The 61213-nt window shown below is 34.1% G+C and overlaps 4 protein-coding genes and 3 pseudogenes across 5 annotated transcripts; 4 read left to right on the forward strand and 3 right to left on the reverse strand.

Moving 5' to 3' along the window:
• The first annotated feature begins 4633 nt into the window (after positions 1–4633).
• Positions 4634–8163, forward strand: LOC120219020 (probable LRR receptor-like serine/threonine-protein kinase At2g23950). 2 transcript variants are annotated; one of them, XM_039215886.1, is made up of 10 exons: positions 4634–4983; positions 5075–5207; positions 5316–5387; positions 5507–5650; positions 5884–5955; positions 6043–6284; positions 6390–6521; positions 6610–6954; positions 7072–7451; positions 7559–8162. In XM_039215886.1, the coding sequence occupies exons 1-10, from the start codon at positions 4896–4898 to the stop codon at positions 7943–7945; spliced, it is 1995 nt and encodes a 664-aa protein (XP_039071817.1). In that variant the 5' UTR covers positions 4634–4895; the 3' UTR covers positions 7946–8162. The 2 variants fall into 2 exon arrangements, with proteins under 2 accessions (XP_039071817.1, XP_039071818.1); XM_039215887.1 differs by lacking the exons at positions 4634–4983; positions 5075–5207; positions 5316–5387 and having other exon boundaries at positions 5530–5782; positions 5823–5955; positions 7559–8163.
• A 4330-nt stretch (positions 8164–12493) lies between these two features.
• On the forward strand, positions 12494–19891 carry LOC120219021 (annotated as a pseudogene).
• Positions 19892–23868: 3977 nt separating this feature from the next.
• On the forward strand, positions 23869–25111 carry LOC120219022 (tetraspanin-8-like). The gene is made up of 2 exons (XM_039215888.1): positions 23869–24393; positions 24703–25111. The coding sequence occupies exons 1-2, from the start codon at positions 23884–23886 to the stop codon at positions 25006–25008; spliced, it is 816 nt and encodes a 271-aa protein (XP_039071819.1). The 5' UTR covers positions 23869–23883; the 3' UTR covers positions 25009–25111.
• Positions 25112–25918: 807 nt separating this feature from the next.
• On the reverse strand, positions 25919–28117 carry LOC120218958 (annotated as a pseudogene).
• A 15642-nt stretch (positions 28118–43759) lies between these two features.
• LOC120218966 lies at positions 43760–46408 on the forward strand. The gene is made up of 5 exons (XM_039215830.1): positions 43760–43922; positions 44750–44834; positions 45747–45860; positions 46101–46202; positions 46283–46408. Exons 1-5 carry the CDS (start codon positions 43816–43818, stop codon positions 46325–46327), a joined length of 453 nt encoding a protein of 150 aa, XP_039071761.1. The 5' UTR covers positions 43760–43815; the 3' UTR covers positions 46328–46408.
• A 378-nt stretch (positions 46409–46786) lies between these two features.
• Positions 46787–51255, reverse strand: LOC120219024 (preprotein translocase subunit SCY1, chloroplastic). Its single transcript, XM_039215889.1, is given in 9 exon segments — positions 46787–47231; positions 47398–47561; positions 47826–47949; positions 49295–49384; positions 49467–49766; positions 50124–50377; positions 50380–50508; positions 50589–50746; positions 51059–51255. Coding segments are annotated over 9 exon segments (1614 nt in total). The 5' UTR covers positions 51223–51255; the 3' UTR covers positions 46787–47000.
• A 4038-nt stretch (positions 51256–55293) lies between these two features.
• LOC120219025 lies at positions 55294–59359 on the reverse strand (annotated as a pseudogene).
• Positions 59360–61213: the final 1854 nt, after the last annotated feature.

Below are 61213 nucleotides of genomic sequence, written 5' to 3' on the forward strand. Positions count from 1 at the left end.
TAACATGTGTTTTAAAGATATTTAATTATTTGACAATGAAAGTTCATATATTCTTGTAATATTTGATACTCGAATTTGAGACATCGAATGATAACAATTAAAATAGGAAGGTACACTCTGAAAATACAATTAAAATACGTGTATATTGTATGTGATTGGTACTTGTATCTTATTAGACAACATGAAACCCCGTGTGACACAGCAATTAAAAATCATGAGACCCATCGTCAAAGTGTAAAAGAATCAGAAATATTAAATGTAACCCACAATCGACGGAGATCCAATTATTTAACGAAAGTCGTACATTATCCAACATTGAATATTATGATTTTGTCGTATGCCTCTCATCAACCCCTCCTTAGATCTCCTCGTTTTTCTTTTAGGGCCTCGGCCTGGGTTTAGGCAACTCTGAATTTTGTATCTTAATAAAATTATAACTCGAATTTTTATTTATTTAAATCACATTGATTTTAATTATTTAAAATTATTATGTAAATAGACTAACTAATTTTATTAAAAAGATAAAATATTTTAAATTATAATGATATTTAGAAACTAAATATATAATTAGAATATTTTTTGACCAAGAATACAAGACAATTAGTCCCTCAAGATTATAGAATGATCGTATAAAGAAAAGTTAAAATCCATCCAAAAACTCCCAACTTGAATTCGATGATCCAAAGCATGGAAGACCAACAAAATAATAAATAAACATAATCTTGATCAGTTATGACGATGTCAAATTTAATCTTTAATATAAATGGAAGAAAAAACGATACGATTAAATGACCGATTAATTATTTGAATTTGAATTTGAATCGAAACAATGTTAAAACAAATCACAAAGTGACATACAAAACATAATATCAGGAAAAGTTGAGCATATCCCTTGAGTAGTCTTCGCCCCTCCATTTATTTTAGTAAGATTTTGGATTTATACGAATAAAATAAATCACTATTCTCTTATTTTATTAGACATGGTTGATGGAAACGCCAAATTGAGGGGTCAATTGGGCTAGTGAGGTTTTCAGAATCCCAACTATTTTATTCTAGCTAATCAATGCTTTTAATAGGTCAACTATGCTTCAAGTCCCTATATTTTCTATAGATTCAAAATTTATTCATCTTAATTTTTATTTTCAAGTGTTTTCCTCTATTTACATAGTTAAAAATTCATGTCTAGTTAGTTAAACCGTTAAATTCTTATGCTATGTTGTTAATATGGCATATTAAAATAAAAATATATGCTAACTTAAAGTTATGAAATAAAAAATGATGAAATAAATTTAAACTTGAGACTAAAATTATAACAAATTTTTTAATTAGTCACTAATATATAATCTATTGATTGACTAATCTATATCGGGTTTTGTAAAGGCCCGTTATAAGGGTGACCCTCCCAATCTAGGTGTTGATAAGGATTTGATATTCTTTTAATTTTAAAAAGGAGTAAATTCCAAATATACTAATGATATAGGGACCTAATGTATATTTTGACGTCTTTAATAATAAGATTATGCAAATTATTTTATATTTTTTTTTTATTTGTCCAAACTCCATGCCATTATCCTTCATGCCATCCTCCTGGGCAAAGACTCAGCCCCCACTACCACTTTTACACACATGAATTAATTATCGGTATAAAAAGTTGTTGGGTTTTCTGTTTGAGATTTTCGGTTGGAATTATTATTTTCTAATAAAAATAATAAAAAAGTTGTCCTTCACAAGCAAAAGCTTGAAGAAATAAAAGCAAAAAGGTTGGATAATGAATATATTAGAAAGAGCCAATAAACATGAAGTTTCAAGGTCATTTGCTACTTTGCTTGGTCGATCTCTTCTAAGAGAGTATACCTCGAAATATCCCTAAACAAATTAATTTAAAATTATATGAATACAATTACAGTATATTCATAACTACAATAAACTCAATCTGAAACATATAGCTTAAATCTTGAATATATATAGCTTAAATCAAAACACTACTATCAATCAATCGTCACCCCCCCCCATTGATCGTCGTTTGTGACTGGAACAATTCAAGAACATTAGCATTTGACTCTAAATATTTAATCTTTTGATGCTTTGATCTCATCTACCAGTCTTCAATAAGGCTAGTTTCAATGTATTTTATTTGTTTTTTTTCTCTCAAAAGAATATTTCTCACTGTTTATAATTTAAAAGTAAATATCAAAAAGCCATCAAATCAAAGAACCTCCAAATTATAAAAAATTATATATATATATATATATATTTGTTTAGAGTAGTCATGAAAGACATCGAATCATGAGAGTTTATTGTGACAAATGAATTTGAGTGAAATAAATCTCTAAATTTTGATGAAAAAGATGACGAGGTGGAAAAAATAATATGTCGGGACAAATGAATACAAAAATATATTTTAGCTTCCTCATCGATACCAAAATGTCACGTTATTCAATTGTTAATGATTTAATAGTTTAGTGACAAAAAACCAATTCAAAAAATTTATTGAAATTTGAAATAATTTATAGTTATGTGTTGAAACAAGAAAATCTTACAATTTAGTGACTAATAATGTAGTTTACCCTAATAAAATTGACATATAATGAAAACACTATAGCAGCGCATGCCAATGGCCAATAACACTCGACTTCAATGATATACCCACTCCACTCAATGAAAGTGTCAACATCATGTTGTTAGAGCCATTGGTGTGGGCCTAAGCCCAAACTCCCACATCTCGACCTCCCCATGCATGATGATGAACTCCACCTTCAAACGTAGAAATTCGAAACTATTTCCATTCAGGCTAATCAATATCACTCCTTTGCCATACATTCATTTTGCTCCCTTGCTTGGATTTGTTTTCATTTTGTGGGGTGTCCCTTAGCTATGGATTGGACAAATACATTGATTAATTTTAATACAATTCTTATAAATTGTCCCTTTTAGTTCTAAACAGTATTTCTCAGTCATAAAAATAGATTTCATATTTTCTTTTAGTCATATGAATTTAACATTCATGCACTTTAGTCATATGGTTTGGATTTGTTTAGTCATAATTTGTATATGACAAGAAAAGAAATTCAAAATATTAGAAGACAATTAAAAGAGGCAAATAGCTCATAGAATATATACTAAAGAGTTGATGTACTGTTCTCTACTCAACTGTAAGAGACGTAAATTTTAGTGAACCAGATTGTAAAAGAAATTATGCGACAACCCAGTTTCATCAAAATTTTCAATTGAAAACACTTACTAGGGAGACTAAACGGTGCAATAGACTGAGAGACTAAATTATAAGAGACATAAATGATAAGGGATTAAATTATAAAAAGAATAATTAGATCCCACGAAGCTGCCCAAATTCTTCCAATTGCAGAAGCGTTGACAAAAACCAATGAGTATTATTTGTCTGGTCCCATAAGGCAGTGAGTTTTATGATAATTAAATAATAGGGTAAACTACATGTTTAGTACTTAGACTATTGCTTTTGTTCTATTTTAATAGTTAAAAAATTATTTTTTTCAAAACCATACCCAATGTTTAGTTTAAATTTTATTTTGATATTCTATCGTTAAAAACTTAACCGAACGGTTGTTCGTGACTTTTAATGGGTAAATTACATCATTTATCACTCAACTATTTTCCCACTCATATTTTCGTCACTAAAGTTTAAAAATTTTCAGTTTGACTACTCAACTTTCAAATTGTTCATGTTTTAATCACTCTAATTTAATTTATTAATAAGTTGTGTGACATGACATCTTTCATTATTATTTTATTAATATATAATTAAAATAAAAAAATTATATTTGAAAGTTAGAGTGACTAAAATAGGAGTAAGTTGAAAGTTAAGTAATTAAATTAAAAAAATTAAACTTCAGTGACCAAAATATGAGTGAGAAGATAATTGAGTGATGAATGATGTAATTTACCCATAAAAATACCACTTAAATTTTTAACAACGAGGCAAACATTCAATATAATTTTAAAAAAATGAAAGTTTAAAATACTAAAATAAAAAAATTAATAATTTAAGTACTATATACTTTAGATAATGTGATAGTATATACTAATGAAGAATATGCGCCCACACACACAACATTCTCATCTCATGTCATGAGATGGACAAGTCCACTTGAGACCAATTATTAAACAAGTAGAGCTCAATTCCCTAAAGAATCATACTCCCAATCCCCCCTTTCGTTTTATTCTTCCACATGCACCCATCATTCACCACTTTTCTTTCTCCCTTTATTCTTTTTGCTTCTATACCTAAACAAACGTATAATAATCTACTTAATTTCTGTTTATAAATGTTAGGAATATCAAAAATATAAATTCAATTAAAACGTTTGTATATTTTAAAGAATCAATTGATTAAGATTTGACTTCCCAGGAGAGTGCTAATGATTACTAATATAGAGTTGAGATAAACATGGATGAAACATAGTTTCAGGGTTGGGAGAATATAATTTCTTTTGAAGATGAAAAGCATGCACATAATGATGATATGTGGTCAGATTATTACTAGTAGGCTGTTGCTAAAGCAAAACATAGACGGCGTCAAAAAACCAAGCTAAAAGGAAAAGCAATGGGTACAATATTTAAATGACGTCTCTCTTGAAGTCTTGGTTTCTGCTACATACAAAAATAGAGTTTTTTAGTTTTTGGATTTTTCCCTTCATATTATAGAGAGAGAGAGAGTGAGACTTTGGTCTTTGGTGGTACATGATTAAAGTGTTGTTTCTTTCAAAAGATGTGTTTGTGGAAAAAGAGTGAGGGGCTCCGTTTAAGACTGAGTTTTCATTTTTCTCTTTCTGGGTTTGGCTTGAAGCTTAAAATCCTTTAGTCCAAAACCAGAGAAAATGTTCTTCTTTTACTACCATTACTATCATTAAGTCATAAAAATGAGTCATTTTTCTATTTTCTTCTTATTCTTCTTCGTTCTATCTTCTGCTACAGTCTGTTTGTCTTATGAGCCTCGTAACCCTGAAGGTAAAGAAAAAACACTACAAACTTCTGAAATTCATTGGCTGGTGTTGAAGTTTTTTGTTTTTTGAACGATTTGTTTCATGGTGGAATACAGTGGTAGCATTGATAAGTATAATGAGAGAATTGAATGATCCGCATGGGGCGTTGAACAACTGGGATGAATACTCTGTTGATCCTTGTAGCTGGGCTATGGTCACTTGCTCTTCTGAAAACCTTGTTACGACCCTGTCAGTTCCTCTCTTTGTGTGTGTGTGTGTGTTTACTGTTTTTAAATGTATACTTGTTTTGAAAACATTGTAAATTTACTCTATAATAATGTTGTTTGTTTCGTTCAGGGGAGCTCCAAGCCAGTCTTTATCAGGAACTTTGTCTGGGGCAATAGGAAATCTCACCAATCTTCGCCAAGTGTAAGAAGAAGACCGAATTATTGTATTCCTTGTGTTATGGTTTCATTTAAAAAAGCCTTATTTGCATATTTGATCTTGATGTTTTGTTTTATGTTTGAAATTGCTGGTTGAACTTCAAGGTTGTTGCAAAACAATAACTTATCTGGTGAAATCCCACCCGAGCTGGAGACTCTTCTAAAACTGGAGATTTTGGATCTTTCTAACAATCTATTTTCCGGTCCAATTCCAGGGTCATTTGGACAGTCAAATAGTTTGCAATACCTGTAAGTGTTTCACGGATTAGTTCTTTGTTTCATGTTTGGATGCTGAGAAAAGTAAAGATGAAAAAAAGAAAGAAGGTGGTTGCTTTAGGGGAGGGTGTGTTATATTATAGTAACAAATGTACATATAAATTACGTGGTTTCATTTTTTTTTGCAAATTCTGTTTGTGATATCTTTGTCTTGTAACACTGTTTATGAAATCTGAGATACTGTGTTGGTCTTGTAATGAGAGTAGGAGGCTGAACAACAATAGTTTGTCTGGACCATTTCCTTCATCTTTGGCAAAAATCCCTCAACTTGATTTCTTGTGAGTGTGGATTTCTTTCCTTTTTCCCATCTCTTTCTTATCCCTGTACTGTGTCTCTATTTTAAAGCCTGATTCTTGGTGTTTCAGGGACCTGTCTTTTAACAATCTCACAGGACCTGTACCATTGTTCCTTAACAAACTTTCAAGTATAATTTCTTTGCTACAACTATTTCTTATCAGTTACTATAATTATTTACTTCTGAACTTTCCATTTTTACAAACCTGTGGTAGTATTATGGGAAATCCATTGATTTGCGGAAGCAGCTCCAGTGAAGTTTGCTCTGGATCAGCCAATGTTGTTCCTATTTCATTCCTTGGCTCCTCAAATGGTAACTCTTTTCAAATCTCCTTGTAACTCTCCACTACTATTTTTACACTCTTGATTAATGGTACATATATATATATATATATTGCTTTTTTGTCGTATGTATTAGGGGAACAAAAATACAAGAAGTTAGCAATTGCACTAGGAATCAGCCTCGGCTTTGCCTCGCTCATTCTCCTAGCATTTGCACTACTTTGGCACAGAAAGAAACGCAGAAAGCTTACAGTTCTAAATATTAATGGTCAGTTACAACTACATAATGATGTTAAAAAGTTTGTCTTTTATGCATTTATTCAATGTGATTTAATGTTGTCACACTTTTGTTGCAGACAAACAAGAAGAGGGCCTCGCAAAACTAGGTAATCTCAGAATCTTCACTTTCAGGGAACTACAGCTTGCTACAAACAACTTCAGCTCCAATAACTTACTGGGCTACGGAGGTTTCGGAAACGTCTATAAGGGGAAGTTAGGAGACGGTACTCTTGTGGCGGTGAAGCGGCTGAAAGACTTTACAGGAAGTTTTGGCGAGTCGCAGTTCAGGACTGAGTTGGAGATGATCAGCTTGGCGGTTCACCGTAATTTGCTTCGTTTAATTGGGTATTGTGCTACCTATGATGAGAGACTTCTTGTCTACCCTTTCATGTCTAACGGCAGTGTTGCATCCAGGCTTAGAGGTTTGCACAAAGACCTGAACTATTTTTCAAAGAAAAAGTATTGTTAATGAATATGCAGGCGGTTTTTTTAGTGTAATTTAGCATATCTGTTTATGTAAATGAAATGGGGTTTGGCAGGAAAACCAGCACTAGACTGGAATACGAGGAAGAGGATTGCGATTGGAGCAGCGGGGGCGCTTCTGTATCTACACGAGCAATGTGACCCAAAGATAATTCACAGGGACGTGAAGGCTGCTAATATCCTTCTGGATGATTACTGTGAAGCCATTGTTGGTGATTTTGGCCTTGCAAAGCTCCTTGATCATGCTGATTCCCATGTGACCACTGTTGTCCGTGGCACTGTTGGGCATATTGCACCAGAGTACCTCTCAACCGGCCAGTCTTCGGAGAAAACTGACGTGTTTGGATTCGGCATTCTCTTGATAGAGCTTATTACTGGAATGAGAGCTCTGAAGATTGGAAAAACAGTTAGTGAGAATGGAGCAATGCTTGAGTGGGTTAGTTTCCTCACCAGCTATATAACAAACTAAGCTATTGCTTTCCATCACAAATCCTTGTTACATGAGAAAAGTGATGGAAAAACATTTGCAATTTGTTGTGACAGGTGAAGAAAATCCAGCAAGAAAAGAAAGTGGAAGCATTAGTGGACAGAGAGCTAGGGAGCAAGTATGACAGGATTGAAGTAGGAGAGATGCTCCAAGTGGCTTTACTATGCACTCAATACCTTCCGGTCCACCGGCCTAAAATGTCCGAAGTTGTCCGGATGCTGGAAGGAGATGGACTTGCTGAGAAATGGGCAGCATCGCATAATCATAGTAATCCCACCATGAACTTCAGTAGCAAAAGCATGCCAAACCCTACCATGGGATCGAAACATGATGGAAAAAATCATGATCAATCGAGCAACATGTTAGGCACAAGCATGGGTGAGGATGAAGATGATGAATATTCTTTGGACTACTGTGCCATGGAACTCTCTGGTCCAAGATAAACATCACAACAAGTTTTATATGGTTCAATTTTACTGTTTTATGCTTTTATTTGGGTGTTTTGAATCATCTGTCTGTCAAATGGGAAAGTTACAAAGAGCAGCACAATAGGAGTTGAATAGTGCTTAAGAACATCAGATGCTCTGCACTCTGGTCCCAAGTGTGAGACAGTAATTCAAAACATTATGTTTTGACTCTACTCTGTTAAAAATAATAATATATTTGCAAGGTCCTTGAAGTGTGAAAAATATATCTCTCACTTCTTGATATATAATAACAAAATAGATGACGATAACTCATCATAATTATTTTAAATATTATTTAAATTTATAATTAATGATATATTGTTATTTGATTCATTTATGATATATAAAATTATATACTATTAGTTGTATTAAATTTTTAGCTACTTTTTTATTAAAATTTCTTTAATAACAATTATAGTTAAATAATAAGGATAAATTATGCGAATAGTCCTTTTTGTTTAGAGTATGTCCGAATTTGGTCACCAATTCGTCTGGTTTAAGTCCCTTTGACGTTAACCCTTAACAAATATGTGACATAACTAAGAGACTAAAATCGAATGAGAGTTAACGGCTGAGGGACTAAAATCAAACAGATCGATAACGTTATGGACTAAAATCGAACTGATCGATAATGTTAAGAACCACATATCCTTAATTTTAAAATTAGTGGCCAAAATCGGTCAGACCGAAAACAATGGGGACATAGTTTACCCAAATAATTTATATATATCTTATTAAATATAAATTCAATTCTTAAATTAATAATTTTTTTATTTAAGAATATGTATTTAATATTATTTTTCCGCCGCTTTAAAACGCCTTTTAGGCCTAATTCATGGACAGAAACTTCACTCTCCTTGCGGTGATTAATGTCTCCCACATTCTGTCTGAAAGAATATCGTACATCAATTTTCTTTTCAAGTGACAGGCAAATGGAGTTTTTTTTCTTTCATTCTCTCCTTTTGCATAGTAAAATAATCATCCAAGTATACAGATTTGTAATATAAGGTAAATCACATTAAAAATTACAGTTGGGATTTGTAATATATTCATATTATTATAAGAGAAAATAACCTCAGTGACCAAAAATCTCAGATAATATACGATTTTGACCATTTTTTTTTGGATTTGTGAAAATGACCAACAAAATCGCATTGCGATCTCTAATTCGCATTGCGATAGTTGAAAATCGCGTTGCGATTTTCCATTTCGCGTTGCGATAGTCTACAGTTGCGTTGCGATTTTCCATTTCGCGTCGCGATAGTTGAAAATCGCGTTGCGATTTTTCATTTCGTGTTGCGATAGTTGAAAATCGCGTTGCGATTTTTCATTTCGCGTTGCGATAGTCTACAGTCGCGTTGCGATTTTCCAAATTCGTTGTGATAGTTAAAAAAAAAGATTTTGTTTCTTAAGAATTTTCTCTAAAAAAATAGTATCCGCGCGGACGTGTCGAAGACACGTACGACCACGACCACGACCACGACCACGACCCGAGACGAGACGAGACGAGACGGACGGCGGCGGCGGCGCGCGAGAGTCCCCTTTGTTCTCTATCACTCAACAAGGAAGTGGGAAAGCCAATCCTTAAATACCATTCCCAATAGTGTTTCCAATACTATGTGGGATTTGAGCATTACCAACACTTGTTCCCAATACTATGTGGGATTGAGCCTTAAATAGTGATATTATTTTTGAATGTTTTGCTTAAAATTGCAATAATCGCGATTGATTGTAGATTGACTTTTAATTATGACATATTTAATCGTATAATACTAATGTAATTGGTTGTTGATTCAGTTGTTTTAAGGTGCATGATTGTTAATTGTTTCCTGAATAATCACATTGTATTGGAAACAAGTGTTGGTAATGCTCAATCCCACATTGTATTGGAAACACTATTGGGAATGATATTTAAGGCTTGGCTTTCTCACTTCCTTGTTGAGTGATAGAGAACAAGGGTGACTCTCGCGCACCGCCGCCGTCGTCCGTCTCGTCTCGGGTCGTGGTCGTGGTCGTGGTCGTGGTCGTGGTCGTGGTCGTGGTCGTGGTCGTGGTCGTGGTCGTGGTCGTGGTCGTGGTCGTGGTCGTGGTCGTGGTCGTACGTGTCTTCGACACGTCCGCGCGGATACTATCTTTTTAGAGAAAATTCTTAAGAAACAAAATCTTTTTTTTTTACTATCACAACGAATTTGGAAAATCGCAACGACAACTGTAGACTATCGCAACGCGAAATGGAAAATCGCAACGCGATTTTCAACTATCGCAACGCGAAATGGAAAATCACAACGCGATTTTCAACTATCGCAACTCGAAATGCAACACGAATTTGCGATGATGGAGATCGCGTTGCGATTTCAACTATCGCAACGCGAAATGGAAAATCGCAACGCGATCTCCATCTATCGCAATGCGAAATGGAAAATCGCAACGCGATCTCCATCTATCGCAACGCGAAATGGAAAAACGCAACGCGATTTTCAACCATCGCAATGCAAAATGCAACGTGAATTTGCGATAGTGGAGATCGCAATGCGAATTAGAGATCGCATTGCGATTTTGTTGGTCATTTTCGCAAATCCAAAAAAAGTTGGTCAAAATCGTATATTATCTAAGATTTTTTGTCACTGAGGTTATTTTCTCTTATTATAATCATAATTAAATTTAATTATTATAAAGTATAAATAAATTAATCATCAATTATATATTTAAACTTAAATCAAAATAAATATAAACTGAAAATCAACGCATTCTTAAATTTAAGCACTATTTTTCAGCGAATGTAAAAGCAGTTGGAAATATTTTAATCAAATTTTGTATTTTTTGACTCAGAATTAGTAATGGACGAAAATATTTAACTGTTTATGAAAGGGTCAACTATACGAATGGTCCCTTATGTTTTCGATCTGATTGATTATAGTCATTGATTTAAAATGTTCGTTGTTCTAGTCCCTTACGTTATTAATATGTTCGGTTATGGTACCTTGACAATAGATTGTCGTTAACCAATTAACGAAAATCTGAGTGGACAATGAAAAAATAAAAAATTAATCCACGTGTCTTCTTCTCCTTGGCTATAGTCAAACAGCCTTCTCAATCCTAGCTCTAGCTGTCTCAGTAAACCTCGAGCAATAACCTTCAAAGTAGGAACCTCATAAACCCTAATATCATTTGTTACTGTCCCCACTACCACGACAATCCTATCCTCCTACAAGCCATATATAATTATATATACACAAAAAAGATAAATTAAAACCATAAATCAATATCCATGCAAAGATCTTTTAAAATTCAGAAATATTTAATAATATATATTTTCCTTCATGAACTGAACTAGCCTAGAGAAAGAGTGGAGAATTGTTGACTTTGTTCATAAACAAGCGTTTCAATATCACGGCATTGAATGTTTGAATTTGCTTCTTGTTCCTCTTACAAGGAAATGGTACAGCTAAAACATAGCAAAAATCAGCATAGTTATTCAAAAACTACAATAAAAAATGACATTTTTATGCCGATAATGAGAATAAATATAAAACCTTGACGAGGAGTTTAAGGTAAATATCACCTGAAATAAATAGGAAGGAAAATGGAATGGATTGGGAAAGCAAACAGAAGCACAGAATGAAGCTCTTCAATGCTTAAACAATGGAGCTTGATTACATACATTTTCTGAAGGTAAAGTACGCCAAGAAGATGCACCCATAAGACGATTAAAATGAGGAACCGCTAGTCTGATTGTTCGTTCTCATGTGACTCTTGTACATTTCCTCTTTTTGTCATGAGATAGGAACATGATCAGTTTCCAACAATATATATACCTCAAACTCAATTCCTTCAAACTATCATCATCATTCCCGCTTTTCTCCTTCCTCCTCTTCTTATTCCCAGTTGCAGAAGATAATTATTTCTTGATACGTCCACCCGTTTGGGACTTAGTAGCAAAGCAGAGAGGGAAAAGCACAGATACAAAGCTTTTGCTGTGGTTTCGGTAGGGATCCAGATTAGAAATGAAGGAAATAAATTTTTAGGGCTAAGACAAGGGGATGTGCAAGGGGGTGTTGAAGTAAAAGAAATTAAGGAAATGAAAGGGGGTGAACGTATCGTGTTTGTAGGAAGGTCAATACAACAACAACGACAATAATGGATAAATTTAGGGTGGAGTGATGAATAACGTTAGATGTTAAATTTAATTAGGAGGGAGCTTTGACAAAGAGGATGGAGAAGTGGATAGTGTTGGCAATTAATAATCAAGAGTGCGAGTTGCAAATCTAAATTCAAAAGAAGAAGAAGAAGATAGGTGATTTTTTTTAATTTTTAATTGTCGGATAGAACTTAAGGGCCCCTTAACGAAAATTAACGATTAAGAAATTAAAATCGAACGAACTGATAATGTAAAGGACTAAAACCACTTTTTTCTTTAACAAATGATCAAAATGGATTATACAGAAAAAGAAAGGGACCATCAGTATAGTTTACCCTTTATTAAACCAAAGAAGAGCAAACCAGAAAAGGCGGCTTTGGAGTTGGAACCCGGAAATTGGAATGCTCCTTCACCGTATTCAATTTTCCCGTATTTTTCTTTATACGACTGAAATTAAACATAATAAATCTGCTCTTTTCCAATCTTGTCGTAAGCTCAGTTGAATTCCTTTCCTTTACTTTCATGGCTTCTTTTCGCAGGCTTCTTCCTCTTTGTTCTTCTCTCAACGTATTCTCGCCCCCCCCTCTCTCTCTCTCTGTTTTCATATTTATAAAATTAATAGCAATAATGATCTCACTTTCCATGTATCTTTGTTGCAGAGAACGATATTTTCTTCTTCTGGAGTTTATATAGGTTCCCCCTCCCCCTCATTTTTAGTTTGTGTTCACGGTTTGATTCTTTTTTCTTTAAAAAGAATCTGTAAATTTAGACTTTCAAGTCTTATATTTCTGTTTTGTTTTTGTAAATCTTTCAAATGGAAACATTCCGATTCTCTTGGTACTTGGTAGTGAGTTGTTGATTATTTGAGATTTATATTACTGTTCTTACAAAAAAATAGGATTGGGCGCAAATGTCCGTGGCTACAAGCAAACAGTATCCAAGTTTGAGGAACAAATAAAGCGTGCTGAAGCAGACACTTCGGAGGTTAATGATGACATTGACAAGATACGGAGGGAGTTTGATGCTGCCAAACAGAGATTCCTTGAGATTCCAGAAGCACTCAAGGCTATGCCCAAGATGAATCCTGAAGGTTCAATTTGAATCTATTTTAGTATATTTGCGAATACTGTATATGATCCTATAGTATTCAAAATGTTCTTTTTGGTGTTGATGTAGGTATATATGTGAATAGGGGTATCAGACTGGATCTTATTCAAGTATACGGATTTGATTATGATTTTACCTTGGTACATTACTCTGCGAACTTGCAATGTTTGATATATGATCTCGCAAAGGAGCATATGGTCAATGAGGTTAGCATTTATGTGATATTATAATGCAGCTATGTAATTGATGTTTTTGCGGTGTGGCTTATTGTTGGTGTTGCCCAATTGTTATCTGTCGAATTCTTGCAGTTTAAGTATCCAGAGGTTTGTATGAGTTTTAAATATGATCCATCCTTTCCCATTAGAGGATTGTACTATGATAGGCAGCATGGATGTCTCTTGAAGTTGGATTTTTTTGGTTCCATAGAGCCAGAGGGATGCTTCTATGGTCATCGCCAGGTACTATTAATTATTTCCAGTGGCATGGCTGTTCTGCTTATTGTTCAATGCATTGATGATTGATATGAGTTATTTATTACCAAGATAAAGTAGTGGAGTATGATAGGCAATAAAGGGAGAGAGAGAGGAAAATATTAGAGAAAAGCTTCCATGTTTTACATGGGTGGTTTTGGCACCTGGTAAGATGTGAGTTTAAAGTTTCTTAAAACTTGTAACAACACTTATCATTTTTATTAATTACCAAGAGCAATAGCCCAAGGCTTCTGCTTCTTATCAGTTTGTGTAATGTGCATTTGTTGGGAAATTCTTATATCCTGCTTCTCATTTTGCAACTTATAATGCAGCTTAGTGAGAAAGAAATAGAAGAGATATATGGCACAAGACATATTGGTCGTGACCAGGCACGCCATCTTGTGGGCTTGATGGACTTTTTCTGCTTTAGTGAGGTCAGTTTCAGTAATTGCATTGTTTGTATGTATAACAATGTTGTACATGTATGTATAAATGATAAAAGATGTAGGCTTTCAAAATTGTCTGTCGCATCTAATGAGTGTTTGTCAGAACATTTTAGTTAGATGGTGATGTTTGGGAAATCCTGATGAAATAGTATAACAAGTTCTTTTTTCAATATATCTAATAAATGTCAAAATTTCCTGTCAATTTGCAAATCCACTTGTAGACACTGATATGGATAGAGCATATTTTAGGGTTGTCAATTTGCGTTATCAGGATTTATAAGTTTGTTAACCCATTCTTGGACTATTTGCCTTTATGATAAACGCATATTTTGTTCTATTTTTAAGTTCCTGATTTTTTTTCCTTCATGATCTTTTTAGGCATGTCTCATTGCTGATATTGTGCAATACTTCGTTGATGCTAAACTAGAATTCGATGCCTGCTATATATATGAAGATGTCAATCGTGCAATTCTGCATGTTCATCAAAGTGGTTTGATGCATAGAGGAATTCTTTCTGATCCTCATCGGTATCTAGTAAAAAATGTAAGTTCTAACTATTTATGTTTTAGTTGCTTTTAAGTTTGAGTGCCTTTTAGTTTCAAAGAAAGACTTTTGTAAAGTTTACTGTGTCATGTGTGAAATCTGTTCTTTCCTCCCGGGAATGCTAATTTTGGTGTCTGTTTCAGGGCCAGTTATTACACTTTCTAAGGATGTTAAAGGAGAAGGGAAGAAAATTTTCTTGCTAACAAACTCACCGTATTACTTTGTGGATGGAGGGATGCAGTTTTTGTTGGAGGTATACATTGCAGTAGTACTGATGCCTTCTTATTTTGTAGTTCTTATTCATCTTAATGGATGATTCATATTTATTGCATATGAATTATGTATTGCTTTTGGTTCATTTTTGAAGCAATTTGCTATCCATCCCCTTTTTGTTTGAAGTTGTGATTTAGTGCTTATTCTTTCTAAAGGTAGAGAAGATACAGTTAATGGAAATGTTCTTTAAATATATTCAATCATATCATCTGTGGAAGTCTCTCAATGGTGATTAATGAACTTCATGTTGATATTTCATCATCATTATTTCACAGAAATATTCAAACATTATTTATCAAATTGTAAGGAGGAACTTATAAATACGTGATATGGTTAGTCAAAATAACCTGGGTGAATTGCACTAGACATCCCCAGATATTGCCCAGATTCTAAATTGGTCCCTTAACTTCAACACATTCTAATTATTCCCTCAATTATTTAATGTTAGCTCGGATATGACAAAGTACATATTCAAAATACATGGATCAATTTTTAAACAGTGTGCAAATGTTGGACAGACATTTTGGATTTGCATGTTAAGAAAACAAACCGTGTCATTAAGATTCAACGGGGATATTTCTTTATTTCTTTTCTTTTAAAACATCAAACTCAAGTGTCCACGTGTTCTATATATGCTTTGCGTCAAATCTAAACTAGCATTTAACGTCCATGTTAACAATTAGATTGATGAAAGGACCTGATTGAAACAATATTGATAGTTTCAAGACTCAATTATATGGTTTTGAAGTATGCGGACCAATTTAGAATCTAAGACATAGTTGGGGATGTCTGATGCAATTTACTCAAATAACTCTGGTGGATGAATGGAAGTTGTGTAATGTGAATTGCTTTTTAATCTTTAATAATGTTTTGGCATGTTCATCTGCTTTATATTGGTAAGAGTTTGGAAGTGTCAAATATTATCTATACATGCTTGCATGAAATATCTCAATATTTTCAACTTTCAAAAATTGTCACTTCAATCACTTTGCCCTTGTTCTGCACATTTAAGGTATCATCATTCTTTCCATACTTAGTTTCATGCTTAGAATTATTTGTTGAGTTTTTGAGCTATGTTTGACATGTTTTTAGGATTCAATGGATAGCAGAGATTCATGGAGGGAGCTTTTTGATGTTGTAATTGCAAAAGCTAATAAGCCGGGTTTTTATACTTCTGAGCATCCTTTCCGGTTTGTATCTTCAACTTTTTATATTCTCCATGTTTTTATTTAACATGGTTCGTAATGGAGTTGATTTGTTTTTTTTATTTTTTCTTTTCTGCTACAACGATATGAGATAGTATAATTGAACTAATCACTGCTATAATGATATGAGTTGGTAAAGCATGGATAAAAATTAGATTATCATGAAAAAAAATTGGTGTGAATCAAAGAGTTAGTTTGCTATCTGGTGCCAAGTAGGTGAGGGAGTGTCTATCAAAATACACTCTTAAAATAATTTTTAACCTATCTGACTTAGATGCCAATTGAAAACTAGCTTTTAAATTAGAAAATAACCAATATAAACCTGGACACAAACCTGACCTCCTACAATTTCATGGAGAAAATTGATCAAATGGTTTTAGAATAACCTATCTCGTGAATTGCTTAAAATAGAAATGTAGAAGCAGGATTAGGAAAGTTCATTTTCTTTGCTGCATTAGTTTGTTCTTATCTTTTATTTTAGTTTTATCCCTTCCTTGGCCTTTTTTTGTGCACTTGCTAATAACAATTGCATGCTTTTCTGATTCATATATATTTGATCAGTCTCCTGGAACTATAATTGCAGCTGCTATGACGCAGAGAAGGATACTCTAGCTTTTACGAAAGTGGATAAGTTCTTAAAAAATAAAATATATTACCATGGATCTCTGAAATCTTTTCTCCAAATCACTAAATGGAATGGCCCAGAGGTATATCATAGTTTATGCTTTATAGCATTTTATATGATCTTTTACAAGTGTGTTCAATCACGTGTAACTAGATTGTGGTAAGTTCTTGCTGATGGGAGTATTTCACTGCCCTGGTTTTCTTTATTAGGTGATATACTTTGGTGACCACCTATTTAGTGACTTGAGGGGCCCTTCAAAGGCTGGTTGGCGGACTGCTGCTATCATCCATGAATTAGAAGTATGCCTCCGTTCATTCTTAGTTCTTGTCTTTGTGTGCTTGTGGTGTTTTACAAGACAAACTCTTCATGCCTTTGGATTGTTTTTGATTTCAGAATGAAATACGCATACAGAATGAAGATAGATATCGATTTGAACAGGTATAGTATATTTCTGCCTCTTTGATTTTGGGAGCTTTTTATCATCACTCTCTTACGTTTATTTGATATTGAGAAATGGTGTTGGCTTCCTTATTTAGTTATTTGTCAACTTAAAGGCTTTTTTTTGTTGAAAAAGTAAACTCAAAGGTTGATTGTGTTGAATGGACCACAATGTTGAATACTTACATCTATTGACCCTTTTTTAATCATTATTTTTTTTTGAAACTTTAGTTAAGCTTAAATGAAATCATATGATACATGACCATTTGTTGAATACATGGGGATACTCTTTAATCCAGTATAGGTTGTCTTAAATATTCATTCTGAATTGAGCGAGATTGTGGGCTGCTTTGTTGCCACCTATCCTAGTGTGCTGAATTCGGATGCTTTCAAATCTCTGGAGTATGTCTTTACCTTCAAATATCTTAATTCTGTTGACCATTCTATTGCTTGCAGAGTTCTGTTGCTTTTGTCTTCAATGTGAGAACTCAAAAATAGAAATTTGACTTTATCCTTTAAAAATCTTTCTTCGATGCAGGCAAAATTTCATATACTACAGGAACTTCTTGGGAGATTACATGCAACTGTACCCAGTAGTAAGAGAAGTGAAGCGTACAAATTACTTATGTATGAATTAAACGAAGAAAGGCAGAAAGCACGCAGTACGATGAAGAGAATGTTCAATACATCTTTTGGGGCCACCTTCCTCACTGATAAAGGTCAAGAATCTGCTTTTTCTTATCACATTCATCAATATGCAGACGTGTACACTAGTAGACCAGAGAACTTTTTGTTCTACTCACCTGAGACGTGGCTTCATGCACCGTGTGATATTAAGATCATGCCTCATCATGTGAAGGTATGTCATTAACCTTCTCTAATTATCTACTTAAAATGAACCGAAGGTTTTTTCCCCCCATTATGATTTCTTTATTCTTTCCTTTTCATTTACAAAAATGAAACATGGTATATTTTCTTGTTTTATGCTCTTGCTTCCTGCCATTGTTCTTATGCGACTAATTACAAAGATCGCATTCCTTAATAAGAAAAAGGAGCTAACTATACTAAAAATAATTAACTTTCCTTAAAAAGAAAAAGGATCCAATTATTCTAAAAATTACTCCAATAATTATAAACATTACTCCGACAAAGGCAAAAAATTAACTTAATAACACCTAGGGTCCCTTTACAAACATGAGGGGAGGGACTCAAGATTGTAAACGAAGATAGTGTTCGACTAACTACTCGTGAATTGTTCATATATTGTTTATTTATGTTCGTTTGTTAACTAAGTAAGCGAGCATGAAAAATAAAGTATGTTTAATTAAACGAACGAGTTTGAATAGAGGTGTGTTTTGTTTGTTTATTAGCTCGTTTATTAGTTTGATTATTAGATCTAAAAAAAAATATGTTTATTTACGGTTTACTCATTAACATGTTTGTGGACATTAATTGAACACGTTTGTGAACATTAAACAAATGAACACTAACACAATTTTGAAATTTTAAACGCTGAAAAATAAACAAAACAACGTGAATAGAGGTCTCCTCGTTCAAGATCGGTTCATTTACAGTCCTAGGGACACCTATTGTATTGTAGAGTCGTTTTTATGATTTGACCCTTGAAATGAAGTCATAAAATGCAGCAACAGTGTGGTGGGAGGACTCTTGCCACACTTCTAAAGCATCCCCTACACAGAACCCCCCAAGTGGACTCGGTATCTGGAATTTCTTCTTAAAGAAACATAAGTTGGAACTCAGAATTACCGAATAAAGCTTTCTCAAGCTCCTGACTAATACTTTAATAACTGAACATAGCACATGACTGACTTAAGATTCGTCACAACCTACCTTTAGCGCACCTTCCTGACCCTTTTGGAGGCTGTGCTCCTAGCATCCTCAGTAAAGGTTTGTGGTAACAATATGGTGGCAAGTATGTGGAGGGCAATTAGTTGAGGTTTGTTATTCATAGAGTATTATATTATGCCATGAAGATTCATTTGATAACATTCATATGGTAGAGAAAATGCTTGTTAAACAGCTTGTTTTTTAGACCTGCTGATCTCGTTTCAACTGTCTACATGCTATAGACATATCTATCTGCTTTTGTTTAAGTGATTAATAGTGGTAGTGCTCAAATATTGATATGTATATTGAAAAAAAATCGAATAGAGGTGAGCATGTCAAATGCATATTTATCTTCTGTTGGCTTCTTGTGAAATGATTTGAAGTATAGAATTTCAATTATATTTATGCAGACACCGAGCAAAATTGTTCACCATACCAACATTTATGTATCTCTTGAAATGTTAATATAGTCGGCTTACTGTTTGATCTCCGACGCTGAATTGTGATCTTCATCTCCTTCTCTTTCTTTCTTTTATTCTTTCAGATTCCATCGAGTTTGTTCAAAAACCAGTAGGGTGTTTCCGTCAGTGATGGGAGGACCATTTTGTTAGGTCCAAATCTGTCAAGTTTACCGATGTTTCTGTCACTGGGGAATACCTTGGTATAAAGCCCATGTTCCATGATGGTGTGAGAAACGAATTCACACATCGCTCAAAAGAGATGAACTACCTGTCATTTTTGCTCTGAATTTGGTGGGATTTTGAATTGTTACATGCAAAGATCTGGATTAAGGAGCAGCTATTGACTAGTTTGGTGTGAGAAACGAGTTCACCGTTGATTTTGTTACCCAGGTGATTTCTTGTTCTTGAGTTAACTTAACTTAAATTGTTGTAGTTGAACTTTCATCAGCAACACTTTCATTCATATATGCATGTATAAAATGATTTAAATCTTGTTGTGTACTCGTGGAGGAGGTGGATGATAAAGTACCCATCATTTTCATGTTGTCAAATTGAAGTCTAAAAAGAAAACATAAAATCCTAAATCAATATAATTAATTAAATTAGTATTTTATTATATAACACTTAGATTATCTATATTTATTTTTTACTTCTAGATTATAAGATGTTTTATCCTCAAATATATTTAAATTTGTATTCTTACATGTTATTGTATAAATTACAATTAAATAAGGGGTAAACTACACGGGTAACCACTCAACAATAATAAAAAATTATTTTGACTATTGATGTTTTAATTTGATCAAACAAATCATCCAATTATTTAAATGGTTCAATCAAACTACTGATCGTTAACTTTCAACAGGGGAGGTGACATGGAAGTTAAAATTTAACCTAGAGAATGACTCTTCAATTAATTTTTTGATATAATTATATATTTAATCCTTGTTTCTTACACAAGATGTCAATTTAGTTCTAATTTTAGTTAAATTCTATATATTTAATCCTCTAATTAAATTACGACACGTGTTAGGATTAATAATATATTTTATTATTTATTATATTCAATAAATTTATTATACCCACAATTTGCAAAATTTGTAAAAAAGAATTAATGAGGTCCAAAATAATATTAAAGATAAATTACGTATTTAATTATCTAATCAAAGTGTTTTATTTTTCTCATTTAATTATTTTTTTCTCAAAATTATTATTAATATTCTATTTTTATTTCATTTTAATTATCTAGTATTTCTCTACTCGTAACTTTCAAGTATTGAATTGGAAAAAAAATTATGGATTAGGGAAAAGAAAAATTGCATCAGATATACATCATACCTCAGCTGTAATCTTTAACAAAAGAATTTTAATATTACTGTAATACATAGGTTCTGGAATAAATAGAATAGGTATTACGTATACATAGGTACCCAAGAGGCCAAAGTTTATAGAATATAAGTAATGGACGACGAAACCTCGTAAAAATCCTCCATTTTTTAATGAAAAATTAAAGAAAATAAAATGTATGAAAAAAAAAATATGGATAAAGCAATATAATCCAAGCAGTGAAGAAACTTGAGGTTTAAAGCCTAAACCTACACCTGCAGCTGCTTCTCGAAATTCTGATGGCATTTTTAGCAGATAAAGCATCCACCACTAGCCGGCACTGAACCGTGAACTTCATTTCCGGCAGCTTTAAGCTCCCAAGCTTAAGCCTCACAGGTTGTCTGGCCCTCAGCAGTGAAGGTATGTTCCCCGTTTGCAGTCGCTGCTGTTGCAGCGACGCCAGCAAGTCGGTACCGTTCTGGATTTCCCGACATCGGCACAACAATCACGGTCGTATTCCGATGACCTTGGTAGAATTTTGGTATAGACCCTTGCACCAGTTGGGTTTCGCTGTAACATACGGTTATACGGCTACCCACTTTGTAATATATTCCGATTCTTCGTAGTATTTTTTTTGTCTGTTTGGTGACCGAGAAAGTTGTAAAAAGAGAAGAAAGAGTACAGTGAACTATAAATATTAAAATCTTAGATAAACTTTTCTTCTCCATACGAAAATTTAAAATATATATATATATATATATATATATATATATATATTTCATTCATAATAAAATTAGAGGATTAAATTTATTGATTTAATTAAAATTAAGATTAAATTGATATCTTGTGTAAGTAACAAGGATCAAATAAATAATTATACCAAAAAATTAACTCATGATTTATTTTCTCGGTTAAATTTTAACTATCACGTCACCTCTATCATTAAGAGTTATCGGTCAGTGACTTGATTCAACTATTTAAATAGTTGAATGATTTGTTTGATCAAATTAAAACATCAATGATAAAAATAACTTCCAATCATAATTAAGTAGTAATCCATGTAGTTTACCCTTAAATAAAATTAATAAAACCAATCCCACACTCATCAGATTAGACAGTGGATTTTGAAAAGTGCGGTGAAAATGTAGTTTCAAAAGTGATTTTTAAAAAATTGGATTTAAATTTTATTGTATAGTATTGTTATTAAAAAGTATTTTTAATAAGGTGAAATGTTAATTTTAGATATTATATTATAAATTCAAAATATGCTAAATTATTTAAATTTATTAATACTTTAATATATGGAAAATATCAATTTAAATTATAATAAAAGTATAAAAATATAATCATAATAAAAATATATTTTATAATAACTCACTATTAATATTTTAATATTTTAATATATAAATTATAATTTTTTAAGTAATTAAAATAAATTATTAAGTAATAAATTATAATTTTTAAACATATTAGTATTAAATTATTGAAACAAAAAGTTAATACATATTTTATAAAAGAAATTGAATTTCAAAGTTTTTTTTCTAACGCAAACGAGTGGAGTTCATGTATTAACAATGATAAAAATATAAATTTGCTTCTACACATAAAATTAAAAATGGAAATGTTAAAAAACCTAAATTGTGGTTGATTTAAAATCATCGTTCTAAAATCAATTTTATTTTTAATTTTTTTTCGTTTGACATTAGTTATATGATCAAAACTAACATTTTAATTAAAAGTGCGGTTAGACTACATTATCAATTGCAAGTTGATATTATACGCAAGGTGCTGACTTTGGGAAATGTTAATTGTCCTTGAAAGTTGAATTCTCATACAATAACAAATGGAGTAATATAATGGTGACAGATTTTGATCAAATAATACTTATTTAACAAACTCGGACTAAATCGTATTTTTTTAAAAGGTAAACACACAAGGGTGACTATAGGATATTGGTTTATTAAGTTATCCGACTATTAAAAGTTATAAAATAGTCTCTAATTATATACAGTTGCTTTGTTGAGTTCATCGACTATTAAAAGTTAAAAAATGGTCACTTGACTATTCATAATGTTCCAAACTCGTCATTTTTCGTTAAAAATTAACGTAGTTTGAGTTGGACGTAAACCTGTTGATTGATATATGATAAAATATGATCTCATAGTCTCAAACAACTTTCATATCTCAGTCCGCATGTGAATATTTAACTTAGATGATTGTTAATTTTTTAATAGAAAAAGGCGAGTTTGGAACATAATGAGTAGTCAGATGATCATTTTGTAAATTTTAATAAACCACTTTTTACAATCTCGAGATATTTTAAATTAGATTCTCAAATTTAAACTCATTTGGCCACCAAAACACATTTCTATAGATGATAGGATATTATATTTATCTTAACTTTAATACATTAAAGAAGAAAACACATTTAAGTAATTACCCCATTAGCTTCTTTATATGGATTTTGTGTGTGATTTTAACTATCTTTGTTTATTTTTCCCTGATACAGAGAAATAAATGTTATGGTTATATGATATCAATATATAAATTCAACTTTATCTAACACTCTCTCATGAGTAACGTAATATTCTAATTAATACGTAAAATTTATTCTCATAAAAATATTTATTTAATTTAATTTTAAAATATCGTAAAATTTAGAAATTTATTTAATTTAATTTTAAAATATCATAAAATTTAGAAATTTATTTTTATATTAATTGAATAAGATTAGTATGAGTTTATGAACGTGGTGTAAAATCCAAATAAGGTCACATTATATCCCACGCTATTGCAGTGTGCAGCGTGTATAGCGCGTGACAATAAATTTGCAGAGGTAGACTCTCCAATAAATCGCAGAGAAATTTCTCAACTATTTCTTCAGAAGCTCGTTCCGTATATAATCTCCCGTTCCGACTCCTCTCTCCACAATTTTATTTTATTTTTCTTTCGTTTTCCCTCTCTCTCATTTTTTCTTTGTCCAAACAAACAAAGATCAAAATCGGAGAGGAGAGCCTGTCAGTATATTGAAACGATGATGTTTCGCTTGAGCAACAACCTTGTCGGTATCCTCAACTTGATCACGTTCATCCTCTCGATACCTATCCTTGGCGCCGGCATTTGGCTGAGCCGAGAAGGCGTGACTGAGTGCGAACAGTTATTGGACAGGCCCGTTATCGTAATCGGAGTCTTCCTCATGTTGGTCTCACTCGCGGGATTAATCGGCGCATGTTGTCGCGTTACATGGCTGCTCTGGCTCTACTTGGTCGTCATGTTCCTCCTCATCGTTCTTGGTATCGTCTTCACGATCTTTTCTTTTGCGGTGACGAATAAAGGGGCGGGAGAAGTGTTGTCTGGGAGAGGTTATAAGGAATATCGGCTCGGGGATTACTCAGACTGGTTGCAGAAAAGAGTTACTAATCAGAAGAATTGGAATAAGATTAAGAGCTGCTTGGCTGACAGTAAAGTTTGTATTGATCTCCATGATAAATATCTTAATACCTCTCTCCCGGATTTTTACCAGGCACACTTGTCAGCCATTCAGGTATATAAATTTTCTATCTTTTTTTTTTTGAGATCTTAGTTTTCTTATTCTTCTCAATATTTAAATTGAATTAGATATATATTACAATTATATAAAGATTAATGCGAATAGGGGCCTGGGCATGAATACTTTTTGTTAGTTATGAGCTTTTTGGGGTAATCTTTTTAACTAAGTTGATTCTAACTTTAGGAGGAAAAAGTTTTTCCAATGGGCATATTCAAGTATAAAATATTCTGCTTTCTAGGATTACCTTAACTTTGGAAGCATCTATGTCTCTTGATACCTTAACTTTGTTTTGTGTAATTACAGTCTGGTTGTTGTAAGCCATCGGAGGACTGTCAGTTCAGATACGCCGGGCCGACTAACTGGACAAGAGGGGATGTGGCGTCGACCAATCCAGACTGCAATCTGTGGGATAATAACCTTGATACTCTATGCTTCAAGTGTCAGTCATGCAAAGCTGGTTTCATAGACAACCTCAAGAGTTCATGGAAGAAGGTGGCGGTTGTCAACATCGTCTTCCTCATCTTCCTTATTGTTGTCTACTCTGTTGGCTGTTGTGCTTTCAGGAACAACAGAAGGGACAACGCTTATCATCAAGGCTGGAAACCTTGATCTTGTTTTGCTGATTAAAGGGTTTTGTTTTTGTTATGATATTTGTTTGTATTTGGACCTTTTGCAGCTCTTTCTATTGGATCATCTAGCATTCATGTCTCAACTTTTTGTTCCAGATATTTGTTCATATATTGATGTTGAAGGTTTTCCTGTTATATTATATTGAATGTTGACAAACTATGGTCGTAGAGAAGTAAAAATAATAAAAGCTAGATAAATAGTGTGAGTACAAAAAATATTGGGCTTTGAAAGAGAATATGGGCTTAAATAGCGTTGGTCATTGGATAAGAGCATTAGGTTGGGTTTCGCATGTAGGTAGGTACCCGTTAATGCGCCGGTCCCTGGTGTTTCTGGTGCTTAAATAGTGACAGTAACAGAACAATCATCTAGAACTGGAAATGAAAGATTCAAAATGTAAACGAGTGTGCTTCAATTGCTGCCGAGAACTAAATAGTCCTATTGTGCGTGGAATGGACCACACTTTAATAGTTTTGTTGAACTAATTTATATTAGACCTGTTTTTACATTACAGATTTCAAATCTTCTAGAGAGCTTTTTTCAATATTCAAATCTAATAGGACTCAACTCTGAGATAATTGAATCTTAACATGAGCCAAGATTGACCATTAAAAAAAGTGTGGGAAATCAAAGGTGCAGTAATCTGATGTTCACATTGACGTATCTCAAATGCTCAAACATTGAGCCTCGGAAAAAATGTAAAATTGGCATATTTTAGGGGAGATGTCCATGTCAAAATTTCGAAAGAACTAGTTTATGTATCTTGACAATTGTTGCATTTTCCTCTCTTTTTTGCCCCCGAATTCTTTCATTTTACCCAAGGCTCCTACTCCCGCACTTGTGTGACAATCAACAGTGAATTATACCAATGGATGATGACTCGCATTGAGGCTTAAGCAATCCTTAGTTGTTGTTGTACAATCAACACGTAATTATTGCCACCAAAATCTGTAGATGAGAGCAGGTCCCCGATAATCCCTATCTCTTGAAATGCAATCCATTCATGGGGACCAAAGGTCTGGGGATCTTCACGTTTTTATCGTCTCCTGACAATGAAAAGCTGATAGTTATCCACAATGGATCGAAGAAATTCTAAAGTTTCGGGACCGTTGTTTACCAGCTTCTCAATGTATGTTGTGTACATATGACTATTTGTGATATTTCTCAACATTTCTTCGTCATGCATTATATCAGTATCATCAGCTACGATCCCATTTGCAGCTCTGATATGAATTATAGTCGGTCTAATGCTTTTGTCTTGGGAAATGCGCCTCCCTAAAGCAAGAGCCTCCCGATCATCTTTACCCCCCAAGAAAATCATAGCAATGGTGTATGATGAAGAGTTTTCTAATGACGACTGTGTATGATAGTTCAGATGGCGTTGGCCTTCGACAAGGATCCCGACTGAGCAAGGCGACTTTTCGAGAACATTTTAGTTCAGACTCCTTATGGTTTGGTCTTCTGATTCGATGCTGCCGTCGACATGCCATTGGCGTTGAAATGGAAGTATTATAAAGGATGTGAGATGGTCCCGGGAAAGGCTGATATATCCTCGTACATCAAATCTGGTGGCGACACCGCGGTGAAAGCTTTCACCAACACGGTTCCCCAATTGTCCCGCTCAAACTGATTAAAAGTGAGGACAACGTTCTCCGAGTATAAGCCATCGGAATCAGTGTTCCAATTCTTTTCATGAGAGATGAAAAGTGGAGTGGCTCTCCCACTGAGCTTTATAAGGTGAAGCACATGAAGAGCAATGGGACTATTTCTGGTGGGACACGAGGCATTAAGGATGTGGATGATGGAATTGACATTAGCCGGGACGTGAATGCAACTGATCATTCGAAGCTCCTCGTTGAGCCTGCATGCACTGCATAATGCTCCTTTTCTGGTAACACAAATACCTTCTTGATGGATCGTAGAGGGCTTTCACAAGCATTGGCACAATGCTTGCTGTTACATTGATAATGAGTCATGTAAGTGAAGATATCCGGATTCAAAAGCTGCATGTGTTCGAACTGTGAACGTAAATATGCTTGTGAATTTTATGTAAAATATACAATAGAATGGAGGAGTTTAAAAAAAACATACCCCAGAGTCATTCATGGAGCTATAGGTACCCATCTCAACGATACCTTTGCTTATCATTATAAAAGCAAAGGCCAAAAAGTCACTTGTGGACATTACATAAGAAGGAAAGAAGGAATGAGACTCCAAATTTGGCAAGTATTGTGGCAAGAGCGGCAATTGCTTGGTGTTCGGCAAGGTGAGTAGTTTCTTTGAGATGAGAAAAGTTGATCCTCATGCCACATGTTGCAGCAAACAAAGGCATAAGAAACCTCGAAACAACAGGATCCAGTTTCTCCACCAGAGCAGAACCCAACGGGGGTCCCTCTGGGATAGCCAATCCCACAAGTGGACCAAAGAGAAAGAATACCCTAAAATGTTAAGTAAGCTTATGCGAAACCAGGAACGCCAAGATCACCGTATAAAGGTACGCATCCTTTATCTTTCCACCCTCAACCGTGCATCTCACCATCCATTTCAATAGAGGTCGCAAACAGAAGAACACTAGAACAAGAAAGAGTACAGCCTTTCCAAGATGCTGAAGAACTTCTTTAGAGTCACCTTGTAAGGGTCCTGCAATCAACCCCTGCAAAATAGTCATTAGAAAAACCGATAATATGTCACCTATGAGGGCCACTGATAGGCCTAGCCTGCCGAGTTTCGAATTCATGCGCTTCAGCTCACTGAGAAGGAAATGTAAAACCGGAAACGAAGTCCCGGAATATGTTACTGCAAGAAAGAAAGGTCTGTTTGCCACGAATTGTTCTTGGTCGACGTGAGGGGACTTAACTGTTAACAAACAAACAATAAGAGGCACCACTAATGTTAGGATACTAATACAGATTGCCTTCTTTCCGGATCTGTAGGCCATAGTAACATCCATCTTCACCCCAGATAGAAATAAAAAGAACATATAACCGAAAGAGGCCACCGTACCCAGAACTGCAACACTCTCCTCTGACATTGTAATAAGAGAATATTTACCCTTGAAAAACATAGGACCCAGTATTATCCCTGCCTGCATTTAGATAATAATAAGAAGTAAAGAAACGTTAGAAATGAAGTATTAAATTGAAAAAAGTATGAGGGAGTACGCAGGACATACAAGAAGTCGGGATATGAATATGGGCAGCCGGAGGTGTTTGAGCACGCAATGAATGGCTTGAATGAGAAGGAAAATGACAATCATTTGGAGTTGAAGCCTTGCCCCAGAATATTCCAAGAGAATTCCAGGTTTCCCAAATGCTTGTACGCGCGTGAGCAATGAAATCTAGCCTGGAAAGATGATCATGGGAGGAAAACGAGGACAGAATTCATGCTCAAATGTCGTGTCATTCCCATTGGTATATGCCATAACGTGTTCTGGGAGCTGGGCTGTTTGAATGCAGTGGCAAGAAAAGAGGAGATTGAATTGAAGCAAAAGGATGATAAGAATGATTTCTTATATCAAATTTCTTGTTTTCTCTAATGTCTTTTTTCAGGTGGATTTGCATTTTGGTCTAACAAGTTCTTGTTGTTTGGAACTACATTTTTGCATCATTCGGATCATAAACCTTCATTTGCTCCAACAAACGTACACATTTATTAATCAAGACAGAGTCAGAAGCAAGTCTAACAAGAATATAAGTTATAAATGTTTCAGATGGGCGCGAAGACAAATCTGGCTAACCGTTTGTTATTTATGTTTTCACCTGCATGCTATTTTTCACGGAATCTGTCTCTATGGATTATCCCAGTCGTAGGACGAACGTATCGAATTCACCTTTAGATGTATAGATGGATAATAATCTTAGTGTTTGTTAATGAAAAAAATTTCATCAATCATGTAAGATATCGTTGTTCGAGTATTTATTAATTTAATAAGCATTTTATATTATTCATAAAACGACCTTTAATTATATACTAAAAAACTATATAACAATACAAGTGAAATTGAGTACTTAATAATTTGGGAGTAAATTAAATTTTTCATAATGCTCATAAACACATAAATAAAAAGTTGATCATAAAAGATTCATGAAAAGTCATATCATTTGTCTAATAATTATACAATTGAGATGAAATTATGCTCAAAAATCTATTGTGGAGTGGACTAGTATTGTAAAATTAGATTTGGACCGTTCAAGTAATTACCTGATATTTCTTAGGTGGAGGTTGTGGGGCCAAAACATGAGGACGTGTATCCCCACGCTGGAAAAGAAGGGAGTTGGTTGGAAGTTATTGTCATTCGTAACGTGTTCAAATATAGGATGTCTCCGGAAACCTTTTTGTCCCTCCTAGGCCTGTAAATGAACTGAACGTTCAACGAACCGTTCATGAACCGTGCGGCGGGAAGTTCGTTTATGTGCGTTTATTTATTAAATGAACGAACATGAACAAGATTTTGTGTTCGTTTAATTAAATGAACGAACATGAACATAGGTCTCGTTCGTTCATTTATGTTCGTGAACGTTCGGTTATGTTCGTTTATGTTCGTTCGGTTATGTTTGTTTATGTTCATTCATTTATGTTTAACTCAATATTCTTAAATCAATTTTGGTGACCAATTTGTAAGTATCTTAAAAATATTAATTAATCTGATATTCTGATGACCAATTTATGTTCCTATATTCATTTTCCCCTTTTTTCCCAAACCCTAGTGTTCACTGGAGAGTAGAGACGATCGCTGGAAGCTTCAAAACAAGTTATATTATAGTGCAATCTGAAGTTTTACAGGTCTATTTTCATCTCTTTCTTTGTTTTATTTGACTTAATAGTTGATATGTGAAGTTATTGTGGGTATCTTCACATCTAAAACTCAAGAAAACATCATACTTCTTTCTAGAAATAGATGGGAAGATAAATGTAATAATCAGAAGTATATGAGCATCAGTAAAGAGAAAAATATATAGAATTTGTCATAAAACAAAACAAAGGTTTCTATGCAATTTCTGAAAAAGAGTGTAATAGCGAAAGTAATGGGTTTTCCAGGAAGAACCCATTAATAAGTAGAAAATACATTTTGACAATGAAATTTTGTTTTCATAGTTTTTGTGTGACCTTTAGTTGTGGAGTAGACTTTGGGTATGTTAAAATTTTGAATGGTGGTTTAGCAATAATATCAGTTACAATATGTAGCATCGAAGGGATTTCGGATCTATGTTATTGCCTTGTAGTCCAATTTGTACCGTTCGAAATCTTTATGCTGTTAAATTTTCTACTCTGCCAACGGAAATGACCATTATTAACAAACCTCACTAAAGTCTGACATTGATGTCACAAAACTTTAGCCAGCGAATTTATTAGAATAACGTCCATTTCTTAAAACGATAACAAATTAAAAACCAGTAATACTCTTTTAATTTAAGGCGCAAGTCCTAACAACAAATCACATGTATCATTTTCAGTCGGAATTAACTCAGCAACAATTCTGCTTAGCTTAATAAACTTATAACCATTCTCATACAAGGTGTAATTCCCTTTTTCAAGTTCGTGTATTCCAGTTTCATCTTTCTTATAAACTGGTCATCCATGCACTTATTCTTGAACTCTTATACAATTCTAATCACATCATTTAATCTTTTAACGTTCTTATGGTGACAATTGTCCACCATACTCTAACTTACCAAAGTAGCAACAAAACTACTCAATTCAACATCTCCACTTTGAAGAAATGAAAACCTTCTATCATATCATTCAACCAAAGGTCTATAACAATAGAACCTTCCTCAAATCCACCCTTGAACTTGGGTGCTCGTAACTTTATCAACTAATTTTATACATTCATTCTATGAGTTAAAGAAGTATAAATTGAAAACACATCAGAACATTCTTCAACATGAAGAATAATTTTCCAAATTTGTACAGGCATTTCCTGAGGTGTTCGCTCTTCTCCCTGCCTGGCCAGGGCAGGTGAATGCTATTACCTTCAGATTTATTACCTTTCACTTCTTTCGAAGCTCTTATTATCATACTTCTATTATCACATAATAATCTATTTTTATTAGCAAGACAACATACTCCTTACACTATCAGATCAGAATTTTTTTTCACTTTGAGTTGGCATGTACACTTTTTAAAACACTTCTGACTTCGATTTAAGCCTAGAATCGGCTAAACCGTAGCTCTGATACCATTAAATGTAACACCCCCACCCATATCCGACCCGGATACGAATCCGAGGTGTCACATTGACCTTTTAAAACATGTACTTGTATAAAATAGTGAGTAATTTAAAACTTTTATAACATATAAATGACTAATTTACATAAAAGATCTTTTCATTATTACAAAACCAATCAGAGCATGTATATTTCACTTATTATTTACATATAACTATTCGAAACATTTATAAAACTGTTCATAGCTTAAACAATAGATTCTTTTGAAAACATGCCAACTAGAACTTTATATACTAAAATACATATTATTCACATCTTTTTCTGATCTGACCTTTAGTAAGGAGAACTGACCTGTCTTGCTCCACATTGCTCTTTACTCTTCTCGAAACCTACGTGTAAATCACTTACACGCTAAGTCAAAGACTTAGTGAGGCATATAAACATATAAGGTAAAAGGTTATTAATAATCATTCCTAAACAATTTACTACTATCATTTCATACCACTCATACTTTTACATGTAACAAATATATGCATACATATATGTCATTATCATTCATATCTCTTATCTCATGTTCCTATGATCTCTTATGTCCATATCATATAACATATACCATAACCAATTGCACATATACATATCATGTCATGTAAACCATATATATATACTATCATAAAACACGTACACCCAAGCAATTATAATTATCATCTTCATTTCTTTCTTATTTTATCACTAGCATTGATTCCTTTCATCATATGGTCTTATAAGTTACCATTTGTACAATCATCATATCACTTTATTAATATTATCTATTAAATAGCCCATGATACACATGTGAGAACTAAATATATGCGAGTACATAGAGGTTGTGCACTAATGCTCTCACCACAGCTCATATAATTGCACCAAGTGTCACGTAGAATTGCACCAGAGTGCCGCGTAGAATTGCACCGTAGTGCCATATAATAATGTCCATAAGGACCACATATCATTCCTTAAGAATCATATACATATGCCAATGATCAAGTATGTGTCTCACCAGACTTCACACATGTTCCAAAGAATACATATATGTCCCGAAGGACCATAAGACCCTCGACTCTTGGCATGCCAACTATACCCCTAGCTCTCGTGACACATAACATGGGCATTATCTTTTATATCCTTTTACATATTCATGTAACCATATCATATATTCATATAAGCTCATGGTTTCATTCACATATACATGTAATCACGTAGTTCATGTCAATTCCCATATGAGTTCATATTCATATAAACATAGGATTCACCCTCATGTATCACATATACTTTCTCTTTCATATGGCTCATAACATTTCTCATGCGTTCATATGACATGTAAATCATTGTCATCTTATCATGTTATCACATAAACATATCATCTTGCAATACATACAAAACATATCAATACCTATATTCACATATACCTATCATTTCATTATCCTTATTATTATTCTTATCATCACCATTAACCCATTTTACTTACCATATTCATATCAATAACACATATATTCATGCACACATATAAATCATAACAAATACATACTTCTATGAATTCATGTTTTTCACTATTGGAAATAGACTTATCACAAGTCTTATTTTCCCTTGAACCTCATATACTAGAGAAGGTGCACTCACCTTGGCTTTGCTTTGATTCGATTCTAATCCTTCAGTTGATTCAGAACGGGATCACGTTCTATATCTACATAATCATACATATATCTATATCAATATCATAACTAATATACTCTAATGGTTCACTCTTTAGACCAAGAGAAAAGTCAATTTCATCTTTTAATGAAGGTATGCATCGATGCACTACTGATGCATCGGTGCATAAAATGTATTCGATGTTGTATTATTACTGGGATGCATCGATGCATGCCTTATGCATCGATGCACTAATTGCATTCGATGTTTCCTTATTAATGGGATGCATCGATGCACTACTTATGCATCGATGCACAAATTGCATTCGATGTATTTATTTTAAAAGAGTGCATCGATGCACTTCCTGTGCATCGATACACCTTCAAACGATTTCTGGGTTTTAACCTTGATGCATCGATGCACTATGAATGTGCATCGATGCACTCTGCCCAGAACTTCTTTTTGAACCCGAAAATTCATTCTTTTTGGATTAAATCCTTCATATTTCAACCCCTTTCATATTCCTAACTTTCATATACATGCTTAAACTCATTAATATTCATTTATCTCATCTTTATCCTCTAAATTCCATCTTTCATATGGAAATTCAAGAATCATACTCAATTTCTAACATGTTCCAAATTCCATTCAATTGCTTCTAACTTCTTAATTAGACCATTGACAAGTCAAATCCAACTTTAGAACTTCAAAAACCTTTCTATAACAAAAGTTCATTTATAAACCCTTAATAGAAATTCCTTTCTAATTCTCTCTCTTTGGTGTTTTAAACTTATATAAGCTTTCCTTAAGCTTATATAACCCTCAAAGACTCAAATCCAACTTAAAACTTTCAAGAAATCAAAAGCTAAATCAAACTTACCTTTGCTCTTGGCTTCCACGTAAAGAAGAAGGAGAAAAGAGAAGAGAACTCTGGAGAATTCTCTCCCTTTCCACGTGTATATATCCTTACCAATCCCATTTTTAATTCATTTCTTGGTCAATTGACCTTTTTACCCTTTATTTCCTTTAATAATTACTAAATAACCTTCATCATATATATCCAATAATCATTGAACTATTTTATTCTTCTACTTTAGTCATCAAATTCTGAAACATTACAATTTGGTCACTAACCCATAATTTGGGATGTTACAGTCTCTACCGTATCTGAATCTGCTGATGCTGCTCAGAATCAGGTTCATCATATGATGACTCGTAGTCATTGTGGAATTTTCAAGCCTAAGGTATTTTCAAGCGTCATGAATAATGATGATGTTCCTAACACAATTGATGATGCTCTTCAATCTCCTCACTGGGCTGCAGCAGTACATGAAGAGTACAAAGCCTTGATTAACAACGGTACATGGAAATTAGTTAGACTTCCTAAAGACAGAATGACTGTAGGATGTAAATGGTTTTTTCTTGTCAAATACAACCCTGATGGATCAGTGAATAGATATAAAGCACGTCTGGTGGCAAAAGGGTTTTCACAGGTTCCATGCCAGGACTTCAATGACACTTTCAGTCCTGTAATTCGTTTTTCAACGTTCAATACAATATTAGTTATAGCAGTTTCCAATGGATGGCAACTTCGACATATTGACATCAATAATGCCTTCCTCAATGGAGATTTATCTGAGGAGGTGTACATGCAACAGCCTACTGGGTTCGAGCAAGAAGATGATTACAACCAGCCCCTGGTGTGTAAACTCAAGAAGGCACTCTATGAACTTCGACAAGTACCCCGCAACTGGTATGCCAAACTTAAGGAGAATTTACTGCAAATGGGGTTTGTAGTATCTCAAGCGAACTCGTCCTTGTTTATTCAACAAGTTGATGGTAACTACATCTATGCTTTAGTCTACGTGGATGACATAGTAATTACAGGACAAAATCCCAATGCTATAGAGCAGGTTGTTTCGATGTTACAAAGCCGTTTCTCGCTAAAGGACCTAGGGGAGTTAAGCTTCTTCTTTGGAATTGAAGTCAAACGTTGCAATAACTCAGTTGTACTCAGTCAAAAAAAATACATCCTAGAGCTGCTGGAGAAAACTGGAATGTCGAATGCAGCAAGTTGTGCTATACTTATGGTTGTATCTCCCAAACTCATTCATGAAGAATGTGACTTAATTCAGAATGCTAGCGAATATAGAAGTATAGTTGGTTCACTACTATATATTTGCCACACAAGACCTGATATCTCGTTTAGTGTGGGACAAGTTGCTCAACATATGCATACACCGAGAGAGACACACTTTGTTGTTGTGAAAAGAATAATACTTTACCTATCAGCAACATTCAATTTCGGGTTACTGTTCTCACAAACTGGTCATGGACTAGATATAACTGCCTTTACTGATGCAGATTGGGGAGCCAACATTGATGACAGACGATCTATCACCGGGTATGGGGTCTTCCTTGGCAAGTGTCTCGTTACTTGGTGCTCAAAAAAAACAAAGAACCGTCTCTCGGTCCACAATGGAGGTCGAGTACAAGAGTGTAGCAGACACAGCTGCTGATATAACATGGGTTCAAGCACTTTTGTCTGATCTTGGCATTCATCAGAGTCACAAGCCAGTAGTCTGGTGTGACAACACAAGTGCTGTGGCAATGAGCGTGAATCCAGTATACCATGCTCAATCAAAGCATGTTGATCTTGATGTTCACTTTGTGCGTGAGAAAGTAGCAGCAGACCAGCTAAGTGTCAGTTACGTTCCAGCTCTGCATCAAATAGCAGATGGATTCACTAAGCCACTGGCCAGAACTGCATTTGAAGAATTTCGATCCAAAATATGTGTTCATCAAGTCTAATTCAGAAGACAAGAAGGAGCAGGGAGAATATTAGCAGTATGAAGCAAGCCCTGTTTGCCATGATAAACGTGCCATGCTGGCACTAGCCATTTAGAAGAAGTTAGGCAGCTGTTAAGCTTGCTGTTAAGAGAGGTTATTCTATTAAGCTACCTGTGCAGTATATAAACACAGCAGACCCTGTATTGTAATCAATGCATCAATAAACGATTTACTGCTTTCTCTATATATATTTTCTAACAGTTACCAGTACGTCAGTGTTGGGTTCGGTAGATAAGGTCAGCTCAGCAAGTGAGCAGGTGTAGGCAATTTTCCTAATTATGTCAAATTTAGACATAGCTTTATAATGCCATTTTTTGAGTTTTAACGGCAGTACAACGTTAACAAAAAGTTTACGGCTTCAAAAGAATCTCTTGCTTTGCTTCATGTTTGAACTGTAAATATTCTTTTCGTAAGTCTAATTGCTTATGTTCATCTTCCAAGTGCTTCACTTTCGTCCTTCCCCTTTGCACTCACATGCAAATATCATTCCTTCACACTTGGATTTATGTCTTCATAATGCTTACTTATTTTCTTAGCAATAATGGTCTGCACTCCAAAATGTTTGAGTTCCATATGAGATGTGCCTCATGCTCATCCTCCTTTACATGGAAAACTGAAATGGGCTATTTCCAATAAATTTACGAAGGTAAAATGATAAAAGAAAATACCCCTTTCGTTTCCATCAACATAAAATATGGAATTGGAAAGAAGGAAACCTGGAGAGTAAAGAAATAGGAAGCAACTGAGCGATGAATATGAAAAAAAAAAAACAGAGTAAGCTTAGAAATGGGCAAGTGTTCACAAAAATAGCCCAATTGCCTTTCCATTTTATTTGTAAATTTAATCATGAATTTCATTTCTTCATTTTGTTAAAATTGAAAAATTAATATTTTTATATTTATAAAAACTGAAAAGTTAATTTAATTGTTGATAAATGAATAAAATTAAACTCTTGATTTTTCTTTTAATTTTATGTTTATGAAATGTTGAACTTTCAGGGAAGTAATTTAACATGAATGTTTACTCAGTCTAATTAATTGGGTTAAATTAAACAGGAATGAAGTTAAAATGAAAAGATAAAGCAAGGTATTGAGGAAGTATGATAAGAATGAAGCATGCATTCCACTTTCCAGCCTAAAAAACAAACAGTCGTGAATCCTGATAGGATCAAAAAGAGAAAAACCAGCTTTACCTTGTTCTAAAATCTAACTAAAACCTTCCCCCTTGTACTTTCTATTTCTACCATACATGCAATAATTCAAGCAATCAAATTTCAGAAAACAAAACCATGTCCCAAACACTTGACAAAAACCAACATAAACCTACAATCTATTCTTTTTCTCTCTTCCTTAAACTATTTTCTGATCCCTTCAAAATTTTCTTCCAAAACAAACACGTTCTTTTCCCAGTCCTTGTATTCTTCACCCTCCCTCTTTCTTTCCTTGTCTTTTCCCTTTCTCTCTATTCCCGCCCCATCAAACGCCATATTATCCACCTCGAATCCGTCGCACTCATTTCCTCAACCAGCGTGGAAGCGCAGAACGTCTTGAAAGAATCTCGAGATGAATCCTTGTCTCTCCTCCGTCTCAAATTCTTCTTTTCCTTGCCTTCCTCCATTCTCTCTCTGCTCTCCCTCATATCTACTGTCCACGTTACCTCCCTTTCCCCTTCTCACCGTTCTTCCCTTCTCTCCACCGCCAATGCCCTCAAACTCGCTTGGAAGCGCGTTGTTGTCACCTCCATCTGTTCCTACACTCTGCTCTTCCTCTATGTCCAACTCCTGCAGCTTTTCTCCGTCGTCTTTCGAAACCATCCTCGGATAAGCTTACCCGTTTCGGTAATCGGGGCGTGTTTCGAAGTTTACTTGATGGGGGTGTTGGGGTTGGGCCTGGTGGTGTCGGCATTAGAGGAAAAATTCGGCTGGGACGCGTTTCGGTTCGGGTCAGAGTTAATGGCGGGTAAGAGAGTTTGGTGGTGGTTGGTTACTTGCATGTTGGTGGCAATCTCCGGATGGGTTGGGAACCGGTTCGACAAGTTAACGGAAGGCGAAGATTTGGTTAAATCGGTGATCTGGACGGTGGTGATGTGTTGGGAAACGGTGGGATTATGGTGGTGTTACGGGTTGTTGGTGATTTGGAGTTTTATGGTTACTACTGTTTTTTACAGCGACTGTAAACACCGGCTCGACAAGGGTGAAAATCACAGCCCAATTGGTACGCGGATTTAACTGAATTTACATTGTAATATTTACCACGAGAATTTCGATATCTTTACTAGATTGTTTTCTTACATTGCTGTATGATTTACCGGATTTTTATTATTATTAGCATTATCATCGCCACCATAAAAGAATGGTTCGGAATTATGTAGAATGAAGTGGGACGTGGGGAAACGTAGCTTTGCCACGTCTCTTGCACTTTACGTTTGTCGTCCCCCTTTATTTTTCAAATGGGTAAATTCGAAGAACGATCACTTTCATTTAGTTTTTATTCATCTTTTATCATGAAATTTGAAACAAAATATATTTCTGTCACTTGTATTATTGATTTTAATTATTTATGTTATCAGTTTGTTATACGTTGATCACAAAAATATTAACGGTTAATTTAATGATGTAACATGTTAGTAAAAGTAACTAGTTTTTAATTTGATTCCTAAATTTTACATAATGTACTAACTTGACCCTTAGAGTTTAAATTAAATGTCATTTTTATCTTTAAAATTCATATAAATATCAATTTGATTATTGAATTCTACAAAAATCGCTTACCGCAATCGGTCATTATCGTCGACGATCGTTGAATCTAAAATATTGCAAAAGCTTTATGATGTAAAAGCTCCCATGACAATGGAATGCTCCTCCCTTTCTTCACTTTCGATTCTTTGTTCTTTTGACACATTATCCAAATATTGTATAACTAACAAAACTCCATCTTTGAACTTATCGACATTTGAAATATCTCCAATTTTTATATAACATTTTTAATTGAGAAAATAATCTCAGTGACCAAAAATGCCTTATAATATACGATTTTAACCAATTTTTTTTGGATTTGCCAAAATGACCAACTAAATCGCAATGCGATCGATAATTCGCAACGCGATCTCCGGTATCACAAATCAGTTTCCAGATTCGCAATGTGAACATCGACTATCGCAACGCGAACTTCGACTATCGCAATGCGATTTTCCAAATTCGTTGCGATAGTCGAAGTTCGCGTTGTGATAGTCCAAAATCGCAACGACTGGTGGTATTGCATTTGTTTCTTAAGAATTTTCTCTAAAAAGATAGTATTCGCGTGGACGTGTCGAAGACACGTATTACCACGACCACGACCCGAGACGAGACGGACGGCGGCGGCGGCGGCGCGCGAGAGTCCCTCTTGTTCTCTATCACTCAACAACCAGTCGTTGCGATAGTCGAAGTTCGCGTTGCGAATCTGGAAACTGATTTGCGATACCGGATATCACGTTGCGAATTATCAATCGCATTTAGTTGGTCATTTTGGCAAATCCAAAAAAAGTTGCTTAAAATCGTATATTATAAGGCATTTTTGGTCATTGAGGTTATTTTTTCTTTTTAATTTGTGGGTTGTTTTTTGTTCTTTGTTTGCTTTTAATGGTTGAAATTACTTTTTTTTCTCCAGAAAAACAATGGAGTTTTTTTTTTCTTACTTATTTTAAGGACTTTGATATCATGAAGTTCTGTTGATTCACAAATTTAGTGAAGTTTCTCAATTCAAAAAGAAAATCCACCTCTACAAACTCTCCTTTCTTTAATCTATAAAATACAATAATTTTGTTTTAAAAGGTTGCATTTCATTTGAAAAATAAATATATAAATTTTACATACTTCTGGGAATATAATTTTACAATCTATAAAATACAATAATTTTATTTTAAAAAGTTGCATTTCATTTGAAAAATAAATATATAAATTTTACTTAAGATTTATTTTCTTCCGTCAACATAATGGTTATAATATTATTTATTATACATAAAATTGAAATATGTAAGTTAGTTTTTTTTAATAATTACAATTAGATCTCATTAATAAAAGTAATGAAAGAAATCAAAATTACAGCATATTCAAACATAGAGAGAGAAATGGAGATACTAGTCATAAAAAAATTCATACATAAAACAAAAATATTATATTTAAAGATACAAAAAAAATGAAGTCTTCCTTTAAGAATGACATCCATTATCAAATGAACTCAGTAACCTTAATAAAACTCACTATCTCTATCGAACGATATGTTTTACGAAATGATAAGTGAACCAAACAATTTGACAGGATGTTTCGCTACACAATTATGATTATATCGACAAACAACCTTTTACTAAAGGGGATCTGACAATATGTGACCACCAACAAACTGATTAAAAAAATAAATGTCATGATGATCTTTGTACGAGCACCAACGTGAGATGTACAAAAAAAAACGTACCAAACGCCATAAGAAACATGTCACGAGAGCATGGGAAAAGATCGTCAAAAGAGCAAAGAAAAGCGTATCACAACAAAGATTCTTATTCAAAACTGAAAAACTCAAGAAAAAATAATAAAAGATACAATATGGTAAAGAACAAGAAAAATAATAATCATCCATGATCGATAATTAATACTAAGATTGAAGTCGTCGTCGATTAAACAAAAATCAAAGCAGTAAAAAATAAAAAAAAAGTATATATTAGAGTTTCACGTTACTAATTATGCGAGATTATATTTGTATTTTGTAGCATAGGGGTGGATTATTCTTAATGGGCTAAGTGTAACACCCCCAACCCGTATCCAACTCGGATTCGAGTCCGAGGTGTCACATCAACTTTTAAAACTTTTACTTATTTAAAATAATGAAAATTTCTCGAACTTAATATTATCTCATCATAAATTTTTTTCAAACTTATCAGAGCATATGCTATTCAAATAGTTTATATTACATGCCAACTATATCTAAAAGAATCAAATACATATCAAACATTTCTTTTCCGATCTGAAACATTGTAAGGAAGATGCTAACCTGTCTTGCTCCACTTAGATTCTCTTCTCGCTTCTGTAACTTACGTGTGAAACAATCACACGCTAAGTCTATGACTTAGTGAGGCATAGCTAAATTTACTATAACATACCATTTCTAATTGCTATTATGCATACTTCATGTAGACTTCATAGACTATGGAATGCATTATGTATCAAACATAACTACAGACATATGCATATAAATTCTTTATTTTTATTATAATTCTTATCATTATCATTGATTTCTTTGATCATATTACCTTTTACTCACCATGCATACACATCATATAGCACATATATAATTATACCAAACATACATATCACATATAGTGTATTTGTTATTTTCTCTTGATTAGCCCATGTACACTGTGAGAACTATAGATATGTAAGTCTATTGAGGTTGTGCACTAATGTTGTCACCACAGCTCGTATAAATGCACCAAAGTGTCACGTAGAGTTGCACCGAAGTGTCGCGTAGAATTGCACCGAAGTGCCATATAAAATGTCCCTAAGGACCACGTAGAAAATTCCTTAAGAATCATATACATATGTCAAGGACCAAATATGTGTCTCAAAAGACCTCATACATGTTCCAAAGAATACATATATGTCCCGAAGGACTGCGTAGACCCTCGACTCTTGGCATGCCAACTATACCTCTAGCTCTCATGTCACATAACATGGGCATTAATATCTATGTTATCACACATTCACATATACACATAGACACATGGTTCACTTACACGTAGAATATTTTCGTATGATTCACATATCACAGAACTTATCACATATAATTGTATTCTTTTTCGTATAATCACCTAGTCATATAATATTTCATATGATCTCATAGGTCATATCACATAGATACGTATTCAATACCCATAGTCACATATCTTATCTCTTGTTCTAATAGGTTCATATTTATCATTTAACATATAGATTCGTATTGCATATTTTATATCATATTCTTATACCAGTAATTCATAATATAATTTAGGTCAATGTCGCTTAACTTATTTTACTCTTTCACTTATTCATATAATTTCATTACACCAATTTCTATAATTTATACAACATCATGCACTCATTTTCCTATAATTGATACATTAATGCCATATACTTTATATTTCTAATTCTTATAACATCCTCATATGATTTCAAGTACTTTGATACTATAATTCATATCATATAAAACATCTAACAGTTTTAGATCATAGTTCATTTAACATATCGACCTTCCTATATTACTTATCTAACATATTCATATACTCATATCACATAATAATTTCACTTGACTATATCTTATGTTCATTTCAGGCTTAAATCGTATAATATCTAAGTCTCCCTTATATAGTTTACGCTACTTATTCATATAATCTTATTTGAATTTTATATGTAATTGCTACTTATCTTGTCTCATTTCCCTTTTACCAATTTACATGATTTATTAGACTAATCTTTATAATAACGTATGACTTATATCACTTATCTCACCATATTTAAATACTAGTTTACTCTATTTATTTAATTCAGTTTCATATAACACCTATAATCCTTCTCACAGGGATTTTATAGTTCTTCATTTTATAATTCATATATCATAGTTTCTATAGTGTTTATCCTATAGGTTCGTACCACCATTATATAGTCATGCACACATACAAATCATGTAGTACATATAATCATAAATATCACATATACTCATCTTACACCCATGATCATGCTCATGATTTTATGCATACTACCATAGGAAATAGACTCATCGCGAGTCTTGTTTCCATTCATTATACATCACTAATATGTACTCACCTTGGCCTCACTAAGTTCCAATCCATTTTTATGATTTCTTTTCTTTCGATCAAATCACAACTTGATAATCGTTCCGGAACTTGTTCGTGCTCGATATCTACATAAATATACATTTTAAGGTAATTATCAGATATCTACACCTTGTAATTTGATGCTAATAACTTGAATGAATTTAACAGACCAATATTCACTTTTTCCTTTAGGGGTGTACCGATGCACTATAGGTGCATCGGTACACAAAATAGCTTCGAAATTACCATGCATCGATGCCTTCTAATGTACATCGATGCATATTCAAAATTATTCTTAGTGCATCGGTACACATTCATAGTGCATCGATGCACCTTCCCAGAATCGGCTGTTTTTACCCGAAAATTATCAACACTTCACCCAATTTTCCAGTATTAAGCCCTAGTTATGCTACCAAACTTAACTATGATCACTTAACCAACTTCTATCATTCCAACACCTTATTTTCTTCCATATATTTCCCAAATCCTTAAAACCAAGAATCTTACCATATTTTCCATGTTATCTAAACTTAATTCTAATTCTTATAACTTCTTATTCTCATAGATGACAAGTCAAATTCGACTTCCAAATTCATTTAAACCTTCTATTTCAATAATTCACTTAAAAACTCCTTTTTCTTAATCTCTCATAACTTCATCATTCTTTGATTTTAAGATGACTTAAGCTTTTCTTAAGCTTTCTTAATACCTTAAGAATCAAAACTCACTTAAACATTAAGAAATGGTCCACAGAAATCATACTCACCTTAACCAAGGAGCTCACGGGAAGAAGAAAGCAAGAAGAAGAATAAGCTTCCAGACTTCTCCCTTAAATCCCACGTGTTTATCCTTAAATAAAGAAGAGAAAATATCCTTAATGTTGAAAAAACCATAATAACCTTCATTCTTTACGTCCTTGCAATTTAATCTACTACTTAAATATTCATATTTATTTTCTTATGCTTTTTAATCTTTCAAAATCAAACCTCAAAGTTTCAAAATTTTCATTTTAGTTGCTAACCCCAATTTTAAGATATTACACTAAGAATACAAATAATAGTGATAGAAAAATTTCCCAAGTATGACCATATTAAATATTGATGTTTTCGATTATTTTTTTATCAATTTTATTATTTAAAATAATAATAAAATTAGTAACTCTTTATTTTAACCGTATATTAAGACGTTAGATCGCATAATGCAAATATATTAAAACGGATAAAGAAGACGTGGGAATTAAAAAGAAAACACTCGGGGAGATATGATGGCCATGTCCGCATCTCTGCAACCACAGCCTTTCATCAATGGAATTCTCCTATTTTCCTCTTCTAACCTTCAATTTCATCATCGCTCTACCACCATCTTCAGGTGAACATCCCTCTACGTTGTGTCTATTACCCACATCTCATTTTGCTCCTTACTTTCTTCCATTTCTTTTCAGAGTCAAGTCAATCATCCTTTAGTAATTTTACTCTCGTGTTGCCAATGATTTTTTTTCTTTTTTTACGGTCTGGGTTTTGCATAAATTTGATTATAATATAATCCGTAAAAGTAGCTGCTTTAATTGGGGGGGGGGAATAAGAAGGAAACTTGGGCATCCTTGACTATTGTGGTATATATTACAGGGGCAGAAATGAAAGATGTATTTCTCATAACTTGAAATTGTATGTTTATATTTCCTGTGTTAAGCAAATTCTTCAATGCTTTGTGTAACTGATGCTTCACTATTTCGATCAAGCTAATACTCTAATACTTTGTTTAATTGATTCTTCACTATTCTGATTATTATAAAACCGTTGTGTTGATGATTGATGAAAGGGAAACTGTGAAACGGGTTTATGCTAAAACTCGTTGCTAGATGACTGTACTCTTGGACCTCTTGACTTAGCTTTGTGAAATTGATAGTTCCTTTGCTGATGAAGACAGTTTTTTTTCCCACCATTTGCTGAAATAGTGAGTAAAAGCAAAAGGTTTAACATATGCCTTGTGCTTCATATAGGTGCTCTAAGATTTCTGACACGAATGCTTTTAGAAACCTTTTTAATTTAACGTTTTAAACCTTTAATTTTATGAGAAGTTATTTCCTTAAAATCAGTATTGTGTAATTATCCTGGTTATGTGATAAAATTTAATGCTATAACCCCAGATTTGTATCTTAGGGCCATTTTAATTCTACAATTTTGATCTATTTTCAGGTGGAGATTTGGAAGAGACCAAGATTCAAGTCTAGTTACTAGTAGAACCAAGGGTCAAGCATTTCGAATCTTGGCCAATCCTAATGTATGCTTCAATCAAGGCTTCTTCATGTATAATGCCAGTATATTTGGTTTTTGAATATGGTCAAAGATTTGTAGGTATGTGATTATTAATTTGGTGAATAAGTGCTTCATGTTGGTAAAGTTCTCCATGTCTAGATGAATACTGGTTCATCTAGAGGTAAAACCTGAAACTGTGTTCATGATGGTACATAATTTAAAGTGGCCTTATCATTGTGTTATCACTTGATTTTCATATCGTTGTATGGAGACAGAAATGGTATTTATTTCTTCCTGTGCTTTATGAAAAATGTCCACGACCAAATGTTTTTTTTTTTAACTACCTTTGGTTGCATGGATTGATTCTTTGCATCACTCGTGGCTGTAAGCCATAAATCAAGAAATCATTGGTATCAAATAAAAATTCATAAAGAAGATACAGATTGAAGCATGGCCAGATGTTTCTGCCAATAGCTTAGTGAGGAAAGCACTGATTGTGCCTGTAAATGATGTTAGGTATTCAATCTATTGTATGCAATGTCTAACACGTGAGAATCGAACAATTCAAAATATTAAGTTAGTTTATTAAAATGTTATCTGTTTAGTTCAGAATCAAATAATTTAATGTCATGCCTTATTTCTTGATTTCGTTTGCTTTTTATTTTTTTGTCAGAAGATTCTTTATTGTATTAAAATCACTTTAAATGAGTTGGAGTTGCAACCTAACTACCATACTCCCTTTTCTTGAGTTATGATAATTGTTGTCAAGTTATTCAATGAGCTTGCTGTTTGGAGAGACAAAATATTATTTCTTCTTCCACAGTTCTCTCTTTGTATGCCACATATTCAACTGCTAGAACATAGACGAAAACATACTACTTTTTATATCAAATTGTATTTGATAATGTTTTTTGTTTTTCCATTTCGTATCTAATAGGTATATTCAGGTAAAAGAGATCCGGGTAATGAAGTCCCCATGGTTGACCCTTTGGAAGCAAAGCGGTTAGCTGCCAAACAAATGGAACAAATTAAGGCTAAAGAGAAAATAAAGGTAAAAAGGATCTTATTGTAGTGAGAATTTGGCATGCAACTGCCCGTTGAATTTCTAATAGAAAATTTTGTATTTTTGCTTGTTCTCTCTTCTCATTAGTTTGCTAGAGGGGTGTGTCAACAATATAATTTTGATTTTACAAGTTTTTTATGGGAAGAATGGATGCCATAGTCTTAGGGCATGATTTTGCATCAAAATGCTTTCTTAAAGGTGTTATCTGGAACTGTTCTTGATCTTTAGAGAAGACGCCAAATCGAAGCAATTAATGGGGCGTGGGCAATGATTGGTCTCACAGCAGGCTTAGTTATTGAAGGACAAACAGGCAAAAGTATACTTGAGCAGGTAAAATGAAGGAAACAGAATAATTCCCCTTCAGTTGGCTGCATTGCTGATACATTGATTTCGTTTTTGTTTTAACTCAGCTGGCAGGGTATTTATTGGCGATCATCCACATTTTTGTGCGATAGGCTTGTGGCCTCTTTGGACAATTTGGGGGACGTTGAGGTCGATCTTGATTTTTTCCCCCACATTGAACATGTAAGATTATCAAACAGTTCTTTCATCGTATTGACTTTGTAAGATTTTTATTTGAATCTCACCAGCTTTTCACGAATCTGTTTATAACAACCGTAATAATTCTTTATGGCAAATGGCGTCATCTTCTAGCGCAAGTTACTTGTTGCTCTATATAGTTCTGCATTAGGTTCTTCATACATTGTTTTCCGGTGTCTTAATGCATTTTCGGTTAATGGTGATAGTGTGATACTTGGTGTGATTGTATTCATTTGTAAATGATTTTCGAGACCATATCAGTGTCTGACACATGTCCATATGAGACGCTTCCAAAATACGGATAAGTTACGTGTTATGCTTTCAAATTCCACGTGTGCATGCATTGTCTCTGATATATACTAGTTGTATCAATAAGCACATAAGAAGTTTCCAATCACCTTGATAGATACGGAAATATAAATTGTGGTCGCGGAGCAGCACATGTATATACAAGATAAATCCTGAGTTAAACTTTATGCTCGAAACAAGAAAAAGGTAGTTGGGGTATGTTCATAAGAGGCATCAATGTTGAATGTGTCAGAAAAAACTCGTTCTTCTTATCCTCCACTCCTCAACTTGCTACCTCGTTCAAGGGCCATACCTGTCAATTTCGTAAAACTCAATGTTCTTGTACTTCTGAGATATAATCTCTGCTTGAACTTTTCTTGCTGTATCGGTTGCACATCCCACAAGAATAAGAACTGAAGTGCCTGCAAATCCTCGGAATGCAGTCAAGTGTGTTGTTTGCTCAATCACGGCAGGACCAGCAGCTAGGATTGCTAAAAATACTGAACCTAGGACTGATATCCGACTAAGAACCTATATTTCAATCATAGACGCAAACATGAGTCCATGGAAAAATAGGAATGTAGTCAAGTTAGAACTACAGTTTAAGTTCAGCTAAAATCTGTTTTCAATACATACTGTAAAATTAGTTCAAGACACTAAGCCACTAATGACAGTTTATATGAGTAAAGCAAATTACCGTCTTTAGATATGCTGCGGTACTTTTACCAGGTCGGACCAGTGGAATTGAAGCGCCTTGACGCTTCAGTTGTTCGCTAACATCATCAGGGTCCAGTTGAAGAAAAGTGTAGTAGTAATTGAAAAAGGCTATCAACAAGATATTGGTAGGAAGGTAGAGAGAACCTACAAACATTTATAACATCCATTTATATACGTATAAGGAATTCACTAGCTTAAGCATCCATTTTAAGCACCCTTATATTTATGATTTTATCACAATTTGTGTCGATGCAATCTATTTGAAGAAAACATAAAATATTACACGATAAACTGGCAGCTTTATCTCAGAAAACATAACGGACTATAGAGCCAAGAAATCTCTCGTATCAATCCAGTATAAATTTTCATTCTTCAAGAACTTCTAACAGTCAAAATTATTAGTCTTACCTCCAGGATTCAAAGCCAGTGCAGCCTTCTTTAGCACAGATATTCCTGTAAATCTTGCCAAAGTACCAGGAAGTGCTAGGGATGATGTGGAAAATATAATTGGCATCACTCCAGAACTGTTTACCTGGTTGACCAAAGCAATTGAATTGTATACAAAGACTAGACAGTACATGTCAAAGATAGGGTAGTTGCACATACAACACCCAGTGAGAGTTTGAATGATCAAAAATACCATCACAATGTCAGAAACATCACTTCCAATTAAATAAATGTTAATATCCGAGTTCGATCAAACACTATGAGGTTAGCAACTGAAATTTAAACAAGTTATAAACTGTCATCAAAAGATGTTGGAAAGATTTGCTAGCAAGATAAACACAATATTCAAAAATGTATTTATCAGAAAGCACAGGGACAGCGGAAGAGAAAGAGAAAGAGAGAACATTTCACGGGAATTAGGTACACAACTTCCTGAGAAATGATGACAGTGGTAACGAGATGGAGAAACTACTACTTTCTACAGAAACTAACAAGCAACAGGAAGAACTACATAAAGCATAAGCCGTTTCACACTATCTGCGTTCAACTATATGGATCCTATTTTGCCGGTGTGGTCTATTAAGGCATGTTCCAAATAAGCTCCAAAATATGTGTTTATTTGTACAGCTATACGTGTGGTTACCAGTCTTCAACATCTAAGGCTAACAAAGTGCCTTGTGATTTCATCAAGAAGAAAATTGGTGGGAAGAATGCCAGCATAGCACTTCTTGCTACTTTTAGGTTGCTGCTAGTACCAGACTCAACAGAATGTGGTTAAGGATCTAACTACTATATCTTTTTTTTTCCGGGTTATCTATCATCCTGCCATACAAAATCTTGACAAATATGTTAAAATGCAATCTCCCAAGCCCAGATTATATGAAAGACAAAGTACACACCCCTATTGAAGATATGCAATTAAAATTGACTGCAAAACTCATGGCTAAACAACTTGAGAGCACAGAAACAAGAAAAGAATGATAAACATGTGATCTTTGTATATAAGATGCACCTAGGGAAACACATTAAGTTTTTTCAAGCTTTCCTTATGATAAAATGGGTTTCCTAAAACCATTTTCAAAGACATGATCAACATGATAGAGTACAACATTGTAATTAAGATCACAAGCCATAAGCAAAACAGATTTACCTGTACATAAGCTACCTCTCAGTGGACTACAATAGTGAATGATGATAGAGATTACGCCTCAATAAAAGATTATCAACCCTAAGAATTAGTACAGGCATAAATCATTTGGAATTTTAACCCATTTTATGTGTTAACAGCCGGTGTCAAGGATGCTTCTACATTGAGTTCTCATGCAAGCAAAGTGCTCATTCTAATTTCATTCCACCTCAAAGATTTCGTAACTATTAGTGTCAAGCCCATCATAGCATTGTGTACTTCAAAGAACCATTGGAACACATACCTTAAAGGGTAGGTAAGCAGATTTCTGAAGCCCTCCGCTCCTGCTGGTGTATCTTGAGGCATAATTGATTGGAATCTTCCTCTCTGCTTCCTGAAATCCTTTGTTGAGATAGTTAAGTGTCATTTTCTATCAGTTTTGGAACTTCACTTAAGCAAAAAAAAAAGTGAGTTACCTGAACATAGACGATGCCAAGGACCAACAGGAAGAATGAGATAACGATGGCAACAAGTCCAACGTAGTTACCATCCTGATATGCCTGTGCAACTGTCCTTCCAAAAGATGCCGGCAAGTAGGATAGAATATTTGTAAATATTAAAAGGGATGTGCCATTTCCCAGTTTAAGATCAGAAATTCGTTCCCCAATATATGTCGTCAGTACAGCACCAAGCGTCAAAAGGGTGACAGAAGACAGAACCCACTGTGTGCTAAAGTCATTAACATATGGACGAAGGTAAAGTACTTGGCCAATTGCCTGCCATGTAACATAATAACACAAGAGATGCTATTCAGCAAAGGTCATCAGCACAAGCATGTAAGGTGGAGAATAAGAAAAATGTAGAAAGCTGGACCATCTAGATGAGAAACAATGATGTATTCAAATGCATGAAATAAATCTAGCTATCAGAAGTAGTCTGCACAAAATTCATACTTCAAAGGCAAAACAAGCCTAGAAGATTAATAAAGATCTAGTTGTTAACAAGCATTTTTACGAAAACAACAAACAAACATATATGGCAACATTACATAGAGCAGACATAAAGTTGAAATTATACAAAAACTTTATTTCTAGTTAGCTAGCCTATTAGTCACCTAAGATGTAATTCCTTACCTGTACTATAGCAAAACCAACCGAGGCATATCTAGTATACTGAAGAACTTTCTTCCTTCCTGCTTCGCCTTCTCTTTTCTGAAGATCTTGCAATTTAGGGTAAACTTGGGCAAGGAGTTGAAACACAATTTGTGCATTGATAAAAGGAACAATACCGAGGGAGCATATACCAAGTCTACCAATGCCTCCTCCAGAGAATGAATCCAACGTGCTCAGAAGACTGTTCTGATCTAGATTGCCAACGAAAGCCTCTCGTTAACCCCTCCTAGGGGTATATAAACTCCAAGACGGGATAAGGCTAAAAATGCTAAAAGCTTGAGAAATTTTCCTGGTAATGGGCCTTTGAAGAAGTCCCTAAACTCAATGGAACTGTCCTCAATTGCAGCTGCCAAAGTCCAAATGATCCATGTCAACAGCCAAGACGGATAAAATTGATAAACAAAAGATAAAATCTTAGAAACAAACCTGCCACTCCACGAGCTGAAGAAGATTTATCCTTTCTTGTACCTGAGGTGCTCTCAAATGTAGGTTCTAACAAGGCTAGAAAACTTCCCCAAACACCATTTAAACCGGAAGAGATATCTGGATTGATACCCAAGGGATCAAAAACAGATCCTTTTTGGCTGAGAATTAATTCCAATGAAAACAGCAAAGCATCAAGACATTAATTAAAAACATGGAGTTTATAGATATTGTAAACGACCTTAGTACACAAAGCTCTTAAAGTTCTTTGCATAATTCTCATCTTATAATGGCCTTAAGCATCTACTCCTTGAAAGTGCAATTTCTACCCTAAAAAATCAAAAAATTTCCACTCCCTAGAAAACATAATCTACAGTACAGTGTAAAGCATATAAATAAATATATCAACATGAAATGGTAAAAAAAAATGATTTTTCAGACAGAACAAACAAAAGGGTATCTGGAAGAGCTACCTGTTAGAAACAAGACCAAGGTTCCATGATTGGGAGTTGGAGTTGGGTTTTGGGTGGACAGTTAAACTGGCTCTGCAAACATAGTTTCTGAGTGTTGAAGGTTTGGGATAAGAGAGGTTGAAGGAAAGAGGCCAAGAAGAAGCCTCTCTGACCGTTATCAACATTATCCTATAATTTGGATTAACAGATTTTTTGGGTCTAAATCTTATAATACCAAGTGAAACTCAATGGTGGCCAGGGCTCTCTTCGGACTTCATCACCATCTTACTCTGCAGACAAACCAATACTGGAGTCTTTTCATTGTTGGCCCAAAGTGAGCCCATAGACCAACCCATTGTGGGTTTAGGATGGACAATATATCCCACTCTCATAGCATCTAAGAAACTCTTTCGAGGAGACCAAATCCTGTCCAATGCCCAACATGTTGAGGTTAATAAAAAAAGTTTTTCAACATAACTAGTTTATATTATTTTTTATAGAAATGAATAATTTTATTAAAATGATAAAATATTCAAATCACTATAAAGATTTATAACCATAATCATAAATAAAATATATAATTAAGACATTTTCATATAATCGTTATCACAAAAAATTAGTTATTTAAGATCACTCGAAGACCATACAAGGAGAAGCTTAAAAATTTAACCAAAAAGTTCAAACAAAAGATAAATAGATACGAACAGATCTGATCACATCGACAAACTAACAAAAAAGTATATTAAACTATTGAAATGCCACTGACATACAACAAAACATAGTTGAGCAGCGTGAGAAAACTATCCACAAACGCAAAATGTGTATCCAAATCCAATCTAAGAGTCCAAAGCATGAAAGATCAACATGATAATAAATAAGTATCATCTTGATCAGTTAATACAATATCAAATCTAACTTTGAAAAAAAAGATAAACGAAAATAACAATTAAACAATCGACTAAAAACGTACCAAAAAATAGATAAAAATGTGTCATAAAGATAAAACTAATAAAAATTAAAAAAAGAAAAGAAAATTATGATATAAAAATAAAAGGAAAAAAATATTAGTAACTACTATTAGAATCAAAACTAGTGTCTACTAATCAAAAGATGGAAAAAGAGATAAGTTGAAATTTAACAGAGAGGAAAACCTATAATAATGTGAAAGGCCAAATTTTTACCAACTAATAGTCTTCATATGATTATTCTTAAAATAAGACATCATAAATTTAATATTTAAATTTTAGCATTTGTCACATTTCTTCCACTGCAAGATTGTGAAGCATTTTGCAAAATTTATCATGTTGGAATTTAAAACCAATTTATAATTCTAAAAAAGGTCAGAATGAAAATAAATGATGTTTTGGGAGCAAACAACATGCACCGATTGAGGAATGGGTGCCCCAGTTGGAGTCCAATAGGGTGGGGATGTCCCCAAATCCCTTAATATATGTTTTCCCCATGCCCCAATCCTTCTTTATTTATTTAAAATGTTGAACAAAATGTGTGAGAAAAGTTAATAATAATTAAAATGTATTGAAAGGAACAGGTAAGTATGGTGCTCTAAATCAAAATTTCTGCAGTGCATATCCACATAAAGAAGAGCAACAAGAGGGTCATGCATGTTGTGCTTTGTCATCTACTTGTTTCCATATTTTTATATTTTATTCTAATCATATAAATATCGTCCCAATTATTCTATGCTAAAGTGGATCCACTTTTTGCTTTAAAACAATTTTAAAATATAATAAGGAACCCCCCAAAAAAAATCGATCCAAGTGGGTATAGATTATAGGTTACATTAATCCAATCCTTATCTTTTTGTGCTTGTGAAAGGTAGGATAAAACGTGGGATGTCAGCCTCTACTTCTTCATGTTATGAGAATAAGTTAATCTCTTAAGACATTCCTTTTTAAGGGTTTAGGTATACCTAATAGTTTGTGTTTTTATTAAATATAAAAGATTCATTTGTATATATTTTTAATATTTTTTAAATTTAGTATGAAATAAATGACATAAGTGGTTAAAGAGATGGTTGTTATCATTAGAGATCTCGAATTCGAGCACGTCGTCTGTAGGATGTTTTAACATTCATTGTAAAATGATTAAGAATCTTTCGAGTAGATGATATTTTGTAATCATCATATACTAATAAAATATATGCTTATTTAATTTAAAAATATATTAATATTACAGTAACGGTGGGGCTTGTTTTATTGTTATTGCATTTTGTCAAAAAGGCATTAATGGATAAATGCAAAGGCTAGAATTTTGGTGGGAAAGCTAAATGGAGTGTCAATATGCTACCTTTTTTAATAGTTGGGGATTCTACCCAAAGTAGTTGAGGTGTCTATTCTATTCAATCCAAGTGGGAGAAGGTGTGAGGGTCCCGGTTCAGGTGGAGCAGGACCACCCGTCCGACGCAATCCATCACCTTTAGGTTTAGCCGCCGGCCGCACATTTATGTTTATACTGTATATTTTGTTTTTGGAAAAACGTTTATACTACATATATTCAACTTCATTTAGACTTATTTTGCCATTTGAACCAATGGACTTTGGATTTCTAGATATACTTATAATTTTCTACGTGAATTGTTTTTTTATTCCATGAATAAATGTTGGTTAAAGTCGTTTTCCATCGTGCGTGAATCTAGAGATGTGAAACCCTAAAACGGGAATCGAAGACGTGAAAAATGCTAAGTTGTGGTTTTGATGACTTTGGATATGATTCACATGCAACCGTATCCTCTTTTTCTTTTCGTACATATTGGATTGTTGGCCAACTTTGAAAATAAGAGTTTTAATTCTAACAAAAATAAACCCGTTGAGTGGCCTCGTATTCTAAATATTGCATAGAGTGTTGTTCTCTTTTGAGATTTTAGGTTTAAACAGTTACGTTTGTAAAGTGTATTCATATTATCAATAATTAAGAATGAATATGAATATATATTATTTTATAATTATTGACTATTAAAAGAAATATAACAAAAGTATCGAAGTCAAAAAGGATTTGCATGCGTAACCCAAAAGTTTTATTCTTCATAAATAAGTCGTGGGTAAAAGCATAGAGTCAGCAATGCATGGTAGTTACCAGTTACGGGAACATAATATCATGGTTGCGTATAGATTATAGGCAAATTGTGGACCAATCATAAGTTGGACGCAATTAGGTTTCATATTAGGTTGTAGCATTTTACAGTTGCATGTCACTGTTTCTTCTTCCTTTTGACTATTTTTTTCTCTTCCCTCATCATCATATTCATAGCCACGTCGTTTCTTCAATAATTCCACATCTTTCGTTACTTTTAACAAATATGAGATGTAATTGTTATTCAGGTTTTAATTTAATTGATATTATTATTATATTGAAACAAAGATTAAGTATACTTAAATACATGATAATTTTTTATTTAGAAATTATAGCATACAAATATAAGATGTAATTATAGGATTTTCTTTACATAAAATTATGAAACTATAAGAAATATGAGTCATGTCGTTGGCCATTTGAAATATAAAAAAAAATAAAAAAAACGTGTTGAAAATGGCTGCTTTGTTATGTACATCTAATTTTTTTTACGGGATTTGATGTACAAAATATGATTGAGATATTATCATCTCTCCCTTCAATGTTAGGAACATATATAAGTGAAGAAGATGGGAAATCAAATGAGCTGGCATGTGTGATTATCATTCCATGGACCACATGCGATGCATGGTTTGTTTTATTAGCTTTTAAGACAAAGTATTACTAGAAAGCATATAATTAAATAATTAAAGATGATTAGCATCTAAAGCTTTCGTTAGTCTTATCTAATTATTAGATAAAATAAGCTTTGGACTGAATTTGTAAGTTAAGAAGACGGACGTGGAGTAGTTGGATTTCTTTCTTTTTTTCATTGCTAAAAAGACCGACATAGAAAGCGTAAAGGCATGTATATAAGTTGGAGAAGAAAACAAGTAAATATTATTTATAATTATATTAATAAATACAATTCGTTAATCAGTAAATAGGCTATGGATTGTTTAAATTATTAAAAAGGAATGGTTTTTTTATATTTACCAAAGAAAAGAAAAATGTGTGGTTTGAGGATCAGTCTTTGGAAATCCATTTCCAATGCATGCGGCGTAGTTGAGTGAAATTTAGTTTCAGTAATAAAGAGACACGTCACGTGCATCAATGGCTCATATGATATTTCAACATATTTATTTGGCTATAATGGAGAATTAAATTAAGGAAATGAAATGAAACAATAATATAATAAAGACATTGTGTGATTACTTAAATAAAGGGTACCCTTAATCTCTCAACATCTCCCTCTCCCTCTCCTAATCAACTCTTTACCCCTCAAAACAGTTGACCGTATTTACATCTCTATCCAACTCAATCCCCAAAATACCAACTCTATCCCCTTCTTTTCTTTTCTTTTCAGTTTTCATTACCTTCGCTCAATATTTTTTCCCACTCTAAATAAATATATTTTATTTATATCGTATTCCCCTATCAGAATCCATCATCAACTACCTTCACACTACTGGGAAGCCAATCTCCATTGCTTCTATTACAGGATTCGGAATCAGTTCCAGTCGAACAACTAGAGACTCCTCTGATGTGGGCAATCGTGTTTTCAGTTGTCGTAAACTCGGAACCAATGCTTTCTCTGTCCATTCTTCTAATCCAATTCGGCCTATCCATACCCCACTTGTAATCTTGTTCAGAGCTTCATCTACAATCTCAATCGTCACCCTGTTGCCAATGATGCTGCAAAACTTTTTCGTTATCAAGCTGGATATATTGCGTCTGATGGGACCAAAATCAACAGGTTTAAAGATAATGGCCTCATCGACAAAATTTAGCAGCTCATGGGATACTGATGATGATGTTGAGTTGGATAACAGCCTATTTGTCAGGCCTAGTTCTTCATCATGATCAACTGTTGAGATCACTGGAATTGTGTGATCCATCCGCTGCTTTATCATCCTCCGCATCAGCAGCCTCATTAAGATCAAACAATAGAGAACAATATTCCTTCCTTGGCTTAGTTGCTCTGTCCTCCTCATGGAGCCAACTGGCTCGGCGCTTTGCAGTTTTCTCACTAGGGGATAACCTTAATTGCCAACCTCCGCTTGCTAAACAAGCAAGTTTCTTTTCATCCAGGGAAATCCATTAGATGTGAATTAGATTACCTGGTCCTGGCATCCAATTAGCAGCGAGGATAAATATAACATTTCCTAGACTGATCTCACGACCATGAGAATCAGTAAGTCGACCTCTCTCCATGGCTCGTTTTATGCTGCCTCTAACTAGCATATCCGCTTCTTCAAAATCTTCAAGCATTACTACAGAGAAAGGGTTTCTCCTAACTGCCTCCGCTATTTTATCCACCACAGTTTTACCACGGAAACTCGCATTGGATTCCCCATCATCACGTCTAGAACCAAGACATACCACAATGGATGAGCCCCACATACTTGATCTGAGAGGGCCAATGCCATCTTCTTCTTGCCAACCCTGTCAGGGCCAGAAACAATAGCCAAATGTCTCCCTTTGAACCGGTACCCTCTGTTTTCCATTGCCTAATTTACACTGCGTCACTGTTGTGGCCACCGCAGATGCTGCATCCCGCTGCCACCACACCTTCTCTATTAAACCCTTAAGGAGTTTCTTGAAGGACTCAACATCTAACGTGTTCAACAATTTGTTGCTTTGCAAATCTTGCAACTTATTCTGTGGTTCAGAAGGTATACAGCCCAAAAAGTCCCGTAGACACTCTTTATTGGTTCTTTCAGGTGTGGTCTCAAGGATCTTTGGTCGCCCAAGAACAAGGTCTGTCTTTACAGGGCTTCCAGGTGGGCTACTTGTCCGCTCCATGGTTGGCTAGCTACTAGATGTGGGTTTAGTTGCAGTGTCTCCCCAATGTTTTTGCTCAATGGCAATTTGGGTTGGAAAGGTTGGCGGTCCTAGCAGACTTGAATTGTACAATGTCGTCATTGAGAGAGCAGCAGGAGCAAATCTCAGAGCCTACTGGGCTGATGAAAATTTGGATGGAGATGCAAGCATGTATCATTCCATTCTTTTGCAATTCTTGAGTCTTCTGCGTCCAGATCACCTCTTGATCCTTAGTCTGTATATAACATCCCACCGTGTCAATAAAGCTAGATGGAAGGGGAAAAAGAATTGCCTGTGCAAATATTCAACACAGAACATACAAAAGGTAATCTAATAAGACTTGGTTTCTAATTGGCTTGAACTTGTTACCTGCGTCTGATCTACTGTTTTGGCATCACTATCATGGGCCTTGGCATTCTGTAACCACTGCGGCAATGCTGGGCAATTTGAGTTTGACCTAGTATCAGAGGACCGTTGCTCAAACTCCTTGGCTGCTAAAAGTTTTGAAAGATCTTGTTTATAATCCTGCATGCATTGTGGGCAGCAGCCAGGTTTCTGAGCAGGGTCGAATTTCTCAGAGGGTTGCCTAGTTTTGCAGTTGTAGTTTGCAAACCCCTCAATGGGGAAAGGGACTCAACAGAGCGGCCAAGTAGCCCATTGCTCCCAAGCCTGGAAGATGAGAAGCATATTATTACAAGCTAATCAATAATACCCACCGGCTACAAAATTGATTGAAACCAGAAAAAGAGTCCCAAACCAACAGTCCAAATTGCAGCATCTAAGTGCAAAATTTACATAGGAACCAAATAGAGCAAGTAACACAAAGTCAAACAGAAACAGAATGTAAAAACCTCTTATCGACTTAAACGAACCCTTTTGCCTTAAGCTGAGAGGGAATTAAAAAAATAGAGCAGAATCAACCCTTTTCCCAGAATAAAATCCATTAGTCCCACAGTAGCCGTGGATTCTAGAAACAGAAATTTCCTGATACCCACTAATATTCAATATTCAAGTTCAAATGAATTCCAAAATTTGAACCTTTACTTTTCCACGCATCATCTGAGCGAATTCAAAACCCAAGCTAAAAATAAAGAAACATAAGTAAGCTTTGTTAAAATAAATACCTGGAAAGCATTCCTGATGAGGAGCTTTGGCAGCGATAGGAACAGCCTGCAGATCCCAGTCATTCCATTGAAGGTGATAAACTTGACATCTCAAATAGGTTTCACAAGTAGCAGTTCCAATCAACCAAACTCTTGCACTCCCTTCTTTAAATCTCCCCAACAGCTTCCCCATCTCAACCACTGCGGCGCGCCCGGCTACCGATACCGCCTGCTGCTGCTGTTGAACCCCATCGGCAAGACCCACTGCCTGATTGTTCTCCACTAACCACTTCAAGTCACCCAAATCAAGAATCACCCTCCGCAATCCAAGTTTCCAATCATTGCTCCAAACTTTAGTGCCCAACTCCTTGATTTTTGCAACCATTTGGATCACCCCTCCGCAATCCAAGTTTCCAATCATTGCTCCAACTTTAGTGCCCAACTCCTTGATTTTTGCAACCATTTGGTTTTATCCAATGTGAAATCTTTCTCCAAACGAACCACCTCAACGTTTCTCAAAACCCCATCCATTTCCTTACTCTCAATCTTCCTCAAAATCTCCTTAACAATCGCTTCCGGTTCCGAATCACCGACCAGAATACAAGTTTCGATTGAGGGGAGGCGCGGCAACGGCGGAACAGGAGCTACGACTGGTCTGAATCCTAATCCGATTGGACCGGCAGTGTTGGCTGAGTTTGAAGTCGTGGAGCTTAATAATTGTTCAATGGTTGCTTTAACAGGGCTCGAAAAACTGGCCTCGCGCATGACTCTACTACACTTGGATCATCAAGAATCGAGATTATTAATTGTTCCAATTCCACCTTAACAGCCAAAAGCGTTGCTGTTGTTGCTCAGGACATCCACGGCGCTGATGGGCTTGAGCACGTTTAAGGGCAGCCATCAAGGCATTGGAAATTGGTGGATCGAGCCCCGGGCTGCCACCGCTATTGGAGCTTTGAGCAGCGGGGAGACGCTCCAACGCGACACTGAAGCAAAGCTCCAAAGCTCGACACTGCAAAGGATGAAAGAATTGGGGTGGGATTTGATACATGCTTGGCGAAGGAATCCGGAGGGAGACGCAAGGAGCGTCTCCGCCACATGGAGAGCGTCGTTTGGCCGTGATTCCGACGGCTTGCTTCGGCTATCGAATGATCAACACGCTGGCAGCCTCCGGCGTGAGGGTCTGTTGGATCGTGCTTAATCCAGCTCTCATTTTTTTTCTCCTTTCTTCCTTATACTCCTCCTTTTTGGGTATCTATATTCCCAAATTGTTTAAATTTTCTATTATCTAAAAAAAAGAAAGAAATTAAGAAAAGATTGTAGGAATGGACAGAGTGAAATGAACCACCAAAAGAAAGCTTTTTACAGAAAAAAACTAAGAAACCATAGATAGAGAAGCTTACAGTTTGAGTGATTATGTGATCTTTTATCTAAACTTGGGTTTTTCCTCTCTTTTTCACAATTTTCTTCAGAAAAACAAAAAGGTGGGTATTAGAAAGAAAAATCAACGCGAAAAGGAAACATCAGATCCCCTCTTTCACAAGAAACTCACTTCTTTTCTCTTTCTGTTTTCTTTTGCTATCTCTTTCTATTTGATTCATCAATGGCCAAAAATATCCAGCAAATTTAAGACTCTACCTGGCCGCCATACATTGGGTAAAAAGTAAAACTTGGAGAAAAAAAGCGAGAGATAGAAAGAAGATGAAGGGAAAAGTAAAATTCGATTAGGGAGGGCATGAAAAAATGTTTTGTATGTATTCGAAAAAGAAATGAAATTATTAAAAAAAAAAATTGGAAGCAGTATGCAAGGAATTCTGAAAAATGCTTTCCGGGCAGTGCGAAATCTCATCTGCTCTCCTTTTTGGTCATCCCACATTCCCTTTCCCTTCGTTTCTTTAATATATAGTATTAGTTCAATAATAAACTTAAAACTTACTGTCTCTTGTCTCTCTGTACATCAATACATTAGATATAATAAAGTGAGACAAACACCTTTTTGTTTTACAGAAAAGTATTAAATTATTTTATTTTCTTTCATACTTTTACATTTCGTTCATTTATCATCATTACATTAATTTTTTTTTTTTACATTTTTCACTTTCATGAACATAGGATAGGTGGATCGATATATTTATATTTTAAATCATAGTTTTTTCTTTAATAATGCGATTTTTTCTTACTATGATATTTTATATTTATTTTTACTATAATTATTAATCATTTAATTTCAAAATTATAAATATTCATCATAAGGAAAAAATTTTATTTTATTTATAGTAGAATTTCAAATATTATATAAAAATAAGTTTATCTTATATTTTAAAATTAATCATTGTTATCCAATCAAATAATCAACTAATTCATATCAAATTTTGTAAAGGTTTAATATGGATACTACATTTCCAACTCAGCTTGTTTCATTCGTAAATATCAGAATTCAAACATCTAGTTTTTATTTAAAAAACCTAGTATCTTAGTCCCACTAAATTAATTGATTGTTGATGTAATATTATATTATTAACTCAACTGGTAATTGATTACTTTGTTACATCTTAAAAACGGAATAAGTGTCGTCTAGTTAGTGTTGAAAATAATTACGATGAATGATAAGAGACGGCGAGGAGTTTGAAAATAAACTGAAGTTTAAAAAAAACACAGTAATTCATGTGTATTTTCAACAAACTTTGTGCTTTTCACACTGCAATGGCATCACACGAATTAATATTCTAACAATGTAATTTTTAATTTATTAATTGTACTTTCCATGAAAATAAAATTTTAAATCAATCAAATATTTTTATCATGTTAATTTATAATGTTTCAAAGTTTTTTCAAGCTTGAATTTGGGTTGATATATATAATTTTTTTTAAATTTGACTTATTTTCTCAATTATACTCTCAATCGTGCATTTTTTTAAATTTAAAATAAATGAACTTTTACCGAGAAGTAATCGGAAGAAATGGCATTTAACTTCTTTCCAATCATGTAAATTAAATCGAATTTTAAATCATAATTTTAATTCAAAAAAAATAATAATATGCCTCAAATAAAACAATAATCATATTGTATTTATTGTATTTGTTTTTTTAAATGATGATTACATCTTATACATAGAGCAATAATTATGTATAACGTAAAATGATAAGGAATTGACTAATTAACAAATGATACAAATGTATC

The sequence above is a fragment of the Hibiscus syriacus genome, unplaced genomic scaffold, assembly GCF_006381635.1.
Source record: "Hibiscus syriacus cultivar Baekdansim isolate YM2019G1 unplaced genomic scaffold, ASM638163v2 tig00110202_pilon, whole genome shotgun sequence".
Classification (NCBI taxonomy): Eukaryota; Viridiplantae; Streptophyta; class Magnoliopsida; order Malvales; family Malvaceae; genus Hibiscus; species Hibiscus syriacus.

Excerpts from the sequence above, each read along its gene's own strand:
- LOC120219020 (XM_039215886.1), top strand. The coding sequence starts at position 4,896 with ATGAGTCATTTTTCTATTTTCTTCTTATTCTTCTTCGTTCTATCTTCT. Across the intron at positions 5,208-5,315 it reads GAAAACCTTGTTACGACCCT|GGGAGCTCCAAGCCAGTCTT; the intron begins GTCAGTTCCTCT and ends TGTTTCGTTCAG. Across the intron at positions 6,522-6,609 it reads TACAGTTCTAAATATTAATG|ACAAACAAGAAGAGGGCCTC; the intron begins GTCAGTTACAAC and ends CTTTTGTTGCAG.
- LOC120219022 (XM_039215888.1), top strand. The coding sequence starts at position 23,884 with ATGATGTTTCGCTTGAGCAACAACCTTGTCGGTATCCTCAACTTGATC. Across the intron at positions 24,394-24,702 it reads CACACTTGTCAGCCATTCAG|TCTGGTTGTTGTAAGCCATC; the intron begins GTATATAAATTT and ends GTGTAATTACAG.
- LOC120218966 (XM_039215830.1), top strand. The coding sequence starts at position 43,816 with ATGATGGCCATGTCCGCATCTCTGCAACCACAGCCTTTCATCAATGGA. Across the intron at positions 44,835-45,746 it reads GAATCTTGGCCAATCCTAAT|GTATATTCAGGTAAAAGAGA; the intron begins GTATGCTTCAAT and ends CGTATCTAATAG. Across the intron at positions 46,203-46,282 it reads GCAAAAGTATACTTGAGCAG|CTGGCAGGGTATTTATTGGC; the intron begins GTAAAATGAAGG and ends GTTTTAACTCAG.